This window comes from Ambystoma mexicanum, chromosome 11 (genome assembly GCF_040938575.1).
Source record: "Ambystoma mexicanum isolate Mex_15411 chromosome 11, UKY_AmexF1_1, whole genome shotgun sequence".
NCBI lineage: Eukaryota > Metazoa > Chordata > Amphibia > Caudata > Ambystomatidae > Ambystoma > Ambystoma mexicanum.
In genome coordinates this window covers 80,396,373-80,468,461 of record NC_090934.1, presented here as the reverse complement: position 1 = coordinate 80,468,461, position 72,089 = coordinate 80,396,373, and the positions used below count along the sequence as shown (strand labels likewise).

Genomic DNA, 72,089 nt, shown 5'->3' with positions numbered 1-72,089 from the left:
GGAAGTCCTTCAAATTTGGCAACCTGCTCCACATCGCTACTCTCAACTCTCGTTCAGCTGCCAAACACTCCTCTGACATCTGGCACCTACTGGAAGAGCTTGATTTGTGTGTACTCGGTCTCACTGAGACTTGGTTCACAGCCAGCTCTGTCACAAGTTTCGACACTCTACTTCCCAATGACTACAAGATCCTCTCCAAACCCAGCACCAACTCTCCCGGTGGGGGAGTAGCCTTGATATTCCCAGAGTGGATCCCTGCTTCTATCATTCCAATGCAGGCCTACTCCTCCTTTGAATGCCTGGTCCACAGGTTCTCCATCTCTCCTGTCTTAAAAAGTTGAAAAGGGACATCCTGGTCTCCAACCCAGGCCTCCCTATCGCCCATACTTATATGAGTGCTTTCTCCAGACAGACCCTTACCGATATACTCTTTGTCGTTCCCTCTCAAGGCATATGGACCCACCATATGGTCTCTGTTCTCTCTCCCTTTTCCTCTTCTCACATTACTGGTGGCACCCGGTGAGAATACCTCCTGGCCCCCGTCTCTCTCACTGTGTGCACTATCTACAGGCCACCTGGCAAGTGGCCCTCATCCTCTCTGAGTGGGCTGAACTATCCTCCTCACTCTTTGCCTCTACCTCCCACTTCTCCTCAGAGACTTGAACATCCACCTGGATGCTAAAATCTATTTTTGCACAGCGCACACCCAATGGTTCAATAACTCTTGGTATTTGAATGAAAATGTGTGGGGTGCCGGTTAGAAAAACAACCTTGACACTGAGTTGTGTGAATCTATGAAAAACCAACAGGTGACCATACACATATGGAACACTCCCGTCCCCTGCAAACCCTTCCAATTGTAAATACAATCAATATTTTTTACATTTATCATTATTATTCGAAACAAAAACACTTTGGAAACAAGTATTTAAGTAAAAAATTGTATATTTCTGATTGATTGTTGCTGTAATCCACTAACTGTTCAATTCACACCAATTCATCAAAACATTCACTTCCGTATTAAAGGCATACTACAAATAATGCAGTTTGTGAAATTTTGTACAATTTCCTTTCTTGAACCACTTGGTCCTCATGGGTAAACAAATGTTCAATGGGTAAACAATGGGTAAACAAATGTTCATAGCATTAACTTGACATGTTTCGGGGTTTAGGTTGATCCCCTTCTTGGAGTTGTTCACCCGCTTTCACACTCTCTTTCTTTATCTTTTTTCTCAATCACCTATAACATAATGCTAAAATTAGATTCTGTATTTTTGTAGTAAATTACTCTGTCATGTTATCATAATCACTTTTTGCAGTAATGATCGTTTAGATGATCGCTTATCTCTAGGGGGTCTCATTATAATCAGCAGTCTGATGTTTAGTTGACACAGAGTGTCAATCTCCTTAGCTTGTAGAAAATCTAAGACCAATTTAAAAAGACGAGCTAACTGTTTTTAATAAAAGAAAGGATATGTATAGGTATAGATCTCTTATTTTAAGAAACAACAAAGAAACCGTGATCTGTTGTTCTACAGTCTATCACTCACTAGGAATATATCTAGGTAGCAATTACCTCGAGGTCTCAGGTCCATGCCTCAACTTAGGCGGTGTGGAGTTAAAATTGTAGACCATATAACATTGTACAGGAGCTCCAAACTGTATCAAAATACGGGTTTTATCAGCAGCCTCTGGTGGCGTTTGTTCCACAAAAGGGAATTCCGCTTAGGTGCATGTATCTAGTGGAAGTCATGGAAAATAATGATGAGTCAAACTTACGTTTAAAGGTACGGTTTTAAAATCCTTTTAGTAGTGGCTATAATTCAATCAGTGCATCCCCATGGATTTGTTGCCACTCACCTCTTCTTGGAGTCAATCTGCACCTTTAGATGAAACGCCATTCAGCTTCTCGCGGTGTTCATGCTGAGAAGCTAAAATTGCCGTTTGTTTATAGTATGACGTCATCACGCCATGGCGTGATGACGTCACGGTCACTACACGTCAGCGTGTGACATCATGACGTCCGCGCATGACAGTAACATTTGTACGAATATACGCTCGTTATGATCAACATAATTGATCACGGTAGTATGTGCCGTGTGTTTTTGGACATTGTGTATGTCACCATTCCATTAAAACATATGTGATGTCAAGAAGAAATGATAATATGTTCATGTGTTTATGCAATTTAAAAAAAACTTTTTGGGAAAAGGAAGCATGATAATCACAAGGGGCAATGGTAATAGCCCCATAGTTCAAATGTGTTCAGAAAGGCATTAACATGAAGCATCTCAATGTTCATTACTGGATTATGGCAACATGCTCACATACTGAGTTGTACATTCTTCAGTCATTAAGTTTCTGTGTCCCACGTGTGCCACATTGTTGCACATTGGTAACAAGATATAAAAATATACATTGCATTAGTTTCTTGTCATAACAGATCTGATTAAGTCTCTATAATCCTTATTTGTAACACTGTAGTGCAGTGATGGCAAGATATAAAATTGTGTATTTCATCGTTGGGAGAAAAAACTTAGGGTTAACGTAAGGTTGGTAATACTGATGGTTTTGTACTGAAGATTGACTCCTCCTGTGCCTCTGAAATCTTATATCATATCTATGGATGGTTTTTTGGCTAAAGATCTAATCCTCCTGTGTCACTAAAGTCTCATTTATTTCATACACTTATTAGTGCTTAGGCTTGGGAGGAGGTCCCCAAAAGTCCCTTTTCATTGGTTATTTATAGAAAGCAGGCCAAACTGTACTCCTCATTCATTCCATTCGGTACGTGACTGTTTAGTTTATCTATCCAAAAGATTTCTCTTTGGTCCATCAATTTCCCATGGTTACCTCCTCTTTGGGATTTCTTCATGACTTCCAGTATTATGACTTTTAATTGTGCTATACTGTGTTTTTCCATTGTGAAGTGTCTGGCTACTGGTGAATGTATATTGTTAGTCTTTATGTTGCTCTTATGTTCGTTCCAGCGTTCCTTCCCCTTTCTCTGGGTTTGTCCCACGTAGTAAATCCCGCAGGGGAAACTTAGTCTGTAGATGACGGATTTTGTGTCGCATGTTGCAAAGTCATGTAATGGAATTTTGTTAACATTATTTGGGTGTCTCACATAGCTGCCCTTCATTATATTGTTGCAATTACCACAATTTAGGCATGCAAAGGTGCCTGCTTTTTTCTTTGTTAAAGTTCGTTGACTGTCCAATCTGGGTCTTTCAGCTTTCACTAGTTGGTCCCTAAAGTTACGTCCTCTCTTGTACGCAATTATGCACGGTTCAGGAAAGAGTCTCTTTAGTTGTGGGTCTAGTTCAATAATCCTCCAATTTTTCTTAATCATTGGTGTTATGTGATGGCTTTGGGCTGAGTATCTTAATGCGTACAAAAATGGAATTTCCTTGGATTTATTTTTAGCAATTAGTACGTTTTTTCTATCTAACATCTCTGTTTTTTCTTCTGCTTTCTTAATCGTAGATTCTGGATAACCTCTCTTTTTATATTTTTCGGTCATCCGAGCATTTACCTCTTTAAGTGTTTCTATGGATGAAGCATTAGGTGGGCGCTGTACAAAAATAGATTTGACATTTATATTTCACCCTGTTTCGACTAGGGAGTGACACAATAGCCACAGAAGCACCCAACCAACATCACATTAACCCAAAATACTATTAAACTAGGGATGTCATTCTCAAAAATCAATGCCATTACAGAAAAACATGCCACCACCTTGGCTTTCGATGAAGAAGAAGCTAACCGGATATTAGGTCTCATCAAGGAAATAGAAACTACAACTCCCACAACAACCAGTCCAGATAAGTTAATCACACAACTGGAGAGAGTGATCAGAAGAGAGATTTCACAGAAACTGCATGCAACAACATTAGCCCAATACTATCGCGCACAACGAATACCCAGAGGATTAAGAGTCTATTTAAGACCAACGTTGTGTAAGGAAAACCCTGACTTCGTAAAAAGGCGGGAGCAGTTCCTAAATAAGTGTTCCCTGGATTTAATTTTATTAACAATTGAAGAATTATCCAAATCAGTAAACACATTGGATAAGGACATTGAAGACCTGACGGAACATTTATTTAAATTCAAGAATAAGGAGGAACTAACAGTTCTCATAGAGGAAGTCAACCAAACTCTAGACGGGTACAAGAAGGACATTGAATAACGTAAGGTCTGGAAATTTAGAAGAGACACATTGGACTATCTACTGGACATAGTGTACTTGTGGCAGGAATATTACGCAAAACAGAAATCGAGACCGGACAGGAGACAAAATCCTAACCGCAAACCAATGGGACAAGAAGCTAGTGGCTCAAGTAGCGAAATACCAACTAGTGGAGACGAGGTGATCAGCACAGACACTCCAGAGACAAGACCAATCATACATGCATCACAAGAAGCTACAACATCTAACGTACAACCAACCCCGTCTTCTTTTTTAGAGAAAAGACAGCGCAAAGATGAAATAAGAAATCTAAGACCGAGAAACAAACAGAACAACTAGTAGTTAATATCTCCTCGAAACAACTTACCAAGGATCAAATAGATACATTAACTTGGGTTTATCCTTTATACCCACACAAATTTCCAATCTATTAAAAGAAAAGGTCAACTTGCACAGGCTGGCACGAAAAATGAGACTGAAAGTCTTTTTTGATACTCAAATGGTAACGAACACACAAGGAGAGGATCATCAATATCTGGAAATAAAACCCAAAAGCCAATTTGATCCCCAAATTAACAATTTAACCATCAAGATGTTTGAAGAACAAATGACAAAAGACCTTAGAAGAGTGAACTTCACCAGATCCAAGAACTATAACACTAGAAGACGTCAAAATGAAATAATCAAGAATCTAGCAGATGACAGAAGTTTAACATTGAAACCCTGCGGACAAAGGAGGAGCCATAGTTATTATGGACACAACATACTATGAGGAAAAGATCCTGGAGCTACTATCAGACGAAAGTACGTACATCAAAATTGATCAAGACCCCATTAAAAATATATCAGAAATGATTGAAACTACTTTGGAGAAAGCAATTGAGCAAGAATGGATCTCGAATAAAACTAAACAATTCTTGACCAACGCACATCCGATTACACCCATTTTTTTATGGATTACCAAAGATCCATAAACATGTAAGGACTCCGCCACTTAGACCCATAGTGGCGGGCACCAACAGTATCTTCAACCCTTTAGCCATATATGTAGACAAGGCTCTACAACCACTGGTACAGACAACATCCACATATCTAAAAGATACCACCGATTTCCTGAATTACCTAAACACCCTGACAAATATCAACAACGACGATCTACTAGTCTCCTTCGACGTACAAAGTCTATACACCTCCATACCACACCAAGATGGATTGGAGGCTTTGGAATGGGCATTACTACAAAGCGAATGTGAAGCAAACAAAATCTTTATTTTAGAGTTGAGTAAAATCATACTCATAAATAATTACTTCAGATACAAAACCCAATACTACTTACAAGCATCAGGAACTTCCATGGGGTCTTCAATGGCCCCAGCATATGCCAACCTATTTATGTTCCACCTAGAAAGAAATTGGATTCTGGTACCCACCAAATGGACAGACAAACTGGTAACTTGTAAAAGGTTCATTGATGATGTTTTCGTAATATGGAGAGGGGAACGTACAGAACTGGATGGATTCCTACAATACATCAACTCAGCTCATGCTAGGATAAAATTCACAATGGAAGTTGGAACACCCAAACTACACTTCTTGGATGTAGAATTAGAGATCAAACCAGAAGGGATCATCACAAATATATATCACAAACCTACAGATGTTAACAATACTCTTCACTTTCAAAGCCATCACCCGGAACACCTGAGAAACAACTTACCGTACAGCCAATTCCTCCGACTCAAAAGGATCATTTCATCTACAGAAACACTTAAAGAGGAAAATGCTCAGATGACCGAAAAATATAAAAAAAGAGGTTATCCAGAATCTACGATTAAGAAAGCAGAAGAAAAAACGCAGATGTTAGATAGAAAAAACGTACTAATTTCTAAAAATAAATCTAAGGAGAGACCGCCAGGGGGTGCGGAGCATGCTGGACGTGTGAGACCAGCACTCCTCCACCACCGCAGGGCCTAGCACTCTGAGCCAATCCCCGGCCGGGAGTTTGGAGTAACCCCGACGGTAATGTGCGCCCCCGCAGCAGCGGCCCAACAAATCGAGCGCCCCTCCGAAAGTGGATATAGCCTGGCCCCGATCTGAGGCCCCGCTCGCCGAGCAACAGAGAGGACACCTTTTCGGAGGCCGTGCAGCGGAGCCACTGAGGGCGCCACCTCTCGCGGGGCCCCGGGCCTCGGCCGGACCAGCCACGGAACCCGGAGCAGCTGATCGTCGTCTCCGCAGCTGCGGCCCGTGCCCATAACACCGAGGGGGGATGGCGGAGCACGCCCCCCGCCATGTGCCGGGCCCCGGAGCTCTGCCTCGGTGGCATGTGGACATCACACGAGGCCAGGGACGAGTGGGGTGCCCTGGTGGGAGCCCCACGCCACCAAGAACCGCTCCGGTGCGGACAACTAGCAGCAAATCAGGACTCCGGGAGCCACCCGACCCATCCCCCGCGCACTGAGGCCTACTTGAAAAGGAGCCCCCAGTGAAGGGGTCCGAGCCGACAATGGACGTGTGGAGGCCCTCGACGGCCCGGAGAAGGTGAGGAGCGCAGGGGGGAGAACTGATACTCGGCGGACTAGGTTTGGCCCTCCCCCAGCGCCCTCTGGGCACGGACCAGCACAACTCACCCCATAAAAGCTGGCACGGCCCTCCCCCTTGGAGTACAGGGGTCCCCCCGGAACATTTCAGCCGTGACGCATCTGGGGAAACGGGCCCCAATCACAATCCTAGCCCCCCTCGTGAGGACCGGAGCCATCACTTGCAAGCTTGCCTCCGCGGAAGCGGGGAGGGCCCAAGACGACCAGAGGAAACCTCAAGGCATTAAGGCAGGGTGAGAGGCACCCCCCGCCCCCAGCCATACTCCAAAGGGCACCCAGAGACCGGAACCCTGGAACCAACTCAGCCCACATGCGCAATCCGCTCCCTCCAATGCTTCCGCCGGTCAGACACACCCCTCGGTGATCCACACAGAGTCACCGAGCCTTCAAGTGCCGACCCCCCCCCCCCGCAGTGCTAACGAAGGACGACCTCAAGGACATCCTCCAGGAGATAAAAGCGATTCGAACGGACATACAAGCCTCTATAGTTGATCTCAGGGGGAGAGTGGAGACGCTCGAGGAAAAAATGGAGGGAATGGAAAACAATCACCTCCAAATGGACCTGTTAGACATGAAATACGAAGCGAGGCTAACAAACCTAGAAATCAGAGAGGAGGATACAGCCCTGAAAATGGACGACCTAGAGAACAGAGAACGCCAAAACAACCTGCGCATTATGGGTGTGACTCAACAGATAGGTGAGACTGCCGCAGACGTGGGGGGAAAGGTTCAGGGCCTCATCAACCAACTCTTCACACTCGAGGGGGGCAAGGAAGTCCAGCTGGAAAGAGCCCACCGAGGGGGAGGTGGAGCGAGGGGCGGCCCAAGGTCCATAGTTGTGCGTTTCCTCCGCTACAGAGAGAAAATGGAGGTCCTCGAGAAAGCGAGAAGGCTGAAGAGTTTCTTGTTCGAAGGAGACACAGTTTGAGGATTTACCAGGACCTCTCGGCTTTCACTCTTACCCGCAAAAGAGAGTGCCGGCCACTCACCCAGTGGCTCACCAGCCAAGACATAAGATACAGGTGTTCCTTCCCATTCGCCTTGTCTTTTGAACACTCAGGAGTGGACTATAGAGTAACCAGCGGCAAGGAGGCATCCCAAGTGCTGCAGGTACTCAAAGGGGGTACCCCAGAGGAAACGAGATGGAAGCGCAAGAGCCTCGGAGCGCTGTGAGGGAACCGGAGGGCCCCTGGTCCACAAAGAAGAAGATAAAGGGCCGAAGGAAATTCAAGAAACTTAACACCCCCAAAACGGAAGCCGAAGGGGACTAAGCGATCAGAGGCTCGCTATCAGTGAGACTGAGAGATTGAATCAAACAGCCCCGGCCGGGGACGCTGAGCTTAACAAGGGGGCTGCAGTGGATGGATTTGCATTCACCCTGGTGGCTTGCCCGTTGGCAGGCGTCATGATAAAGAGGGGGCGGGGGAAGTAGGGAAGGGAGGGAGTTGGGGTTGGGGATCTTGGGGACCCACACAGTCTCAAAACCACATTGGAAGGTGGCAGCAAGCACAGATCCCGGAAGAAGGTATACACAAGACAAGGACCCAATGGCGGACAATGAGAATAGGGGCCGGGCTGAGTCACTGAGAATTGGCTCACTCAATGTAAAGGGTCTGAACTCCCCAGCAAAGCGCTCCCTCTTGGGGAGAGAAATGAAGAACGCTAAAATAGATATCCTCTTCGTACAGGAAACTAGAACAGTCACGGGAGAGGAGAGGGCCATCCCGGGAGCACACGTGGGCCAGACCTTCTGGGCATCCGCTCCCATGAAACGGAGTGGAGTCGGGATCATCCTGCAGAGAAACCAGAGACTCACAGAGGTAACCAGGTGGGGGAGGGAAGACGGTAGAGCCATGATTATATCAGGTGACTTGCACAACTCCAGGGTCTCCCTAGCAGCGATCTATTGTCCTAATGTGGGCCAGGTTGAATTTCTCAAAGAGGCGATTGGAGAGATAATGGCCAGGACAGAGGGGCTCCCTATACTGGGTGGAGACTTTAACATGTGGGCAAATCGGGAACTAGATCATAGTGGAGGGGCCATCCCGTTAGGCAGCCGAGGGGGCAGACCCCAGAGGATATTCCGGGAGCTAATGTGGGGCTATGGGCTCGTGGACACATGGAGGGAATTGCATCCGGAGGGTAAGGGATACACCTTCTACTCAGCGGTCCATGGCACCAGAACGAGAATAGATTATCTTTTCATGGGGCACCAGAACATGAGCCGAGTCGAGTCCTGCATCATCCGCCCGGTTAGCTGGTCGGACCACGACATGGTCTGGGCAGATATTAGTGTATTGGGTCTGAAACCCAGAGAATCCCTGAGGAAATGCAATGACTTCCTGCTAAGGGATGTGGTTTTTAAGGAGGAGATGGAGAAGGCGATCAATGAATATTTTGAACTCAATAACACGGGTGAAGTCAACATAGAGACAGTCTGGGAGGCAGCAAAGGCGACATGGAGGGGTGTTCTGATTAGAGAGGGGGCTTCCAAAAAAAGGATCAGGACTCTCCTGGCTCATAGGCTATGGGCGGAGATAATAGCATTGGAGGGATCTGAAGGGAAGAGGGATGAGGAGAGGGAAAGGGACTTGGGGGATGCAAGAGAGAAAAGGCAAGAGCTGAGAGCATTGGAGATGGGGAAAATTGTAGGGGGCCTCCAACACCAGTGCCAAAGGTATTATGAGAAAGGGGATAAGGCCGACGCCATGCTGGCGGCCAATCTCCGGGGCCAACGGAGAGATAGATGGGTGTCAAGGATCTCATGCAGGGATGAGGGGACAAAAACGGATCCCGAGGGAATAGTGGAGGAATTCGCGGGGTTCTATGAGACTCTCTACGGGAGGGAAGGAGAAGTGGAGGCGGAGGCACTGGGAGCATACCTCGGAGGAGTAACATTACCTGTGATGGACCCCCCAGAGGCATCAGCTTTAGACGCCCCAATAATGAGCGAGGAGGTACTCAAGGCAATTTCGGGTCTTAAGCTGGGCAGGGCCCCCGGTGAGGACGGATTTACCGCAGGCTTCTATAAGGCCTTTGGAGGCCTACTAGCAGGGTTTCTGGTGGTCCTATTCACAAATATCATGAGGACCGGGAGGGCGCCTCCGTCTTTTGGTAAAGCACTGATAATAGTGATCCCGAAGGAGGGCAAAGATCCAACAGACTGCCGGTCATATAGACCAATCTCCCTCCTGAATGTGGATGCTAAACTGTTCACCAGGATCATAGCCACGAGACTAGACAGCCATACGCCGGTACTCATCCACTCCGACTAGGTGGGCTTCATACAGGGGAGACAGGGGGTGGACACCCTCCGAAAGACCCTGCATCTGATGAGGGAAGCGGCCCCGAAGGGAGACAACCCTGTCTTGGTGGCCATCGACACCGAAAAGGCGTTTGACAGGGTGGACTGGAAGTTTCTACATGGAGTCCTTGTCAAACTGGGCTTTGGCGAGTGAATCAGGCGAACCATTAAGGCCTTATACACAGACCCCTCGGCTAGAGTCACGGTGAATGGTCGCCTTTCACGAACATTCAGCGTTCAAAGGGGGACGAGGCAGGGCTGCCCCCTCTCCCCAATCCTGTTCGCCATGACCATGGAAATACTCGCGGAGTACATCAGATGTGCCCCGATGGTCCGCGGTATTGCTGTTGGAGGTCGGACCTTCAAGCTCGGCCTCTATGCAGATGACATACTGCTCCACCTGAGGGAACCTACTAGCTCGGTCCCGGCGGCCGTTCGGGTTATTGAACGGTTCGGCCAATTCTCAGGCTTCAGGATGAACATAGGGAAGCCAATGATCTTCCCCTTTGCCCCAGACGCAGACAGGGACCTCACGGAGCTGTCCCCCCTGGGGTTCCAAATTTGCACCAAAGGGATTAAATACCTGGATATCAACATCGTCCGGCCCCACGAAGATCTAAGCCAGGCAAATTACCCCCTGCTGTTTGACAACTTATTTAAAGATATGGAGACATGGGGTAAGGGGCAAATCTCGTGGATGGGAAGGATAAACGCTGTAAAGATGAACCTTCTCCCAAGGGTCCTGTACGTTTTCCAGATGCTCCCTTTGGAAACCCCAGACGCACTTCTTAAAGAAGCCAAAAAACGTATAACGAGATTCATATGGCAAGGCCAGAGACCCAGAATAGGTTACGAAACACTCACCCTCCCCAAGGATAGAGGGGGGGGTTGGCCTCCCAGACTTACGAACTTACCACAGAGCAGCCCAGCTCAGAACCCTGGCCCCCCACCTCAGAGAGGACCCCAACAAACAATGGGTCTTTCTCGAAAACTCCCTCCTGAGCCCAGTCGCAGTGGGTGAGTGGTTATGGGTCCCGATGAAAAAGCTACCAAGGAGAATCAGGGATCACCCAATACTAGTAACAATGTGGAAAGAGTTGGAGGGTAAGGGACACGGTGAGAAGGTGACCACTTGGCCCTCCCCCATGAGTCACATCTGGTCCACACCAGTTTTAGAGGAAATCCCAGGCCATGAACACTATCAGCCCTGGTTTGACGCGGGCCTATGCAGAGTTGGTCAGTTGGTCAGGGAGGAGTCGTTTATAAGTATCCAGGAGCTTGAAGAATCCTTAGGAATAGATAGGCTCTCCCCACTCCTCTACCTGAGACTCAAGGGAATCCTAATGAAACCAAAACTAAAGCCCAAATTACAAAGAAAACTCAACCCAGTTGAAAAATTCTTAGATGCCCATGTAGAAATGAGAGGCCTCATCTCACTCCTTTACTCTGCCCCTTTAACCCCCCGGGAGGGAACCACCAAAAGCCTCAGGGGGAAATGGGAAAGAGACTTGGGTTGTAGGATCGGAGACGGTCTCTGGGGGCAACTCTGTAGTAGATCATTTAAGACCTCGATCTCCTGCCAATACAAAACCCATGCTGTCAAACTCCTGCACAGATGGCAGTATGACCCGATCACACTTTCTAGGATGTTCCCAGACGTAATCCCCCTTTGCTGGCACGGGTGTGGGGAAAGGGCAAACTATTGGCACATGTGGTGGGCATGCGGGAAGGTCCAAACTTACAAGCAAGTCCACCCATGCAGAAATCCCCATCAGCATCCACAAGGATTTCCACCCATGCAGAAATCCCCATCAGCATCCACAAGCAAGTCCACCCATGTTGAAATCCCCATCAGCATCCACAAGCAAGTCCGCCCATGAGGAAATCCCCATCAGCATCCACCAGCAAGTCCACCCATGCAGAAATCCCCATCAGCATCCACCAGCAAGTCCACCCATGCAGAATCCCCATCAGCATCCACCAGCAAGTCCACCATACAGAAATCTCCATTTGGTCCCAGGCTTTGTTAATGCATGGCTCTGATGTAAATGGAAAACCTATACTTTCAGGTGATGAATGTGATGAAAAGATCTGTTTGTTGTTGGTCAACTTCTCAATCATTCTACATGCCGAGCGGGGGCGGCATCCTCTGATCTAAACCAGTAAAACGCAAGGAGTGATAGAGCCACCCAATAGTACAGGTACAGATCAGGGATTGTGAAGCCTCGCCTATGTTAAGACTCAGTGAGAAACTCCCAGCTCAGCTGAGGATACTTGCTTCCCTACACCAACTTAGCCAACTAACTTCTCCATTGCGCAAGCAATATTACCCGTAGGTGGATAGAGAGCACTTGAAGCAAGTAAAGGCATGTTGGAAGCATTGTCATTCTCTTGATGGCTGTTCTCCTGGCCTTTGGAAGTGTTCCTGTAAACCATGTATCAATTCTTTATTGGGCTGCTTGAAGGTTGCAATATAGTTCATGTGGAATAGCTCATCCGCTGACGCGTTGACGTGTAGGCCAAGCTATTTAGCGGTGTCATTGCACCATCTAAACTCATTATGCTTGGAGTTCACAGCAGCCTCGATTGTCAGAGGGGTGAACTCCGATTTAATAGCTTTGCTGGAGTATCAGTTATACTTCGACACATCAGGAACGATAGCTTGTAAATTGACGCGAGGGACTATGACGTGAAGCGCAAAATCGTCAGCATCAAGATAGACTAGACTATCTTCCTGTGCAATTGGAATCTCCCTTTGTCTGTGGCGTAATAGTTGAGCCAGGGGTTCAATGGCATAAGAACATTTAAAGGGGTGACACACACTCTTGTCTGGCGCCTCTGGAAAATTGATATCTCTGAGAAACGTCTGCCTTTGGGATAGATCTAGCTGTTGGGGAAGTATACAGTATTTTGTTCCATCACTCAAGGTAGGATCCAGCCCAAATGTTAGCAATACTTTCCAAAGATACTCCCTTTCAATTGTCTCAGAGGCTTTTTGGGCATCCAGTAAGACCAATCCAACCTTCTAACGGGGATTGTGATTGGATATGGTAGCAAACAAGCAACACAGATTCAGTTGAGTAGATCTGCTTCAGCTACTCCCTGACTGGTCGGTGTATACTAAGTATGACATATCGCGGAGGAAGCAATTCACCAATAGTTGGGTTGATAAGAATCGCCCTGATCCAGTGGAATACCTGGTTTCAATTATGCAATTATACAAGCGTGTGCTGAGGAGTCAGGCATGCTGCCCTTCCCAAAGGAGTCATGGCACACCTGCAGGAGATCGGGAAAGATGATCCTGAGATATAAGGTGGCACGGAGCCCATCTGGCCGGGTGATTTACTGTTCGGCTTGCTCCTTATTGCGTCTTTACCTTCAACTAATGTCAAATGAAGTGAAAGTGTCTTCACAGCTGGTGGGGAAAGTGTTGGGAGGTCCATCTTTTGAAGGTATGTCTCTATGTCAGTGCAGTTGTTCGTAGAGGTGTACGACAAATGGTAATAGTCTTCCAAGGTCTTATTAACCGTCACGTGTTTGATAATGCGATTGAGTCGTAATCACTGGGATGTTGTAGAGAGATCCCTGTTCCCCATTTGTAAGCTAGGCAAGTGTTCTACTCGGCTTCTATTTCCTCCATTTCTCCCAGGCCTTACTGGACCATTTAAATAGAAGCCACTGAATTCCATGCAATTTCCGCCTGTTGTCAGGTGGAACAGAAGCATCTCGCATTTTCTTCAGTTGTTTTAGGTCTTTTCTGAAGCATTCAGCCTGTCCGATATGTCTTTAAGGATGAGTAGCTCCTTGGTACAGCAATGCAAAAGAGGTGATGGCTGGAAGGTTTTGAATTAATCTTAACTTCTGTCATTGCTCTGGGCAACCCTCCAGACCATCGTGCTTCGCCTGTCAAGCCATTACAAAAGAGGAATGACCCTATAAAAATCAGGCCTGGCCCCACCCCCAAAGGGGTAGTCCAGCCCAAAGATACGCAGAGGGAGTTGGAGGCAAAAATCACAAACAATATTTAGGTTAGGCAGGCAGTATCGAGAAACACTCAAACAGGAGTTCAAAAGTCAAAGGGTCACAGACCCACGATTCCTGGAGCTTCGTTGTGAAGGAGAACGTCTGAAGGGGGTCTGCACCACACAGTGGTGAAGCCGGCAGCAGCGACAACGAATAAAAGATGCGCTCCTTAAAAACAGGAGAGGCTCAGCAGGTGGCTATCCGGACCACTACAGCAGTGTGCAGCGATTTCGACCACGGCAGAGATCTCTGGCTGAAGAAGATGAGCTGGTTATCCCCACCAGTCTCAAGGGAAGAAGACTCCGGACTGGATCTCCTCTTAGTCGTCGAAGGGTAGATACCTCAGGACTGTAGCAGGGCTTCACCAGGACGGGGTAGTTGCAGCAGCCGTTGTTCTCTCCGCTTCTCTTCGGTTCCTTGTAGTTCCAGAGGCGACTATGACTTCTAGCCCAAGAGACCTGCCTTTTATGCGCAAAACCCCCATTCACACAGCCTGGCTGCCAATCACGCAGCAGGAGGGTTGTCCCGCCGGGATAACCACCTCAGCCAATTATGGCAAAGTGTGACTTGGGTTTCCCAGGATACCCTGTGCAGGGGGTGACTACACCCATCCCTAACATTCAGCCCACCTAGACACCCAGGCGCCTTGAGGAGGGCTTCTCTACAGAAGCCCACCAAAAAGACGGTGAACAAAGAAGGCGAACCTAGTTTGCCGCGCAAAGTAAGACACAAGAAGGACTTTAACAAAAAGAAATGGTGAATAAACCCAACCATAGCCAAAAGAAAGATGATTTGGCCAAGCGGGTTTATGTTCAAGGCTAATATAATAACAAAGAACAATACCACGTTTATCTAATATAATCGCGGTAGAAAAGTTAGGGTAGATACCACGGCCACCAGCCAAGTCTAAATGTTAAAAGAGTGAAACAATGCTCAGGGAGGTACAGACAGAAAAGGGGTACAGATTAGCCCTTTCCAGTACTCCATGTAAGATGGGGTGTACTGGGTCAGTGGTAAAAAAGACTATGTAAAGTAAATGGCAACTTTACCTTTCTCTGGGGGACAGTAGTCAGCCCCAGTGAAATGGAGTCAGGGGGAAGTCTTAAAGACAACCCTGGGTTACTACACTCAGGGTGCGGTGTAACCCACACAAGAACAGGGGCACAATGAGTAAAAACACATAGGCCAAAACACATGTAAGAGTAGAAAAAGATGTACACTCTTACCAGGTGGAAAAGATGAACTCCAGTAACCCAGCAAAGCTGCTGGGGGACTCACTAGGTGAGGGAAATTAGCCCTAGATGGAGAATTCTACCTAATACCTGGTCACTTCCCTTCTGCAGGAGACCACAAGCATCCTCAGACATGTTTGGGCCTCGTTGGGCCTCATCAGTGAGGACTAGCTTGGGTCTATAGGCCCAGCAGGCACGGACCCACATCTGGCCATACCTGTCACACTCGTTGTGAGTACAACTAAACAACCCCCCTCAATACACTGTAACTACCTCCTATAGTGTTCCTGCCACTGATAGTGAAACCAGATTTTCATCATCATATTCCTCTGTGGCGTGAAGACTTTATCCCTGGAAGCAGGGTCAGTCAGCAAGTGTGGTGTACATTTCCATTGCTTAACAGCCCTCAGTCCCACCTAGAGAGGCCAGGGCTGACATGAATGGTCATTGGTCTGATGACATTATAGGCACTATTACACATTCCGGTACCCAAATGGGAGACTCCGTCATTGCAAATGGGTGGCGCAGGTGGCAAAGGCAAGTAGAGGCACAAGACACAGTTATCATTTACCAAGGAATTTGGCCGCCTTTGTTACAGAATGCAACAAAAGAGAATGAATGACCTCAAAGCGTATTCAATATCCTCAAGCCGCTCCCATACTTATGCATGGGGGAGCGGCTCTGCTGATCTCCTCCATAACCAAAGAACGGCCCTGGGGGAATGAGTCAAATCCTGTAAACCAACCAAACTCCCAGTCCCATTCTCCCCGACTCTGTGTGGCTACCAGTTAAACTCCGTCCAGTGACTGCTGGCCAGGACTACCTCACTGTAAAGCCCTGAGCCATGGCCTCCAACTACGAGGACAATCTCTCTTCCTGTATCTTAAAAGGCTTGGGACCAGTATAAATTCAATGCAATGTGCTAATTATGTTTATGTTTATGTTTATGTTTCTTAATTTATATTGCGCTCCAGGTACCCAAAGGCTTATGGGCGCAGACAACAAGCAAACGAACAATACAAAACATATCTTACATGAGGCAAAAAGCCAGCATATCATATATCAGAGACAGAAGACAGCACATCCAACTGTAAGAGACAAGAGAGCGAGGAGATCTCCTTCACCGAGTAAGTGATCAAATGACCAGATTACAGCATGAGGATCATGACCTAACAGTTAGGGGTACTCCTCCACATAATCCCCGGGCTTCTGACTTCCCAGGCACCCAGCTGCACCTGTCCTCTTCACAATGGCCTGAACCATATGGACACTCCCTTCCCACAGCTGGATCCAAGGTCTGCCTGTGGTGGAAGCCAACCAGGATGTTTCATACTCACTTTTTCCCATAATACCCCGGGATTCCGGCCCAACCAGGCATCCATATGCGCTACTCCCTACATGTCTTCCTGAACCGCTTCGCCCTTCCTTTCCAAAGCTGGATCCTGTGTTCTCCGCCTTCTCTGTAGGGTTGGCCTTGTGTACCGATTTAATGGATTTAATGTTGGCCACCCCTCTGCCCCTTGCTGCCACATACTGCAGAAGGGAAGATCATTTTACCACTCCATTTCATTACCACTCCGTCTAATCTAAGGGCGGAAAGACAAATCATTAAAGCACCACTTGCCATCTGCACGCCCCGCCTCACACTGCCTATCCTGCTGGCCCTTGTGTGGGTCCTGAACGCATGGCACCGGACCCCCTCTGAAGAAAACCTTTGGTAAGCACTGAGCCCTGTGCCCGTGATCCACGTACAAATCAAACCTTATAGACAGCCTACGTTCTTTCTCGGACTTAACTGACCACGACTGAACAACACCCAATTGTCCATGGTGATCACCAACCAAATTAGCCTGCTGGACATCCATGCCCTCTAATATGCCTTCGAACCACCCTCTGTAATAATAGAATGCAATAAGTCAACAAGCTTCACCACTGGGGTGTTGCTAGGTCTGTAAAAGATCAGGGGCTAAGCTAATGTCGGGACTGGCAGGACGCAGAGCTAGCCAGTCTTTTGGTTGTAGCCCCTGAGCTTCGAAACGGGGGCTACAGCTAAAGGACCCGGGGCTATACCCTGCTTAGCCACCCCCCTAGCAACGCCTGTGCTTCACCAATTGACACAAATCACTTTCAGAGTCACATTGATACGCTTGTTAGACAAGTGTCCCATTTCAATCTGCCAACGCTGAGTGCGTGGCAGCGGAGAGAGCTTGAGTCTCCACCACGCCCTTTGGGAGTGATACCTGAGGGCCCAAGACCTTGAACCTGTCTGGAAATTCCCATTGATCCTACTTCCCTGGCGCCCTTGCCCCAATGGCACAAAGCCTCTGGGTGAGCAATGGTTAGCCCACTTCACCAGATGACCACGTGTACTGGGGCCCCCATAGGGGAAACTCACCATCCTATCAGACCATCATCATCTACCAACCAAACCCCATTCCAACCCTGAGTTGCAGAGGCAGGCCTCAAGCTCCCAACCACCTACCTTTCTCAACATACCCTGCCCTGGGACACCCAGCAGCACAAAGCATCCAGCAACCAAACCACTGGGGGCAAATCCCTTACAGTAGGATGTAACTCGTAATGCTATACCGGTTGCCCCCCACCCAAACCAACACATACGTCACCCACACACACAGCGTAAGACCTGCACGACTTGACCAGAAGTGATGAACTCAGCGCGCCAACAACCATCGCAATCAGTAACTGCACCCTACCGGGTCTACTGTCCAAGAACTCATGTGGGACATACCTCAGCCTGACTCTGGCGCCCAAACCCACCGGCCATGCCACCCACCGTCACATGTGCTTCATTTCCCAATGGGGAAAACCTTTTTACAATCGCACTTGGCAATCCATAGAGAACTCGCCCCTATAATCAACATAGCATGACCATCCAGAGAATAAGCTTCACAACAGCTACAGGCTCCGGCACCACCTACATTTCGTGCCGGTGTGCCATTTCACCAGGGGAACCTCATCTCACAACGCGATCATTGCCACAAATAGACGAGACCATGTGAGCATATCCTTTGGGCCACCACAACCCCTCTGAAGAACCCAGCTCTGCAACTTCCAGAGTGGCAAGAGGACCAGATCTCCATGCCCTCTGGGAGCGAGGCCAGGGCCACCCTTGCCCTGGCCATCAGCCATCTGATCCTGGTCCCCCAACCCACATGACTCTACTGGCCCAAAGCCCACTCAGGGAGCCCTGGTTTTACCATGCGACCAACTGACTCCCCCCGAGTCCCACCACAGCTGCTGGAAGAAGCCAATCTCACACAACTCTAGGCTCCTCTCTAAATGGGCACAACATCCCCCAGAGAGAAATTGAGTTCTGCTAGTACCGCTGTGAAAAGAGGGCACTACTGCAAGCCCAACAGGAGTGATACCAGGCAGCTGAACATCTGCAAGGATATGCACGACCAGCCTCATGATCCCGCTCCGCCAGCCCACGCAGTCCTGGGGGCGAGCGCCCATTAGATCACCTCATCGATCAACCCCAGACACCGGGACGAATCCTAGTGGCAAGTGGACTCAGAAACACTTTCCATATTTCTGGTTTTGACTACCGCTGACTTACTTGGTACTGGGCTGGCCCTTATTGAACCTCCTTCAAAATCACCAAAATAGAAAACAGAGAGCCAGGCTGCAGCCCCTCACCCACGTCACTCGGTCTCAGGCATGTTGGACAAGATGGGGGCGCACTGCTTCCTCCCCCTCTTATAGGCCCCATCTTTCCATCCTTTCATGCAATTGTCCATTCATCCATCCAACAATCCATCCATCTAATAATCTTTATAGTGGATCAATTTGAGGAGCTTTTTGGTGATACCCTTAGATTTGTACTCTCACGACTGATCATTTTGCTCCAAATCTATTTGGAAATTGGAACTTTTGATTGGAGATTCTGTTTTGTTAACCTTCAGTTTGTCGCACAGGTGTATGCAAACACGGAGACCATGAGCTCCTCAACTCAGTAAAAATGTATTGGATGTATTTCAATCCAGCCAATTATAAACAAAGTACAGACAAAGTCTGCTTGGAGCACGAGTTGGACTTTCTTCAGATGGGATTTGACCCCAATTACTAACTGGACTGCAATAAAGCAGACTATCGGGACCGCGATACTTTAGGAAATGCCCGGATTTTGCCGAAACACGTGTAATTCAAAAGAGCCTAGAAATATCACCAAAAAAAATAAATCTACACACAGACGGACTTGAATGCTTTCATTTATTCGTTGGGAATAGCATAAGTCATATATGTGAAGACAGGAAATACTGGCGCAAAGAAAGGTGCAAGCAAAACCAAAAAGGTTTTCTCATAATCTTTATATTTGCCTGTCTGTACTCTGTTTATCATTGGCTGGATTGAAATACATCCTTCAATGTGTATGTCCATTTGTCTGATGATTTTCCCATCTTTTTATATGTTAGTATTTCCATCCATCAATTTATCAGCCCATCCACCCACCCATCCTTCATCCATCCACCATCCACCCATCCATCCATCCATTCATCCACCCACCCTTCCATCCATCCATCTATCCATCCATCCATCATTCATCCATCTATCCATCCATCCATCCATCCACCCACCCACTTACTCACCCAACAATCAATCCACCCATCCACTCATATATGCATCCATCCATCCATCCATCCATCCATCCACCCTCCATTCATCCACCCATTCATCCATCCATTCACCACCCACCCTTCCATCCACCCATTCATCAACTCATCTATCCATCCATCCATCCATACATCCATCCATCATCCATCCACCCACTTACTCACCCAACAATCAATCCACCCATCCATCCACTCATATATGCATCCATCCACCATCCATCCATCCATCCATCCATCCATCAATCCACCCATCCATTCATCCACACATCCATCCATCCAATCACCACCCACCCTTCCATCCACCCATTCATCAACTCATCTATGCATCCATCCATCCATCCCTCTTCTTGTCTACACTCCATCTCCCACTGTATCGCACTTCACTCTCCACCTATGTACCTGTAGAGGAAAAGGTAGACGCTATCCTGCCAGTTCCCGCCCCCTCACCACCACCATATTGGAACAGTCAGAGAAAGCAATAAATGCAATCCCCTGCATCATTCCAATACTGCATCGAGTGTATGAGAGATGTTATGCACTCAGACAGCCATACAGAATGTACCGTCACACTGAAAGTGTTGAAGGATGTCGCTTGTAAGAATCCTACATGGAAGGATATCGCCTGCCAAGATGTCAGAATGCATCAATGAATATTATGGACAGACTTTAAAGTTAAATCTGATGAGGACAAAGTGATGTCAAGAAGAGGATATGTCAACCTGTCATGATGCCTACCCCCGGGCATCAGGACCAAGCCCATCAGCTCTGGGAGCAGGCATACAGATACTTATTAAAACCCCAACAGCCCCGGCTGGGGGCTGTTTGGGTGCAGTCCTGGCACCTTAGGCGCCAGGCTCATCTTAGAAATCAGTCCTGGCGCCATAGGCGCCAGGCTCATAGACTTTACTTACCTGATGCAGACCATGCTGCTAGCGAGTCCAAGCCAACATGAGGCCTGGATGGGACTATTTTATTACAGGGACTATTTTTTACTCGGGCGTGGTTCTAGGGAACTTCTTACCTGGAACTACTTTGGAGGCTATTTAAACCACGCCAGAACAGCAGCACATGCTTCAAGTTATTCTGCATCCAGCAGCGTAACGCTCACCGTGCCTGCTGTCTGCATCCAGTCTTCTGCCATGCCCGCCTCGAATCTGGAGCTCCTAAAACAAAGAGGAAAGAAAAGGACAAGGTAAGAAAATGAACTATTTTCAAATTCCTCACCTGATTCCGGATCCATCTCGCCCCCGGACCTGGAAAGAACATCATTTCTGTACGCGGCGCATCTCCAGCTGTAGCGCCGCGCCATACTCACCAGTCCTCCCAGCATCTTTCGATTCGGCTAAGCCCTGAGGACCAAAGGGCTGTGGACTATACTGTTTGCTGTGGCGAGTGCCTCTATCCAGGAGGAAGAGGGAGGAAGAGGGAATTGAGAGGACTTCTGAGTACAGAGGTGCGTGTGCCTGTACCTTTAACAACTGACCCAGGAGTCAGGTCACCTGACCTAGGTCACCTGGTACATAAGGCCGCCTCCAGTGCCCTTGCGGCGCTAAGCCCTGAGGACCAAAGGGCTGTGGACTATACTGTTTGCTGTGGCGAGTGCCTCTATCCAGGAGGAAGAGGGAGGAAGAGGGAATTGAGAGGAGTTCTGAGTACAGAGGTGCGTGTGCCTGTACCTTTAACAACTGACCCAGGAGTCAGGTCACCTGACCTAGGTCACCTGGTACATAAGGCCGCCTCCAGTGCCCTTGCGGCGCTAAGCCCTGAGGACCAAAGGGCTGTGGACTATACTGTTTGCTGTGGCGAGTGCCTCTATCCAGGAGGAAGAGGGAGGAAGAGGGAATTGAGAGGAGTTCTGAGTACAGAGGTGCGTCTGCCTGTACCTTTAACAACTGACCCAGGAGTCAGGTCACCTGACCTAGGTCACCTGGTACATAAGGCCACCTCCAGTGCCCTTGCGGCGCTAAGCCCTGAGGACCAAAGGGCTGTGGACTATACTGTTTGCTGTTTGGCGAGTGGCGCAGGGTGCCGGGTCACTGTGATTCGGCCTGATGGATCCAGTTACACCAGCCTCGAGGACGAGAGCCCAAGTCAAACGCTTGGCAACATATGAGGACCACCCTGTCAAGCGGGCCCGCCAACAACAGGTGAGCCAATACTATTCATGTGGCTCAATATTAGAAACTTGTGAGGATGTGACAGCTGTGCTCGTTGAAGAGGTTTTTGAAGACTCCCAGGGCGAGACATTAGTAGCTACGGAGCTTCTACACTCATCTACTATCTCCGCTTCTTTATCTCTGCCCCCGCCTCCTAATCTTACCCAACCCGCTGAGATCATGACTCAGATGGGCAATGTCGATCACACGACGGGTAATGAGTTGATGGATAACATACCGGGTGCTGCGCTTGCTCCTTTAGAGGCCACCGTGGCGGATCCGCGGGCGCTGCCTGGAGACAGTGAGGAGAGCGCAGACATCGCGGATTCATCGCGGGAGAGTGCCGTGGTGGACCAGGCGTCTTCCACGGTAGCGCCGACTCCGGCCACGAGCGATGATGCAGGTGGGCGTGGCTGCCCTGTGACCGATGCGGCGGCCGCGAGTGATGACGGCACAGTCGCGGAGGCTCGGCAGCGTCAGCTGGATTTGGAAGAGGCATGTCTGGATAGCAGATTGACCGTCCATGCTGACGCGGTATATCCTCCATCTGCGGTCTTTCCTGACTTACGGAAAGTTGGCATGACTAAAGTGGTGAAAGTAACCAAAGCAAGTGCGAATTCTGGGAGACAGAATGACGCAACCACGCACTTGCACTCGCATGGAACGCCACAAGCTGGTCAAGGCGTGGTCATGAATGCTCCACCAACATCACAAATAGCCCCTGCCACCCCCTTAGATCCGATGGATCCCTATTTTCCATTACCAGCACCAAACATATTACCACAAAGTGAATGTAGCCTAGGTGCGGTAAGTGATAATGTAAAATGTACCGATAGAAGGAACTCGTTGGAGGTGGTTTCTGCGTCCTTGCAAAATCTGATTGATTTAAATAAATCACGTTCATGCAAACTGACGGACATGGCCACCCCAGATCCAAACTTGACACAAAAATGTTACCATAAAAGACAATGTAGAACCATGACGAATGTCAATAGAGATATATGGGGATCTGGTAATTATAAACAATCTAAGTCACGAATTGTATCCTCTGAAGAGTCAGCACAATCAACAGAGGAAAAGGTGGTACATTCCCAGAAAAGATTGCCCTGCCAATCTACTGAAGGTCATGAGCTTGAGAGACAACATCAAATACATCAACCACATTTAAGTCAAAACTCAAATAGCGATAATCCATCAGACGAGCCTATGTCAAGAGATTCATCGTTTATGGCGCGTCCCTTCCCAAAAATAAGAGAACGGGTTCGGCTCTCACAATCTGCACGTGATGCACAGCACATTTCTGGTAGCGGATCTGCAGCCCCGTGTGTACATGTACCATCTAATGACCTCCTAATGGCCCTGACATCCGCGATGGCAATCTCCCTGACACCTTTTACTAAATTGTATGAAACACTAAACGAAAATGTGAAGGATGTTACAACACTGCTGGCTCTAGTGAATTCAAAACTCGTTCACCTAGAGTTAATGCACAGAGTCCCGGAGTCTAAACAAGAGGAGATAAACCAAAACCTATTGGCAGGAATGGAAGCAGCTAATGAAGCTAAACGGAATGACATGATCGATAAAAAACTGTTTGCGGAGGTTGCAAAAGAAGCGCTGGCTCTCTTCCACAAACCAAACATACACCTAAAAGGAGAGGAGATGGGCAGAGCAAGTAATATGGCTCACGTGGATGTGAAAGAGCAGTCGACTCTTCTCCCACTTCCATTCACTATTGCAACGTCCACAGAGCATATCGGTCAGCAAACGCCAATACCTCATAGGGAAGATCAGCCCCCGCAATCCAACTTGAACCCGACAAGCCAGCAAATGGAATCAATCGGCTTGCCGAAGGGGTCAACTAATGATGCCGCTTTTCATGTGGCACCTGGTGAAGAAAATTTGAAGAACATCAGTGAAGAATTTGAAAAAGGTGAAGACCAGCCGCATTCATTGGAATGCTCGTTCCATTCAGCGTTCATGCAAACCAAAAATGTATCAAACCCCGCCTTGCATGACTGTCAACAAGCATCTGGCTCTCTGTTCGTACAGCAGGCGGCGGCTGATGATTCATGCCTGAATGAAGCGGCTGTTGATACGACAAAGCCTGCAGGCCTATTCCCCATTTTTGGAGGTATATTGGTCGAAGACCAAAATAAAATCATTGGGGAAGTAAGAAAAAAAAATCCCTCACAAGCGAAAAAGGAAAAGAACATGCCTGCTCGTAAGAAGTCGAAACAAAAGGGAGCCCGAAAATTTCTTCGCAACATCAACATGTTCCAACTGGTCGATAAAGCGATCACATCTAGTCTAAAATTAGCAGACACAATCAAGGTGAACAAACAAGTTGAGGTCGATTCGACAGGAAATATCACGCCACTACCTGAGGCTCTACTAGATGAAGCCGAGCTGGACGATCAGGAGTTACTGGAATTATCAGTTTACGAGGATCCGATTCAAGAAGTCCCTGTGAAAATACCTCTTGTCGTTCCGAGTGATCCCAAAGCAGTCATGTTGCCTTCAAACTCAAGAAGGAATAGTGAGTTCAGGATGCCAGTAGTAGGCATTGCTAATTCTCACGACCAGATGCCGGGAAAGCAACAAGCTCCACCTAATAACATAACATCGGAGTCCCGAGACAGGGTATGTGTGAAAGTTTTACCCGAAGGAGAGGCCGTAGAGGGGGAGCAAGGGCCCAAGAGCCCGGAGTTTGTCACTTTACAAGAAAAACGAGAGCGGCTGGCGATAAGCGCGGTAACAATGGGTCAAAACGATGGTGGCACAGGTCAGCCTCCTTTGATAAGGATAAACGCCGTAAAAGGAAAAGGTGAGCTGGCCGCGGCACTGGTGGTTGATGATTTACCCAGATCACGGAAAACCGAGTACCATCAGCCTGAGGTGAAGGAGATCAAACATAAAGACAGGAACGGACACGAAACAGTCCAACCGGTAGGGTTAAGCCCTGCAATTAAATTGATGTTGGAGAGGTTGGAATGTGGTGAAAAATTAATTCTGAATCGATCAAATGTGCTAAGGCTGCTTCATCATGTGCCTAGGCTACGATCCCTGTGCTCTAAAGATCTGTTTATTATCGAATTTCCGGAGGAGCTACGCACGGATAAGGTGATCCTACATATAAATTCCAATATAATTGCAAATGTAATTTTGGAATCAGACGAAGAACTATTGTCTCTAGGTTTCGACACTTATAAATTAATGGATCCAGTAAGGTGCAAAAAAGTAGTGATGAAAGACAGAACTGCCCAAGCACAGTTAATACAAAAAGGTAATTTAGGGGACAAAGAAAGCTTAAACAGAGCTGAATCCAGAGAACAAACCCAGGAGGAGCAACTTGTCTTGAATGAGCTGGCTCCTAAAGAGGGGTCATCAGCTTCTGCGCTAAGAAGTGTAAGTGCAGGTAAAAAAGAAGAGATTGCGAGAACAAGTCCAATGGCTAAAATTAAAATAACCATAAACAACGGTGGTTCAGCAGACATGACTACTCCGATAATGGTAAATAGCCCACCGGATAAAGATACGACGCAAGACTGGAAGTGGTTGGCCTCGGCGTTGAACGTTAATACTCGCAGCTAATGCCCAAAGGCCAGCGTTGTGCAATTATGTTCTTTTGCCTCATGGAACACGCGAGGGTTCATACATCTGCTAAAAAACGATTGGCTGCATGATTTACAACTGATTTGCCTGCAAGAAACGTGGTTTTTTGAAATGCCAGTGACTTCTGAATTCTAGTGTGCACTGAACCCTGCTATCAAGTCAGAAAAGGGACGCCCAACATCTGGTCTCTTAAAGATGATCAAACGATCTTCAGGTTACCGGTTACTAAATTCATCTAATGTTACGCCCTACATTCAAGTATGTGAGATAGGCAAAACCAACGCAATACGACAAGTGGGGGAGGTGATCCATATAATTAATCTATACTGGAACCATTACCGGACTGGAACATACTCGTTCATCGACCAGGTGACATTAATAATTGACAATTTACTGGAGTCAAGCAAAGGGGGTTGCTTGTTAGTTTGTGGTGACCTAAATGTTGATATTTACAAGCCACAGAATGCAATTAAGAGACAACTCGCAAATACCTGGTTAGAAGAACTGAACGTAAGAGGTCTATCAATGCTAAATGGATGCACACAAGGAGACATCCCAGCTCAGCCTACGTGGCGGCGTGAATGTCAATTTTTGACCATTGACTATATTTTTGCTTCAGATATCATGCAGGCGCGGGCAAAATCATTGAAAATCCGTGCTATGAGCAACAGTGACCACGACTTGTTGGAATTAACATTCCAAGACTCAAAAGAGGAACAAAACCAAAAATGGAGATCAAAAGTTCTGGTGGAATCAAACCGCCTTCGGGTGAGACTGGATGAAAGTGATGTGGCCAACATATGCGCTCAATTTAGATCAATTCCCGAGGAGATTGAATATGTGTCCATTCTGTCTCAATTCAAAGCTAAAAACACCGGGATGAAAAACTGGTCATTCCAGAAGAAACATCGCTTCGACCTGATGGTGATGCAGCGCAAAAGATTGATGAGGGCTGAAATCCGGAAAAACAAGCAAGGGCCAGTCCATGAAATAATAGCAAAAAATCGGATAACCAAACAATCCTACAAAAACTGGATAAAAAGTCACAAATGTATACTACTTCAGCAAGATGCTGAGGCAATGTTGAAGATCCTAATCACTAAGAACAGTGGAGAGTTCTGGCGAACTATTAATCAAATGGAAACACCGCAAGAGGCTTTGCAAGTATGCCTGATATCTGAATCTGAGTGGGTGCAGCATTTTTCTGCTTTACACCACAAACATCTAGTTCCTAACACTTCGAGACATAATTCAGTACCATGGGATCTATACTTTGCAAAGGATGATATCCGAGAGGTAATCATGAGAGCTAAAAATTCCAGAGCACCAGGCCCCGATGGCCTGTCGAATTTCATGATCAAACAGTGCCCTGATCTCTGGACTGATTTTTGTTTCGATCTATTTGGAAGAATTAATACACAAAAACAAGTGCCAATTTCATGGAAAACTGGGATTATAGTCCCTATATTCAAAAAAGGAGATAGATTGTCACCGAAAAATTACCGACCAGTGGCGCTGCTGGATGTCTTGGGCAAGATTTATGCATCGTTGCTGAAAACCAAATTGCTCAACTGGGCTAAAACAGTAAAGAGAGTAGACGAAAGACAAGCAGGATTCGTAAAATTGGTCGGATGCTCATTGAACCTGCTGGTCCTAAACCTACTGAGAATGGAAGCCCTGCGATCAAACACGAAGGTGTACCTAGCTTTCGTTGATTTTTCCAGCGCCTTCGACATGATTGATCGTGAGAAGCTGTGGCAGAAAATGGAAGAGTGGGGTTGTCCAGTGGGACTATTAGCGGCGATTAAAGAGCTTCATACAGATACCTCCATTACAATTCGCCTAGATCAATCAGGCTCCTTGTCGGCACAAATCAAGACACATAAGGGTGTCAAACAGGGATGTCCGTTGGCAGCAGCAATTTTTAGTCTCTTCATCTCTGACATCGGCGAGGCTATCTATTCCGTGAGAGCGTTTCCACCTAAGCTCAATTCATCACGGATAAGTTGGTTGCTGTATGCCGACGATTTAGTAATCTTAGACTTAACCCCGATTGGCCTTCAACGGAAACTAGACGCAGTACAAAGTTATGTAAGCTCGAACAACCTCAAGATCAACGCAGCAAAGACGGAAATACTGGTGTATGGGAACTTAAGAACGACTCAAACTGTAAATGCGACAAAGCACGTGTGGAAACTAGACCAAGTACAGCTAAATGTTTCAAAAAGAGTGAAGTACCTAGGTATAATACTGAATTCTAGTATCTGCGATGAGTCCTGGGTAGTTGAATCCAAGAGGAAAGGTGGCCAGCTAGCTTGTCAGGGTCTAGTGATACACAGAAAGTTTGGGCGTTTTTCGATGCATCCCTTGCGTAACTTTTATGAACAGAAAGCGGTACCTATCCTGATTTACAGTGCGGAAAATGCGTTTGGATGTTCGTTGAAGCATTGGGCATCCTTGGAGCACATGTTCTGGATGAAAGCGTTAAGCTTACCGATTGGGATCTCGACTGCTTGTATAAGATACGAACTTGCGTTAATATCACTGCATGCTCGGGTCAGCTGGAATCAGCTAACCTTATTTCGGAAGTCCAGAACAGAGGAAGGAATCTTGCAATTCAAGATCCTACACCAGGCTTCAGCAAAAGGGCGTGACATTCTATCTCAGTGGGTGAAACGTTGTGAAGATCTTTTGGCATTATACAACATCAGCTTCGAAACTCTTCTCTCAAATCCAACGGCAGCAAAGGTGAAGCTCTGGTGTGCCGATTGGATTTCCACATGTAGCGAGCGAAATTCGGCTAGTGCCATGAAAGACTCTCCGGTCGAAGCGAGAGCCTTCAACGTGCCTCAAAAGTATCTGAATCGCTTTCCAAACTCGAAAGCAAGAAGACTTTTTATGTTATTCCGGTTAAATGCCTTCAAAACAAAGGAGAGGACCAGTCATTGCCCATGCAATGTAGGTGCAAATTCCACCTGTCGCCTCTGCGAAAAAGATCTGGAATCACTTAAGCATCTTGTGCTTTTCTGTCCAGCACTAAAAGACATAAGATGAATTCATATGAGCCAGTGGAATAATGACCATCAGACCATATGTGCGGAGGAATCATGGCAGATTATGTGTAATGGTTTGGATATGAAATTAATAATGCCCCTGACTTCCTTCTTGGCAGTAATTGAAGAGAGACTAAATGCCCTTGATAGGCCGTGAGCTAAAGAGGTTATGTAAAGCTATGATCGACTTAGTGACCTTAGGTTTTATCTGAGTAAGCTGTCATAAGAGGTCATTGGAAGGAAGTAGGATAATGTTGGAATCATTATTTCGTTTAAAAATGTTGTGTTAAATGTTTGTTTTATGTGTTTGTTGTAATATTTTAAAGGTTTGATTTAAAACCAATAAAATAAAAAAATAAAAAAGAAAAGGACAAGGTAAGAAAATGAACTATTTTCAAATTCCTCACCTGATTCCGGATCCATCTCGCCCCCGGACCTGGAAAGAACATCATTTCTGTACGCGCCGCATCTCCAGCTGTAGCGCCGCGCCATACTCACCAGTCCTCCCAGCATCTTTCGATTCGGCGCTGCCTCCATCATTTCTTCGCCGAACTCCGGCACCTAGGGGACAAAAGAAAACGACAAGGTGAGCCGAGAAAACCAACAAATATAACCCTTATCACCATACACTTACCTGATTTACCACCGGAGGCATTATTCTATAACTCTCCACATCTTCATGTGCCGCACCTGCAAAGAGAGAGAAAACAACACGTTAAACACGTGCAACATTTACCGGACAGCATCAGGTAATACAGACTCTTACCTGAGCGCCACCCGCTGCCACAAGAGCATCTTCTCACGATCTCAGCTGCAAGACAAGGAAGGTAGGGGGGACAAGAGTGAAACATCGGACATATGAACTTGATACTTACTGGTCCTTGCCAGGAACCTCAGAGTCAATACTCTCCGGAACTCTCCCACACCTTCAAACCAGTGAAGTAACTGGCATCAACGAGCCCCTGCAATCCATGCAGGATGGAGAGCTCATCTTTCAAGAATATAAGGTGAGATTGCTGAGAGACCACTTCGGAGGTGATTAGTGGGGAGGACTGTGTGGGCCGCCGTCACTTGAATCCACGGTTGACTAAATCCATCTCTCCACTTGTAGGAGAATAGTTCTACGGGTCAAGCAGACAAGATTTTGAGGGCCAGTCCAGTCAGTCATCTCTGCACTACGCATCACATTGGTGGAGACCGCAGCCGTCTGGATCCGACCGATGCCCCTGTGGGAGCCAGGTGAGCGTAACAGAACCTATGCCAAAACAATATGAAAATACTAAGTAATGATGTACCTAAAGCTAAGTAATCATGGATCTGAAGAAGAAGAAATAACTTACTGACCTATAATTTTAAATACACAGTTACGCAAGGTAGAAAGAAGACATATAGAAGCTTGCTATAGAGGAATATATAACATGGCAAGGATGGCCATAATAAGAAGAGGGACGCTGGCTCATGTTTAACATGACCAAGCTACCACAGAGACAGGCCAAGGCTATAGAATCAGGAGACACAGAAAAACAGCTCTGTGTGCAGAGCCAACGATGAGTCAAGGTTTTCCCAGAGTTAAGGATGTTATTTTCAAAGGATAAGCACAGAGCACAAAGGGAGTTTGTAGATAGGCTCTGAATATGGGACTTTCTTCATAGATGAAGGAAGATGAAAACATCTGTCAGAGCCAAACTGCTGGTCAATTAAAAGCATACAACGTTCACGTGAAATAGAGTGAGCAAGTCTCTAGAGGCTAAGAGGAGCAACAGCACCCTGCATAATTAAATAAAATAGCAGTAAATAGAAGGCTGAAATGTCGTGGTCTCTTCACATGTGACTCAGAAGGTGAAAACTAAGGCTATTCATTAGAGCCTTAAACTAAGATGGTGGTGTGCTCACACTCCCTTGAATGTTACAGGACAGTGAGCAGGCACAAGGTCAATTACAGGCAGAAGACTTTGGCATGATAGCCTACCGATGAGAGATGATGGACTAATTGGGAAATGAGGAGCAGTCCGATGGGATTCAAACACCTAGGCTCTGTTTCACATATGTGCTGCTAAGGGGCCAAATGTCCAAGGTTGGGATAGTATGCCAACCAATCAGTGGGGTTGAGGAACCAACTAACATGCAATATAGCATAGACCAATACACTGTTGTTTTGTCTGCTATAATCAGTACTATACATATTTAGAGGTAGATCAAGGTGTTCCCTACAGATAAGGGGTAGCCAATGATGTACCCCTTATCTGACCCTTAGATGTTATTGTCCCTAATAACGGCACCGAAAGCCTGTTGTTCAATATAAATACTCTATTTTGAGTTAAAATATATAGTTTGATAATTCTACTCATTTAAAAAATACCCTATGGTATCAGCACATGAAGGGGGTGGGAGAGACAATATCAGATGAACATTGCTATGTCTGTTCCCTAATACCTTATGTCATGAGCACAGCCAGAACATGTATTGCAATAGAAATACCTACACATGATGCAAGATGTCTCAGCCATTTTGCATCTGCACAACAAGAGGACAATTTGAAGGAAAATTGGCAAATCCTAAGATGGAGGTTGAGAAAGACATTCCCATATGAAGATGAATACATAAAAAGGCAGCAAATGGAAAAGGACCCATGCGGGATGAATATAATGCACGTGTATTTCCTTAGTGATATGACTGGAGACCAAATAAGCATTGTCGAGCCAGAGAGACTAGGATGTGCAGATGCATGGGGGATCCCAGGCAGACCTTAGCTATTAGTACATGGACAAGTAGCAGCCAGCACAGGGTGGGAAGATGGAATGCTGGCCTTTAGTGCACACTTATTGATGACAGCACCAGTACAGATAGTAAAAGTGGTGAATGACGAATGTCTGAAAGCATGGGCCAAGTATGCAACTCTACTAACATGGGTCAAGAATGAAGCAGTACCTGTGTCAATACATACCAATAAAGAATGCTGTATTGTGCTTCAGAAACATAGGATTAAAGTGTGAGAAAACAAGGAATGCAAACATAATCGACGTCCCAGGAATGAGTGGAGGAACTGATGTACTGATGGAACGATATTGGGTCTGTGGATCCAGAGCTTATATGCAGTTGCCTACAAATTGGGGAGGAATTTTCTCCATTGTAATGGTACATGTTCCAGCATTGGTGAAACCACAAAGGGACCTTCATATCGATGAATTTCCAAAAATGGATGAGCCCATGAGGAAGAAGAGGTTGTTCAACCTCTACTATAAAAAGAAAATCAATTATTTCTCAGCAAATTCATTGGAGGCTTATGACAATATTCCAGATGATCATAAACTGTTCTGCAAGACAGCAATGATAATGACATCAATAATCCTGCCAGGACTCCAGACTGTAGTGAACACCAAGTGGCTACAATCAGAGAAGAATTGAGAGCCATCAGGCTGATGACGCTTCAGAACAGATGTGTCCTGGACCTAATTACAGCGATGGAAGGAGGTGTGTGCACCAAGGTCATGCCTTCTTGCTGTACATTTCTATAACTGCCCATGATAGAGGAAATGGAACTCTGACCGAAGGAATAGGTATGCTGACAACCCTGCGCATGAAAATGGAGGATGAATTTGATGAGACACCAGAAGATGATTTGTTTTTATCTTTATTGTTGTGGATTCAAACCTGGCTGGCGAATGCTTTCACAATACTTGGAGCAATACTTGTGTTTGTATTGCTAGGATTCTGTTTTATAAGGATCATATTAGGACAGAGCCAGAAAACAGCCAAGAAGGGTGAGCAGATGTAAAAGGAAGTTAGCACCCGTGGGAATATAAAATCAAGTACCCATGCACTTCCAGGACCCAAGTACAGTTACCCCAAGGATCGGAAGAAATATGGAGGAGGATGGATATTATGTTGACCATCTGGAGAGTGCTGCCGAATGACCTAGAGCATGGATGAAAACATACAAAATGCAGGTTTCCTGAGGTGGGTGACAAAGATGTGGATTCCAGAGAAGAAGCATGATGAAGAGAAGATACTGATACATTATGAAGAGGAGGTAAAGACCATGGAAGAAGAGAATTTGGTCAAAAATCTGGCCTGAGGTGGGAATGTAGAGGAGCAAGTAGATTGTATCCTGCCAGTTCCCACCCCCTCACCACTGGCGTATTGTAACAGTCGGAATAAATCCATAAGTGGGACCTCCTGCATCATTCCTATACAGCATCGAGTGTATGAGAGACATTATGCACTCAGACAGCCATACAAAATGTACCCTCGCACTGAGAGTGTGGAAGGATGTCACATGGACGAATGCTACATGGAAGGATATCAACTGCCAAGATGTCAGAATGCATCAAATAATATTATGGACAGACATTAAAGTAAAATCTGACAAGGATAACGTGTCATGAAAAGGATATTGTTGAGGGAGTCTCAAATCCCCCAGCATACCTACAAGATGACGGATGCCACCCACTGAAGCAGCCCCACAGACCATACCAGGATGACATCATCAAAGTAATCAGGAAATGGCGATTTGGCTGAACACACCCACAGAGACATTTGCTAGGTGCAAAACAACACACATTAACTGCTTGCTGACACTAAAAAGCAATTACCATTCATGAAAGCAAAATGGAAACCACATTGAAAGAAATTGTGAAAGCTCAAAACACAGGGCCGAGGCCTGATATACTGACTTTTCTGAGAGGAGAGAAACAGGCCTAGCAGCATGACCAGCGCTCCCAGGATGCTGGGAGAGAGAGTTTGAGTCAGCTGAAAAGATACAGCACCTGCAAGGACAAAAAGGCAGAAATCCCCCACAAATGCCAGCAGAGAAAATCATTTTTACGGTCCCTGAACACGTGACTTGGAGCTGGAGAACAAAGGCCATTCAAACCGATAAGGTTGTTTCCATTAAATTAAAGACAGAAGATGAAGGAAATGCAACACAACATGAAGATGGAGATTGGAGTGTCCTTGCTCAAGGTCTGGGAAGTCAGAGGGGTGAATCAATAGTGGGAAGCAGGCGTTGCTCTCAGCTCACCTTCCTCCCCCACTCACATGCTGGTAAGTTTCCTAAACTGACATGGTTTGCACTGACCTCAGGGTGGTGCCAGGCACATCTACCAGATCTAGCCAGACCAGTCAAATTATCTGACCCCTATAGACTGTAATTATGCCTATACTGTTCTCCCAATCCCATTTCGCCTAAGAGAAAGGAATGCAGCTTTTGGTGATGAGGTCACAGCAGTTTAAAAACTCACTGTCCACCTGTAATGAGCTTAGAGTACATTTGGAGCTGTAGAACCTATTTGTGTATGCTTGGATTAATAAAAGCAGCAATTTGTCACATTTCTGGACTCCTCAATTGTTTGGACATGAGGGGAGGTCCCTTAAGCCAAACTCTGTTTTTCTAACTACACTTCAATATATGAACCTATGCTGAAACAATATGAAAATACGAAGTAACAATGAACTGAAGCACTAAGAGTAACATGTACCAGAAGCTAAATTAATCATGGATCTGAAGAAGATGAAGTAACTTAGTGACCAATAACTGTAAATACGCAGTAATGCAAGGAAGATAGAGGAATGTATAACATGGCAAGGATGGCCATATTAGGAAAACGGATGCTGGCTCACGTTGAACTTAACCAAGCTACCTCAGAGAAAGGCCAAGGCTGTAGAATCAGGAGATGCAGAAAAACAGCTGAAGATGAGTCCAGGTTGGCCCAGAGTAGAGATGCTATTTTCAAAGGATAAGCAGAAAGCACCAAGGGAGTGTATGGATAAGCTCGGAATATGAGACATTCTTCATAGACGAAGGAAAATGAAAACATCTGTGAGAGCCAAACTGCTGGTCAATTAAAACTGTATAAAGTTCATGTGAGATAGAGTGAGCAAGTCTCTGGAGACCAAGAGGAGCAACAGCACCCTACATAATTAAATCAAATAGCAGCAAATAGAAGGCTGAAATTAACCCATTTGTGGTCTCTTCGCATGTGACTCAGAAGTAAAAAAAAAGGCTATTCATTGGAGCTTTCTGCTAAGAACTCCCTTGAATGTTCCAGGACAGTAAGCAGGCATAAGGTCATCTACAAAAGGAAGACTTTGGCTTGTGGTCTACTGATGAGGGATGATGGACTAATTGGAAAATGGGGAGTGGTTTGATTGGATTCAAATACCTAAATTTTGTTTCACGTACGCTGTGCTAAAGAGCCAAAAGTCCAAGGTTAGGATAGTATGCCACCCAAACAGTGGGGTGGAAGGACATCCTAACATGCAATGTATTGTAAGGTGTGTCTCCCACTTAGTTGTTTTTTTTGTTTCCTTTGCTGTAGAATTAGTGAACCGCTACCTGTAGGAGATCTGAGCACAAGACCTTACTGCACACATGTGCAGATAATGAAACCCCAGGGGGGTGATGGATGGACCCTCATGAATTTCGGTCAGCCCAGAGGACTGACACTTATACCCATGCCCCTGGTTAAATAAACAGACAAAGCCTTGCTTTTTATAACAAGTGTGAAACACTTTTGTTTATAAAATGTCAATCTGTCAACCCATTTCTTGGTACACGTAAACCATATAACATACAGTGCATCCTAGCAGAGGCACTCTCTACTAGTACATAAGAGAAACACTACTTAACAGTTCTCGTTCCATCACTCTCTGTAGCCTTAATTACACTTCAGTTACAGAAATATTGAAGTGGGTCCTGTTGGGGTCACAGAGAACAAGTTCATTCACGTTTTTCTGTAAAACAACTGATTAAAAGATCAGTAGTGTCACTAGAGAACGTGCACATTCACATTTGGTAAATCAATAATCCTATATATCATTGGGGGCACCTGAGCACGTGTGCATTCACATCACATTGGGTAAATAAACAATTATATATATATATATATAGTCACCTGAGAGTGCACGCATTCACATTTGGTAAATGAATAACCTTTTATATCAGTGGGATCACCTGAGGACGTGCACATTGACATTGGGTAAATAAATAACCGTATATATCAGTGGGATCACCTGAGGACGTGCACATTCACATTTGGTAAATGAATAACCTTTTATATCAGTGGGATCACCTGAGGACGTGCACATTCACATTTGGTAAATGAATAACCTTTTATATCAGTGGGATCACCTGAGGACGTGCACATTCACATTTGGTAAATGAATAACCTTTTATATCAGTGGGATCACCTGAGGACGTGCACATTGACATTGGGTAAATAAATAACCGTATATATCAGTGGGATCACCTGAGGACGTGCACATTCACATTTGGTAAATGAATAACCTTTTATATCAGTGGGATCACCTGAGGACGTGCACATTCACATTTGGTAAATGAATAACCTTTTATATCAGTGGGATCACCTGAGGACGTGCACATTGACATTGGGTAAATAAATAACCGTATATATCAGTGGGATCACCTGAGGACGTGCACATTGACATTTGGTAAATGAATAACCTTTTATATCAGTGGGATCACCTGAGGACGTGCACATTGACATTTGGTAAATGAATAACCTTTTATATCAGTGGGATCACCTGAGGACGTGCACATTCACATTTGGTAAATGAATAACCTTTTATATCAGTGGGATCACCTGAGGACGTGCACATTCACATTTGGTAAATGAATAACCTTTTATATCAGTGGGATCACCTGAGGACGTGCACATTCACATTGGGTAAATGAATAACCGTATATATCAGTGGGATCACCTGAGGACGTGCACATTCACATTTGGTAAATGAATAACCTTTTATATCAGTGGGATCACCTGAGGACGTGCACATTCACATTTGGTAAATGAATAACCTTTTATATCAGTGGGATCACCTGAGGACGTGCACATTCACATTTGGTAAATGAATAACCTTTTATATCAGTGGGATCACCTGAGGACGTGCACATTCACATTTGGTAAATGAATAACCTTTTATATCAGTGGGATCACCTGAGGACGTGCACATTCACATTTGGTAAATGAATAACCTTTTATATCAGTGGGATCACCTGAGGACGTGCACATTCACATTTGGTAAATGAATAACCTTTTATATCAGTGGGATCACCTGAGGACGTGCACATTCACATTTGGTAAATGAATAACCTTTTATATCAGTGGGATCACCTGAGGACGTGCACATTCACATTTGGTAAATGAATAACCTTATATTTCAGTGGGACCACCTGAGGACGAGTGCAGAGGATGTGCGCATTCACATTTGGTAAAATAAATAATCTTCTTGATACCCCCAGCGTCCCCTCACTACAGGTAGCTGCAGACTACCACCGAGACGTACAACACTTTACAGCATTGCACCACCCAGTCAGACTAGCAGGCCGTAATACGCCTCAGCAATGCGCCAGCGGGTCCCCGGGGCATAGCTCCCAGCGGGAACCCTCAGAATCACCACAGAGCTGGTGAAGTGCCAAGCCTAGGGCTGGTTAACTCCTTGCCCCCTTTCCCGTACAGATATTCTTGTGAGAAACGGATAGTCTCCAAACATAGAATATGGGCCAAACAGGCCTCCGGAAGATAAGAGGGGCCTGTCCTTTGGGCATTACGAACCGTGTCTCGAGAGTCGGCCTAAAGCCACCTCGCAACAGCGCTAGGCGAGTTACATCAACCCCCACACTCCTATTAGAAGTACCGCCCCTCAGTGTCCCCTCACTACAGGTAGCTGCAGACTATACCCTTCCGCCCAATCCTTCACTTGCCCACGTGTCAGCTGTCTGCCGGCGCACGCAGGGCACTGGGTCCCTTTTTCACTCTTTCCCCATCCTACATGACCGATACTACTTGTGGGACACCGGCCCCACTCACGCTCGCTCTCTCTCTCTCGAGAAGTGGAGGACCGGAGGATACCCGCCACAGACGCCTTCAGCTCACGACTTCCGCCTCACTCTCTCGACCCTGGGTGGGGGAGAGAGAAATGCTGGCTTCGACAGGAAGATGGCCTACCGGTGGAGGCCGTTTCTAGCACAGCAGGGCCTGGATGACCTCTGCGTCGTAATGGAGCTCCCTTCTTATAATGTCTCCTCTCCCACGGCTCTCTCTAGCTGCCGATCCCCTCGGCTCTTCCCTTCCCCGGGAACAGCAGGGGGGCTCGCGCACGAACTGAGGTAAAATCACCTCACAGACAGGCCCTCTCCCCCTGTTGGTGGAGCCTACCATAAATGTTCTCAACCATCTCTGCTCACCAAAACCACGCGCAGTGGAAAAGGACAACGCGAAGGAAAAATAAAAACACATGCCCGCCGAAAATGTGACACATATCCCAGGCACACCGAAACCCACAGGAAATGCGGGTTTACACTAGCATAGACCAATCCACTGTTGTTTCGTCTGCTATAATCAGTACTATGCATGTTTAAAGGTAGGTTGATGCGTGCCCTACAGATAAGAGGTAGCCAATGATTTATTGACCCTTATATGTTATATAAGTAGATGTGATCCCTTAACCAATCTCTTCCATTGATAGGTTTTTGTATTTTGCCACGTAGAATGACATCATAGATGATGCATATTGGGGTATAAATCCTACAAGCAATCAAGTTTGTTTGTGAGTGTGCAAGCTTCAGTCTGATGTCTGCCAGTTTTCCCTGCTTTATTCAATTGATAATAAAGCAGTATGTTACTGTATTCTTTGAGTATGTCTGTTTATTTGGTCTGAGATCATTATTGTGATTCCATATAGCACAAAAGTTCAAGGTACTAGAGCACGTACCTTTCTGTCTGTTTATCTCACCAGATTTCGATTCATGCATCTGCCATCCCAGCTGCCGAATGTATTAATTGATTCATCCACCGATCGATCGATCCATCGATCCATCCATCCATCTCTCTTCATTTACCCTCAATCTCCCACAGTATCTCACTTTATTATCAAACCATGTATCCTTCTCTCAGTTCATCCCCCCATATGTCCATTCATGCATCTGCTACCCCAGCTGCTCAATCTATCCATCGATTCATCCCTTCATTATCCAGGCATTCATTCATTCATTCTTCTACATTCCATCTCCCACGGTATCCAAGTACATTCTCAAACCATGTACCCCTCCTTCAGCTCATGCCCAAAAGTCCATACATGAATGTCATGCCAGCTACTCAATCTATTGATTGGTTGATTCATTGATCAATTAATCCACCCATTCACAAATCCCTCTCCTTGTCTACCCCCATCTGCCACTGTATCTCACTTCATTCTCAAATCCTGTACCCCTCTCTCACTTCATCCCCAATATGCCCATTAATGTATCTGCCATCCGAGCTGCTCCATCCATCCATCCATCCATCCATCCATCCATCCATCCATCCATCCATCCATCCATCCATCCATCCATCCATCCATCCATCCATCCATCCATCCATCCATCCATCCATCCCTCTCCGTGAACCCTCCATCTCCCACTGTATCTCACTTGATTCTCAAACCCTGCACCCCTCTCTCAGTCCACCCCCCCCAACCTACGTGTCCAGGTGTGCATCCACTGCCCGGCCTGCTCTATTTACCAATTCACCTCATTCCAACGTCATTGCCTGCAACTATTCAGAACTCAAATGGCGATGGCTCAACTTAAAGCAGCCACTTCAAATGTTAAAAGACTCTGATGCACAGAACACATGCTGCGCTTGTTTTGTTTAAAGATCTTCACTTGACTTTTCAGGACATTTGGTATTTTCTCCTGCGACTGTTTCTTAAAGTTTAACATTGGACATGACACATCGAAGCCAAAGAAAGTGCAATGGTTGAGACGAGTCACCTGTTTGGTGTTAGGGAGAAGGGCATTGATTGTTGGGATCTGCCGTCTCCAGGCAGATTTGACTCACAGATCCACTGGCTCACGAAATGCAGAGGCAGTGGCATCAAGAGAACAGTCTCAAAGCTCTCCTACTCAACCCATCATACGCGTACCCTGTACATGTTCCTCCAAAGGAATGCACTAAGCATACACTACATACATATATCATTCCCTAAGAATGGCAGTGCCTTGAGATCTGAACACATGAACGGCCAGTCGTCCCCTCTCAGCCCCTCCTTTTCTAAAATACTTGCCCAGTTGGGACCTCTGCACCACAAGAGGAATATATGTTTCTGTTATTTTATCCTCACATCCGAATGTTGATGCTGTCCAAATTTGGATATATGCTTCATAGATACAACGGTTTTAATATCAGAGTGAATCGAGCATCAAGACCAGTGTGCATTAAATACTTAGTGATTCGCGATGAGGTACCAACTTCGACGATGAAGGTCTTGTTCGACCTGGCACCAGCAGCCTTCCTGAGATACTGCTTTGGGGTTATTGCGTTCTGTCACTGCCGGAAGCGGCTGCTTGCAGTGCGGCTTGATGGTCCTGAGGGTGCAGGGCGCAACGTCCAGGATGGTGCAGGATGGCTCAAGGTCCTTTCCTTAAATCTGCTCGGCAACGACATCAGCAAAATGAGACACCCTCCATGTTGTATTCAGCAGCACCGACCAGAGACAGTGATCCAGTGAGACCCAGAGACCCGTGATCCATGACTTGAAGCAAGGCAGAAGGAGGCTCCTGAGCAGCCCCTGACATCTTGTTGGTGCTGAGTAGCGAGGAGGCAAAGCGTCTAGGGCCAGGCGATGGTGTGCAGTATTGAGTCAATAGACCTATTGTGTCAGGAGTAAGCCCCCTGCAGTTGGGGGGAGGCTGATCTTGGTCAGTATTTGTCTACTGCTATCGTTCAGTGATAATAATGTGCTCTAGTTCCTTGAAGCATCCGTTGTGCTAGATGGAATTAACAAGAAAATACTTCAGACCCAATAAACGGACAGACTCAAAGGAAATGGTAAAATACTGCTTTAATCTCAAGAAGTCTAATTGGCAGGCAACCCAAATCCAACCTTGGACATTCGGCTTGTTAGCAGCACATACATAGAAAGAAAACCCGAGTGATTGGAGATACGTCAGCTCTTCCTTTGTTTCCCAATTAGGCCACCCTCTTTCATCGGTAGGCCTCGTGCCAGTGTCTCTTCTCTTTGTAGACTGACCTTGCCAGTCTGCACTGCCTCGGGACATTCAAGGGAGTGTAGGTACACCGCTATCTTAGCTCCAGGCCTAATGAATTACCCTTGTTTGCAAGCTCTTCATCGTGTGCTGCAAGACTGTGAAATTGCCCATATCAACGGTGCTTTTAACCTTATTTGATTCAGCTTTTGCTGGGTGCAGTTCTCTCTTTAGCCTTTAGAGACTTGCTCACCCCATCCCATATTGACTCTGTGCCTTTTAATCGTCCAATATTTGGCATCAGTAAATGTTCTTGTTCCTCCTAATCTTTGGGAAATATGTCCTTGCACATGGTCTGCTCGTAGACAACCATTGTGCTTTTCCTTCATCCCTCAAAATAACATCCTTGGTTCAAAGCCAATGTACTCCTCTATTTCGCAAGGAAAACAGCTTCATTATCGTCTTTCCACATTAAAACTCTGGGCTCACATTTTGAGGTAACTGGGTTGATTGACATGAGCCGTCGTCCATCTTGCCCTAAGCATTGAATATATACCTCTCCTAAGCAAGCTTGTACGTATTCTTTCTACCTTGCGTTTCAGGGGGGTCACTTCATTCTTCTTTTTATTCATAAATACTGCATCATGGAGTACATGTTTCTCTTACTGCTTCATTTGCATCGTCGTTCTTAAGTATTTTCATATCGTTTCAGAGTAGTGTCATACATCTTCTTTCGGACATTCTTTTGTTGTTATTAGACTTTATTTTTTTCCATATAAGTTTTTATTGGCATTTTGATTAAACAAAACATGAAAAAAACTCGCATCCCACCAAATCCCCCCTCCCCTTCCCAGGTCTTGATAGTTCCAACCCATTTTTCTTTGTTTGTCGTTGCACGTTCTATTTTCTCCACTTGCTTGTGGATGAGTCCCCACTTTATACTCTTAGGACCGGGGGCAGGTGTCCCTCCTTCCCCCTCCCTGTTAGCCCCCTCCACATCTCCCTTCATTGGTATGTTGATGTGTCTATTCCCACGGTGGGGGTGAGGCATTAGATTATACCCACTAGTTTCATCCTCCTTGGGCACCATGCCTTTTTGGAGTCATCCGTAAGGAATGCCATCACTAGGTCCCAGTCCATAAGGAATCTCTGGTGGTCCCCAACATGGAGTATGATACCCACTGCATGGCTACAAAGTCCCATATCTCTGCCACCCATTCATGTTCTGTGAGTAGAACCTTTCATTTCCACTTGCGAGCTACTAGCAGGGCTCCAGCCATTACCATAATCATGTAGATTTTGCGTTGTGCTCTCGAGAGTAGGCTCTCCAGCTCTCCCCCAGACCCAAATGAACAGACCCAGGTTGCCCTTTTCTTCCACCCCCAATACTTCCTTCACTGCTTCTTGGATCATTAGCCAGAACGGATGGACTTTCAGGCATTGCCACCAAATATGCCTCCAGTGCCCCTCCTCCCTGCATTCCCTCCACCAAAGCCTGGATGTGGTTCGGTAGATTGTAGACAACTTCATAGGGGTAGGTTGATATTGGTACATCATCTTTAGCCGCATTTCCTGTATCTGCAATAATTGTGCTATTTTGGGGATGTTTGACCATAGTCCTGACCATTGACCCCTGTCTATTGATTGGTCCGTCTCTTTTTCCCAATTTGCCATGAAGTGCCTGTCCCTGCTTTTCAACCTTCTTTAATTAGGCCGTATATTGCCCCCACTGTGTGCTTGTGTCCTGCGTTGGTGGTAATGAATTTCTCAAATGGGGTCAGGTCTCTTGTTGCCGCCTCTTTTACTTTAGGGTCCTGAAGCCTAATTTGGGCATAGTGGAATCTTTCTGCTTCCTCCACCCAAATTCCAGTTTGCACTGGGGGAAGGATTTTATCTCCCCACCCTTCAACATGTCTTGTATCTTGTGGCACCCTCCTGCCATTTACCAAACCCTTTCCTGGTCAGACCCGGCCTGAATTGTGGATTCCTGAAGATCCGTGTGAGAGGTGACGGGAAAGTGGTCGTCCAGGAGCTCTTCGCCACCCATCCCATGAGTCCTCCATCAGGGATTCGATTTCGCTACAGTACATGTTATGGGGCCTGCCTTCCCTGGGCAGTCAAAGGACCTCTTCTAGATGCAGCCCCACTACTGCACTGTCCATTTCTCTCAATTTTGTTTCACGGTCATCCCTACATTAGTCCCTGATGGCTTTGATCTGTGCTGCATGATAGTAGGCTATCAGATCTGGCTCTCCAATCCCTCCCTTGTTCCTGGGCAATTGAATTACTTTATTTGAGACTCTTGTTTTTTTTGTCCCAGGTGAAGGCCCTCACAAGTTTCCGAATAGACCAAAAGTATAGCATGGGGATTTTTATAGGGAAGGACATAAATACATATAGCAACTTTGGTAGGAGGACCATTTTCAGAACATTGATTCTACCTATCCAGGAAATGGTCAGTGGGCTCCAGCTGTGCAGCATGTTCCTTTTAGATGCTAGGAAGGGAGGATAGTTGGCCATTAATAGTTGGCCTAAGGTTTCAGCAATATGGATTCCCAGGTATTTTATTGTGTTGGGGGCCCAAGAGTATGGGATGCTACATTTTAGCTCCTTTTCCCTGTACAGCAGTACAGCAAGGTTCAGTGTTTCAAATTTGTTTCTGTTTATTTTTAGGCCAGCAACCTCTTCGAACTGGGCTAAGACTCAGGGCCTCATTACACGGTAGGCGGTAAGGGTTTACCGGTACCGGTAAGGGCACCGGTACCTGTAAACCCTTACCGCCTTACTACGAGATCCCTTTGCGGGACCCGACCTTAACGGCTGGTTTTACCAGCCATTAAAGTAGGGTGCTGCAAAGGGACCTCGGTGCTAATTACGGTACCGCAATTTGCGGTACCGTAATTACCACCTTCCCCATTCCCATTATGCCCTATGGGGGCAAAAATGGGAATGGGGAAGGGCCTTGGTGAATGGGGAATTACCGGTCCCGCTCACCTTGGAGTAGGCCGGTAATTCCACCCTCCACCAAGGCGGACACGTTAAAATACCGGCGGCAACCATGGCGCGCATAGCGCCATGGTCACCGCACAACGTGTAATGAGGCCCTTAGTCTATTGCGTGGAGGGATTTACCCGGGTTAGTTATCGTTAATAGCAAGTCATCTCCAAATGCTGCTACCTTGTTTCCTTGCCTAAGAAGGGGATTCCCTCTATATCTTTCCTATCTCTTATCCTGCTCAATAAGTGCTTTAGGTGGATGGCGTATAAGAGTGGGGACAGAGGGCAGCCCTGCTTTGTTACTCTCGTTACTGCTATTGGGTCTGATAGATCTCCATTAATTAACAGGCGTGTGGAAGGATTGCCGTAGGTGGCAGCTATTTTGGTCATAAAGGCTTCCCCAAAACCCATTTTGAGCATAGTATGTAACATGCATTTCCACTTCACCCTGTCAAATGCTTTTTCCGTGTCTAGTCTGACCAGTAGGGCTGGTGCGTGTGTTTTTTAAAACTTTTTCGACAATGTGGTTGATTTGTATTTGTATTTATTTATTTATATTGCGCACCTAACCCCAAAGGGGTAGCAAGGCGCAGAGGCAACAAGAGGATTGCAAAGCTTGGTAACATACTGGGTAATGAAGTCCAGCCGTGGTTACAATGCTGGACACGCCAAAAAGAAACAACGCGCGCCGAAGAGGCATGGGTTACAGAAATATACAACATAGGCGATACTATATACAATACATCGGTTGTCTAGTGACAAGGTAACTGCACTGATCAGTTGGCAACCTAAATATACAAATTTACAATCATGGTGGTGGAGTGTCAGGGCAGCGAGAGAGCATGAGGTTGTTAAGTGTCATGATATTGAGCCAGTGGATGGTCTTAGTTCTGAATAGGTGGTAGGGGAGGTCCTCCCTGCAAGGAGGTGGAAGGGAGTTCCAATATTGTGCTGCTTTAACCGGAAAGCTGTTCACACCCGACAGAATGCTTAAACCTGGGCACCAGGAGGAGATTGGAATTGGTCATTCTAGAGGGGCGAGCGGAGGTGGGTCTGGTAAATCTAGAGATAAGGTATTGAGGGGCTGCTTGGTGGAGGCCTTTGTGGGTCAGGGAAACCGATTTGAGGAATATTTTGTCTTTGGTAGAAAGCCAGTTGACAGCCCTTCTAGTATCAGAGATGTGGGTTTTCTTTGGGATACTGAGGGCCGCTCTTAGGGCATTATTTTGAAGGATCTGAATTTTGTTCGTGATATATTTGTTGCATCCTACATAAAGTGCGTTGCAATAGTCCAACTTGGACAAGATCAGAGCCCTCGCTAGGGTGAGACAGTTAGACGGGGAGAGAAAAGGTTTGGCTGCTCTGATGAGTTTGCATGTGTAAGATGTGGTGGATGCCATAGCATTAACTTGTTTTTGGAAGGTGAGAGTGGAGTAGGTACAAGACAAGGGTTTTGACCTCCTTGGCTACCGTGATCTTATTGTTGTCAATTACGAAGGAGGAGTAGTTTTGGTCTAGTTTGTTCAGGTTATGTGAGGACCCTAGAATGAGGAGTTCTGTTTTGTCATCATTCAGGCATAGACCGTTTGAGGCCATCCAAGCCTGGATGATGAGGTACACTTTGTTGACAAAGGCCAAATCCTTGTCATAATCCCCCGTCAACGGGATGAGGATCTGTGTATCATCGGCATAATTAGTGTAGGTGATACCCAGACCATCTAGATCATCGAAAAGGGGCTTCGTGAAGATGTTGTACAGGGTCGGGGAGATGCAAGATCCATGAGGAACGCCACAGGTGATGGGTGTTGGGTCGGCTGCTGCTAGTAGGGAAAAGACTCTCATCGTGCGGTTATTTAGAAAGGATTGGATCCAGTCAATTGCCTCTTGAGAAAAGTGGGCGGCTTTTTGAAGGTGGTCGCATAGGATCTCGTGGTCGACCAGGTCGAATGCATCCGAGAGATCAAGAAGAAGCAATATTGCCACTTTACCCTGATCTCTCAGCTCATCTATCTGTGTCTTGAGATCTATGAGTGCGGTTTCAGTGCCGTGTTGAGGCCTGAAGCCCGATTGTCTGACTCCTAAGAGATGGAAGTGCTCAAGGTAATGTTGGATTTGTTGGTATGCTATTTTGTCGAGGATTTTAAGAAGGAATGGTACTGTAGTGATGGGACGGTAATTAGTGGGAGTAGAGGGATCTAGATTCGAGTTTTTTTTAAGCAGGGGGAGGACCCATGATTGTTTGAGATTGTTAGGTACGCTGCCTGATGTGAATGACGCATTTATTAGTGTTACGGGTGTTATCATGTGTGTGTCTGCCTCTTATGAAGTCTGACTGATCGGACTCTATCAACCTGGGGAGGAGGTTCTTTAAACATGTTGCTAGGATTTTATTGAAAATCTTAGCATCTGTGTTGATGAGTGCTATCAGTCTATATGAGCCACATAGTGTTGGGTCCTTCCCTGGTTTGGGCAACCAAACAAATTTTGCCTCTTCCATTGAGGGTGAAATCCCTCCCGCCTGCCCGAACTTGTTGAAAAGAGCAGGTAGGCGAGGGGCAAACCCTCCCTGAATAGTTTATAAAAATCAGTCATGAATCCGTCTGGGCACGGAGCTTTATTGGGTGGGAGTGATGAGATAGCTTTGCAGACTTCTTCTATGGTGATGTCTTTCTCTAGTCTGCCCTGTCTTGGTCCGATATTTTTGGTAGGCTACAGTTTTCCAGGTATTCTAGTTGTATCTGACTCTTTGGGTCATCTGACTTGTATAGGGTTGAGTAGTATTTCGTGAATTCACTCGTAATGGATTTTTGTTCAGAGCTCCTCCCACGCCCCCCCTCTGGTGTCCTGATCTTTAGCATGGTCCTATCTTTTTCACAGCATTTTAGCTAGGAGCTTGTCTGCCTTGCTCGCTTTCATGTAATATCTCTGTCTAAGGTGCATTTCGGGAGCGCTCTGCTCTACTGGTTTGTATGATTTCAAGCTGGCCCCTAATTACCCTGTATTCCCCACTGCCATCTTGAGGACAACTACTTTTAGTTTGGCTTCTAAGTCTTCCTCTAGGAATCTGCATTCTATTTCCCTTCGGGCCTTTATTGCTATTATCCTACCCCTTATCATGGCTTTAAATGCGTCCCATATTATGAGTGGGCTTTTTTCCAGACTGTCATTAGTTTGAAAGAAGTACTCTATCCCCTCCCGTAGTTCCCCTTTCAAGATCTCGTCTTTGAAAATGTGAACTGGGTATTTCCATTTCCATACCCCAATGAGTGTAGTTTCCTTCTAATTTTCAGTGTGATAGGGGCATGGTTGGATAATGTATTGCTCCCACTTTTATGTCCACTACTTGCACTAGTAAGGATCTCGAGACCCAGATGTAGTCTATTCTAGATGCTGATGTGTGCACATGTGAGTAGAATGTATACCCCTTGCTGTCGAATCTCTTTTTCCTCCAGGCATCTACCAGTGAAAGGTTGTCAATTTTTTCGTGCAATTCTTTTGAGGGTTTGTTCTGGGATTAAGAGATCCTAGCGCTCCTGTCCCTTTCTGGGTCGGATGCAAGGTTAAAGTCTCCTGTGAGTATTATTCTCCACTTTGCTAATCCCTTCAGTTTTTTTTGGTGACATTTGGATGAAGTGGTCTTGTCTTAGGTGCATATATGGTGGCCAGAGTGATGATTTCTCCCTTTCCCTCTGGGAGTATGGTGATTTACTACCCTTTAGTGTCTCCGTTGACATCTATCATCTTGAGGTCTGAATTGATCCACACTGCTATTAAGACCTCCCTGTTTTTGACGCATAGTTAGATTGTTGGATCTGGCTGTAACGTCACAGTCGTATCTTGTGTTTATCTTTCTCCTGTACGTGGGTTTCTTGCAGGGTGATCCGGTCTGGGTTTTCTCTCAATAGGAACTGTTCACATTTTTTCCTTTTTATTGGGGAGTTTAGGCCTTTAATATTTAGTGATATGACTTTCAGTGTTTTTTCATTGGTCATTATTTGAGGGTTTTGTATTTGCAGACCTTAATTTGCAAGCATGTATGGCTGGATTTGGACCCGGTTCCCCCTCCTTCCCCTTTCCCCCTAGCCCTCCCTTCCGTGACCCACCCCCCTCACCGCACCTCTCCCCCCCTTTGCTGGGTAGGCTCAATCAGCCTCTATCCCCTCCCGAATCTCCTCCTCGGGGGTTGAGTTCCCTTCTTCTCCCAGCGTATCCCCTTGAAGGTTGTCCCTGTCCCATGTCTCGAGTCTCCCCCCCACCACAATTGCTAGCAGTACCCCTCCCCGGGTATTATTTGTTGTTTTTCTTTTCTTCCCCTAGACTTGCATTTAGGTGGAAGAGTCCCTTTCTGGGGAGTCGTTTCCCTGCAGGTTTTTCTCTAGCAGTGTTCCTGAGCCCCTCAGGCCACTCTTTTTCCTTGCTTTCTTCTTTGATTCGTGTGTGGACCATTTCCACGCTTTTCTTTTTGACTAATCTTTTGTTGAGACCTGGGCCTCACTGCAGGTTGAGTCAATCTCAATTCCCAGGATATTTGCTCATTCCTCTGCCATTGTGATTCTCATTTGCCAGCCTTCAAGTTTGAATAAGAGGCTGTCATAAGCTCCTGCACTATTGGTGGCATAATCCTTCTCTTAGTGAGTGCGACCTGGGAGAGATCCTGATAGAGTTTGATAGCTGAGCCATTGAAGTTGAGAGCATTTGCTCTTCTTGCGGCGGCATGGACTTTTTCTTTTTGGGTATATTCATGCATGGCGACCAGGGTATCTCATGGTCTTGCACCCAGTTCATTTCTTTTAGGTCCCACTCTATGGATCTGGTTTACCATGATTTCATCATGGTCCACCGCATCTACCAGGTCTGCAAAGATATGTCTTATTATCTGAGGCATTTCTGTGTCCCCCACTGCTTCAGGGATTGCTTTGATTCTTATATTTGCGGTCCTCTACCTGTTTTTGAGGTCCTCGGTTTGGAACTCCAAATTGCGGGTAGCCCTAGCTAGGTCCTCCATCAGGTCTTCCATTTAGTGAGAGTCTGTATTGCTCGCCCAGATTACACGGACAATCATTAATCACCAATGCAATTGCAGAGCCAATATTTCAAACGCAGGTAGACGACGCAATGACTTACAACCACACGCACTCTTAGAAAATAATGAGCACTTATATGGCTATTTATTCAAAGCTTGGAAGCAACAAGTGATAACACAGAAATAAATCACAGAAAAGATAGAGAATTCAAAAGAAAATACATCACCGTGGGCGTAACTGAATCCCTCATCTCACCAGAAGCGGATGGAAGACCCCGATAACAGCCAGGCCGAGAGCACAAAAGCCCACAGGTATGCCGGACGGAAGCGTCCCCCCTCCGACTGAGGCCTTTTACTTGTCCCGTAGGAACGTTGAGGGGTTCCGCATATATGCACTCCTCAAAAAGGGGTGGTAATTTCTCGAACTTTCTGGCAAATGCACTTTGGCATTGATGGGCAACCGTTGGTTGCCAGCTGGGTCAACCGACAGTAACCTCAAGGAGCAAAGTGCTTCCCTCCTCTAAAAACAAACGCCACGGAAAACAGTCCCATAACTCATAACAAGACATAACAAAGCCAGCTTTCCCAACAGAATGTCCTTGACTGCATACCAGGTTTGGAAAGCATGTTTTCTTCAGCAAAGTAAATTCAGCTCTCAGCAAAATAAGTAGAGCTTTTCACTGCGGCATGAAGTAAATATCCATTATGGCTCTGAGTGCCCCCAGAATGCACTGCGCACCAGCGCCATGTTTTAGCTCAAGCATTACAATTCCACCCTTGGATATTTATCTTCCATATCCCAGTGGCAGAGGAGCCGGTCTCTGAAACCGACGAAATATTAAAACTAAGTTGGGAATGCATTGAATACAACAACAACAAGCTATTATGATAGCTAATATAACGCAAATACAAGCAAAAGCGTAACGCAGGGTACCCCCAATATCAGGAATCCATGAAAATAACCAATCCCACCAATTCCCATTATGATCTTGGGACACTTGAGAAATGAGATCCCTCGAATATGACTTTCAATGGATCGTGAATGGTCACTCAGATTGAAACAACACATACCTTCAACTGCATTACAACCTACATTATGCTTTAGCAATAGATAATCAACAGCAGCCCTGTTTTGCAAAGTTACTTTTCTAATAACCTTGCTATCAAGGAGTAACTCTTCGAACGCCTGAGAAGTATGATTGAGTCCTTTGACTACTAAACATGCTAATTTGATCAAAGATTTGTAACCCCCAGCAGCTAAACCACAAACTCCCACTAATGAAAGGGTTAATGCTAGAAGCTCATCTTCTGATAGCAAATGCACATGTGAATCACAATCGGGGGATAAACCCACAGACTCAAAAGTTGACCTTTTGCCTCCAGATATCGCTGGGTGTAAAGAGAACATCATTAGTCCTAATCGAGTTAAGGCACATGGACCTCCGGAAATGTTAGCTGGAATAAAAGTGTATGTGATGTTGCCACATGAAAAGAGCCATCCTGTTGGAAGTTTCACATGATTCAGATGACTGGCAGCTATCACTGTATGATTACAAGACATAGTGTTATTCACACTGGTACATGTGCCTGGAATTCGTGAACACAATTGTTTCTCGAACACAGTTTGATTTTGCTGTTTGGTTAAATTAAGCTGTTGGCATTTGCCAATTTCTTTTGCATTGCATGTCATAAGGTAACACACATCACCTTGAGTTATATTATAGGTTATAATACGTGTCAAATTTCTCCATTTGCGATCTGTTTCCTGGCAAAACCTGCAGTACTCATAGACGGAAAAGGATTGCCTGATATCGGAATCTTGAACCAAAGAATCATTGTGCGTGACGCCGAAAATATGCTTTAGAAACGGAACTGGCGTCGGCACTGCTACTAAGCACGTAGTTAGTAAGGCTTCAGCATTGGGCACGTCAGTAAGGTAAAAGTGCGTAATGTTGAGCACTTGTTGTGCCAGGTATGTCCACATATTCTCCGTTTGGGTGATCATGGGAGCATGTTTTCGCCGTCCTGAAGATGTTTCTCGCATAACTGGCATCAACGTTGTTTTCGCTTGCGCCTGACGTGTTTGCCGCATTTCACAAATCCATGTCTTCGGTCTGGCTGGCTTTTCGGCATCAGCATAGGGCTGCTTTTGATCATCATTACTCATCATTATCAGTGTCTCCTTGATTGCTGGCACAGATGTGACATTTTTCATTGGTAGCAGCATGCCATTTAACTCTCCCGAACGGAGTCCATTTAGTCCCACAATTACACCAGCCAGACACAGGATCTACAAGGCAAACCCAGAAAAGAGATATCAGTGTTGTACATCACTCTCTAAGGTAACATTTGTCTGTGGGCACATATTGCCATTTCTTTCTACCGGGCTCCATTACTAAAACTACTTGGTCTTTGCCTGATGCAATGACATCTGCGGGCACTGGTGGGCCACTTGGCCTTTCCACCCACACCTTCACACCCGGTACCATGCTATCTGAAGAGCCAAAACCACGATCTCCACGGGTAGTTAACACTGTAGGAGGCTCCCCCTTCTTAATCATGGACAACTTAACGGGGATAATAATGAATTGGGCCACCCGATCGCCCTTGTGGATCGGTAACAATTGGTCCCCACTATTCATTAGGATGACTTTAATCTCGCCTTGGTAATCAGCATCAATTACCCCTCCCAACACTTGAACTCCCTTCAATGCTAGGCCAGATCTAGGGGCAATCCATCCGATATGCTCTGGGGGGAATTTGTACTCCAATCCCTGTTTCAATTACAACTATCCCTCTTGGGTCTAATCTGATTTCCTCATGGGAATGCAAGTCTACCCCTACTGACTCTGGAGTCGCCCGATAGGGAGCTAAAGAACGCAGGGTAATTTCCCAGTACAATAGGGTTTCTCTGACGGAGTTGGGTTGAATATGTAAAGCAGGAGTCATTAGCCGCATCAGAGGCGTTTCATGCTCATTCACAGGCCTATTGTTTAGCACTTGCACTGCATCAAACACACAATCACGCCAGCCTGCCAAATTGCCATCTCCAGATTTGCGCAGCTGTTCTTTCAACAACCCATTCATTCGTTCAATCAGCCCTGAAGCGGCAGGGAAATAAGGCACATGGTAGAGCCACTCAATGCTCTTTTCCTGACAATATTCCTGTATCAATTTGCCTTTGAAGTGTGACCCATTGTCACTTTGAATCTGCAAAGGCACTCCGTACTGCAATATGATCTGATCTAACAACCTAATGTTGTTCAGTTGTGCGGCACGCTTGCACGGCAAAACCATCATGTATCCCGAGTATGTTTCCACAATAGTGCATGCATAATGACAACCTTTACTGATTGGCAGGGGACCGATATAATCAATTTGCCAAATTTGACCTGGTAATTTTCCTCTTCGCAATGTACCCCAAACAATCTGAGGGATAGGTGTATGCAGTTTGTGTTGGCACGCTGGACATTGCAAAATGATAGTTTTCATTACCTCTAAAGGAATACTGATTCCTCGAGCTTGTGCCCACCTGAGAGTAGCCTTTTCTCCAAGGTGCCCACATTTCTGGTGAGCCCACTTGGCCAAACCCTCCAAATCGTCTTCCTGAGCCTCTGCATCCACAGATGAAATCTTGGTGTGTTCATCTGCATCAGAATTAAACCAACGTTCTAATGAGTCTGTAGCACATTGCGCGTCCAGATGATACACAGTGACTTCACTTTGTGATAACAGTTCTGCAATATCTTGCCACAGTTCTTTTCCCCACCATTCTTTTGAATGAATCTTCCACCCATTCTTTTGCCAGGTTGGCAACCACACCGCCAACCCATTCGCCACTGACCATGAATCCGTGTACAAATGACATCGACCAGGGGTCTCTTGTTTCAATGCCTGGTAAACTGCGTAAAGCTCTGCAAACTACCTGCTCTTCCCTTTCCCTGATGTTGTCAAAAACTTTTTTGTCTTGGGATTGTACGACACTGCTTTACAGTATCGCTCAGTTCCCACATATCAGGCTGAGCCATCCGTGAACCAGGCATGCTCTGTCTGCTCCACGGTCAAATCGCCATAAGGTGCTCCCCATTTCACGGGAGACTCACGGTTTTCAGGCACTTCCGGTGGTATGTAATCTGAGGGCGGTATGTTGACTACTTGCTCATGTTATTTCGCAACTCCACCGTTCCCTGATTTGGCTCTGTCTTGAATGTACCATTTCCATTTAATTATGCTGGCTTCTTGAGCATGTCCTATTCTATGTGTTTTCGGAGAGCTCAGTACCCATTGCATAATCGGTATTTCTGGCCTCATCAATACATCATGGCCCACCGTCATTTGCTCGGTATCAACAAGGGCCTAATAACATGCCAGCAACTGCTTCTCAAACGGAGTGTATGAGTTACCAGCATCGGGTAACTTACGACTCCAGAACCCCAATGGCACACGTTTCCTGTCCTGTTTCTGCCACACACTCCAGTTAGCGTAATTGTCTTGTACAGACACATTCAATTCCACTTCGCCTTCCTTCAATGGCCATAAATCAAGCACCTGCTGCACGGTGTCTTTTGCTAAATCAAATGCTTTCTGCTGCTCTTCCCCCCACTGAAACTCATATTTCTTTTGTGTCACTTTGTAGAGGGGGGCCAGTATCTGCCCTAAATGGGGAATGTGCTGTCTCCAGAACCCAAACAGCCCTATAAGCTACTGAGCTTGCTTTTTGTTCATTGGAGTGGTGAACTCAAGTATTTTCTATTGGGCCTTCGGCACCATTTCTCGATGCCCATTATGCCACTGAATCCCTAGGAATATCACTGTTTCAGCTGGGCCTTGAATTTTATTCGGGTTAATCTCCCACCTTTCCTTCTTCAATCCTTCCATAATGACTTCTAACTGGTTTTGTACACTGCGCTCATCCTTGCCCTGAATCAAAATATCATCAATGTAGTGAGAGATTTGTATGTCAGGTTTACACAGGATCTTGTCTAAGTGCCCTGCCACCAGCCGGTGACAGATAGTCGGGCTATGTATATACCCCATAGGTAACCTTGTAAAGGTGTACTGACGCCCGCTCCAAGAAAATGCAAACTGCTCTTGGCACTCTTCAGCAATTGGCACAGAGAAAAATGCATTGGCTAAATCTACCACTGCATACCAAGTCCCCTCAAACTTTTGGACATTCTCAATCAAGGTAATGGCATCTGGGACCGCGGGCTCTAAGGGAGGAGTGTGTTTATTCAACTCACGGTAATCCACCGTCATCCTCCAAGACCCATCCCCCTTCTTAATAGGCCAGAGAGGATTGTTCCATGCGGTGGTAATAGGGCGTAACACACCCGCCTCCACATACCCTTTGATGGTGTGTGAAATTTCCTTGTGCCCCCCAGGAATGCGGTATTGCTTCATTCCTACCCGCTTGGTTGCCACAGGCACTTGCACTGGGGGCATCTTCAATTTGCCTACGGTAATGGGTGTGCAGATCAATGCATTCACCCCAAACTGGTACGTTTTACCTCCCAGTCCCAAAGTCAACCCTTCCAGAATGTCAAAGCCAATTATGTACTCAGGTATCGGGATAATCAACACTTGGTATTTCTGCCTATTCAAATTGCCTATTTTCATCTCCACTTCAGTTTGTACTGCGGGGGTCTCCTTTGCCCCGAGACCTGTAATAGTAAATTGTCTGCCTTTGAATCGTGCTGGATTGCCATGAATCAGAGAGGCCTCCGCCCCGGTGTCTATCAATGCTCGCACCACTTGCGTATTTCCTGACCCCTAAAAAATCTTAACATCAACATGGGGCCGCCTAGCAACTTTTATGCGAGCAGACGCTGCCGGAGCTTGGCCGTAACCCTAGTCAAATTTCGAATGAGTGTGACTTGACTCTGCCTCTAGCATCGCACTCACCACATTCCTCAAATCAGCATATGTTAGCTGGTACGGGGACAGTGTCCCCATAGACCCTTCTTCTTGTTCTTCCTTAGGAGGAGCGGAAGGTGAGGTGTCCCCCTGTGGCTTGGTCACTACCTGTTTCCTAACCTGTTTATAGCGCTCTTTGGCTGCAAGCCCTCTCTTTTTGTATAATTCATACATTACCCTAGTTTCAATGGGGGAGAGGGATGTTGACTAGGGAGAATATGTCCACTTGCTCATCTACAATACGCTGGCACATCTAGTAAAAGGGTTTTATCTTTTAATACCCTGACCCCCCCAACCCCCGACCCCACCATGAATGGCTCCAAAATCTAGACCCAAACGTTCAAATACTAATATCAGTGCTGGAAAGACTAAAGGTTTCAATAAGTCTCTCTGTACTCCGCTGTTAAGGGCAGACATAGGACCCAGTCAACTATCAAGTGGACCCTCAGAAGCCAGCTGTGCAAAAACCAACTTCTCTTATATCCCAGGACCTTTTTGGGGGCTGATGTGAATGCCACTTCTGCCCCACAAGCGATAGGAGGAAATGTGGCATCAGTTTTTGAAATACAACAGCATCAAGAAGAGCAAGAAGAGCAAGTAGAGCAAGAAGACCAATAGGAGCAAGCGGAGCAAGAAGAGCAAGAGGAGCAAGCGGAGCAAGAATAGCTAGAAGAGCAAGAAGAGCAAGAGGGGCACGAAGAGCAAGAGGAGCAAGAAGAGCAAGAAGAGCAAGAGGAAAACGAGGAGCAAGAAGAGCAAGAGGGGCAAGAAGAGCAAGAAGAGCAAGAGGAACAAGTGTAGCAAGAAGAGCAAGACGAGCAAGAAGAGCAAGAGGAAAACGAGGAGCAAGGAGAGCAAGAGGAACACGTGCAGCAAGAAGAGCAAGAGGAGTAGAAGGAACAAGGGCAGCAAGAAGAGGAAGAGGAGTAAGAGGAGCAAGAAGAGCAAGTGGAGCAAGAGGAGCAAGAAGAGCAAAAGGGGAAAGAAGAGCAAGAAGAGCAAGAGGAACAAGTGCAGCAAGAAGAGCAAGAGGAGTAGGAGGAACAAGAGTAGCGAGAAGAGGAAGAGGAGCAAGAGGAGCAAGAAGATCAAGAGGAGCAAGAGGAGCAAGAAGAGCAAAAAGAGCCAGAAGAGGAAGAAGAGCAAGAAGAACAAGTGTATCAAGAGGAGCAGGGAGAGCAAGAAGTGCAAGAAGAGCAAGAGGAACAAGTTCAGCACGAAAATCAAGAGGAGTAAGAGGAACAAGAGCAGTGAGAAGAGAAATAGGAGCAAGAAGAGGAAGAGGAGCAAGAGGATCAAGAAGAGGAAAAAGAGCAAGAGGAGCAAGAAGAGCAAGAGGAGCAAGAAGAACACGAAGAACAAGAGGAGCAAGAGGAGCAAGAAGAACAAGAAGAACAAGAGGAGCAAGAGGAGCAGGAAGAGCAAGAAGCACATTTGAACAGAATTGAAGTGGGGGTATGTAACGGAGCAACCACCAGTGGAGTGACCACCAGTGGAGTAATCGTCGGCTCTGTGTTTGCCCCCTCTGAAAGCTGCTAATGTGGTGAAATGCCCTATGGAATTCTGCAGTAATTTGGGTCCGCCTAATGAATTGATGCTTGACACTTTGCATCGCTCTCTAAATCGTTTGTATGTGGAGAATTGTCCCCAACTTCCTTCAGGAGCCACAGGCTACACTTCTGCCGAAACTCTTGTTGACTTGTTGACATCGATGTAGTGGGGCCGCCTCATAGAACTTGTGCAGGTGATCTAGCTGCCATGAACTTAGCGCCGCCCCGGGTGATGGAAGAAGGCAACCCCTTCACTACTCCAGATGTGGCAGCCCCTTCTGAGCCCGTGTAAAAGTCCAACTTTAGAGCAAGTCCAGCAATGAATAATAGTATCATAGATCCGAGGGGTGACCCAACTTTAGCGACAATGGCTTCCCCTACCAATCTAAGCCTGCACGTTAGGAATAGTGCAGGGCCAATGGAGGAGGCTGAACAGCCACTCCTTGCCACAGGAGAGTGGGAACAGTGTGTATTACTGGGCGAAGATGATGCAGAAAAGACTGAGTTCGGTTAGAAGCCACTCCGAGGAAGAAGGCTAGCGCCATTCAATGACAACGCCCTAGCCTGTTTTTAGCCCTCCAAACTCCCAAGGTTTCCAGTGAGCAATGAAAGGTTGAAGACCCCACTTTTTTAAGTGCACTGGAAAGGGTATTTGAAAATCGTCTAGGGCGCACTGGGTATGCATTGGGAATGATCAAAGGAGATTTGGTCAATTTCCAGGCGTCGAGAGCAAAGGACGATCTGTGTTTCGGCAGGTGCTTAGATACCATAATGAAAATGGCAGAAGACCAGTTTGGACCACCTCGATTATGTAGCCGTCGTAGAAGCTGAAGGAGTTGAAGCCAGCTGCCTACAATTTGCTGCTGGGACTCTACTGTGCCATTGCAAAAATCAAGAGGGGAGCTGTGTTCGAAGCAAAGACATTCAGCGAGGAGATATTCCTGCAGTCACTGTCAGCCCTTTTTCAATGATACCCCAACCGTTACCACCGATGGTCAGGGCAGCTCTATGCCCAGTAGTGTCTGAGCAGCTTGAGAGAATAAAGATACTATCTTGTGTCCGGTAAGAAGCACACTACAGAAATATTGGCATCGCCCGAGCCGACTCGCAGGCCGCCCAATGGCCACTTGGCCTCTCAGCGTCTAAGCCAGGCCAGATGATCCAGGGAGCGTGGTGTTTGTGGTGTTTGTGGTGTTTGTGGTGGATCAGTCGGATAGCTTAGCCTCGAGGAGAAAACACAACATCATCTGTTGCTTTGAAGGCCTTACACACGGGAGAACTTTAATGAAGGCCTCAGCGGAGATGTTGGCTGTCTCAAATATATCCTGTGAAGTCTTTACAGTGACTAGGATTCTATCAGACTGTGCATGTCTTCAGGAGGCTGTAATGGGCGCCTTGGACTTTCTAATTTATATTTTCGCGCATGCATAATACATTGTATTACAGCGCTATCGTACAGAGGACTAGAGGTTAATTAAAACTCTAAGCATAACATCTACCACTTACACAATACGTCACTTGAACCTCCATTAGCTTTCCCCATCCATGGCTTAGACAATAGTGTGGGGCAAACCAGCCAAGGCACCCACCATTCTCTTACCTTGGACTTAACTAAGACCGAATAGGACTCTACTCTTAAGAAAGTGAATGGAAGGAGTCAGGGTGCTTTGTCAAGGTGTGCCACTGAGGCAGGGCACGTTTGCATTTTGCTTGTGTCTCCTGTTGTTCTTTAACAAGGGCTAGTGTACACGGATTGTCATATGGGGTTGGTTCTCTGGGAAATAATATTTGCACACAGGGGCAGCCGCGTTGCTAGGTGGGGGGCTGAGGGGACTATAGCCCTGGGTCTTTTGGTTGTAGCCCCGGATAGAAGCTCAGGGGCTACAACCAAAAGTGTGACAGTCCCGACATTAGCGTAGCCACTGATCTTTTCCAGACCTAGCAACACCCCTGCAACAGGCGGTCCAAGGGTGTCCACCACATTACTTGACATCCTGAGACCCAAGCTGGTGAGCCAGAACTGGACCTTTTTCATGGAATATCGCAGGAGTTAAGAGCAAAAGATGTGATACCGATTGGCAGCAATTTCTGGATGTCTTCAAAATTGTTTGTTTGCAGGAGACATGGCTTCTACTCCTGGAGGAAAGACAAGGACACAGCTCTTACAATATATCTGGAGGAAATCAGCCAGTGGCTGCCCAAGTGGGGGTCTAACTTCATCTGGCTCGAGTAGCTTGCTTCACGCTCATTCCCCCGATACTTTAACTGTGAATTGGGACATTGATGTCTGAACTGTTTTTCATTGTTAATATGTATTTATGGCCTAATGAGAAAGCTACAGATGGTCTATTGTTTCACATGGAAGATTTAGAGACATTAGCGAACTTGCAAACTGCGAAAGACCATACGATTGTTTTATTGGACAATTTTAACATGCAAGTGGAAACAGTCAACAAGTTTACTTTTTTATGTAAAAACCATGATGAGCAGTGGGAGTTTTCCATGTCACATAACACACTCTTTGTCTTCCGTACTGCTTTCTCAGACCAATTAATACTCATTCCAGACGTTCCACTTTAAGACAGTCTTGATACCTGAAACCCTGCCCATCTTCAAAGGCCTTAACCCCTCAAGATGCCAAGGAGACTTCTGCCCAGCAACCGTGATTGAGGACTGTGCCCCAGCTTTGGCACCCTTTATCTGCGTACTGATCAATCCTTCCTTCGCTTCCTGCAAAGTCCCCACTAACCTCGATGATGCTTGGGTCCTCCCCTTACTAAAAAAAAATCTCCTTAGACCCTGACATCCCCAACAACTATCGTCCAAACACCACTGTTCCGTTTCTACTCAAAATACTGGACAGACCAGCATATATCTAAATCCAGTCCTTTCTTGAAGCTAACAACCTCCTGGGCCCACGATAATCAGGTTTTAGACTAGGACATGGCACAGAATCAGCACTTCTGGATCTAAAAAAAAAACAAATGGACGAGGCCAAAGTCTCTGGCAAGGTATCCCTCCTACTCCTATTGGTCCTGTCAGCAGCCTTCAAACTTGTAGATCATTGTATACTGTCAGCACCTTGCTTCAGCTGCACACTTATCAGATAAAGCCACTGCCCGGATCTCTTCCTTCCTGTCTAACCTATCTTTCAGGGTTTTCTCTGACTTAGCCTCTGCCCACCTACCCCGATATCTTGCAGAGTCCCCCAAGGCGGACACCGACACTATATAATATCTTCACAAAACCTCTATTTGACATCTTAGATGACCTGGGGATCTGCTACACAAACTACGTGGATGACACAGTAATACTTACCTATCACGGGCAATTATGCTACTGGCACCATTGCCCTGATCTGTATCATATGATCCAACATATTATGCATCAATGATGAAAAAAACGAAATCCTCCTGACAGGCTCCCAGACTACCCTCAACAAACGTGATCTCAACTACGAAGCCTTTACCATTGACGGGATTACAATGCTAATATCCAGCGTGGTTAAAACCCTAGGCGTGTATCTAGATGCCACCATGTCACTAAACAGGCAGGTCTGCGCCATTGCCTCCTCAGCAGCATACACCACAAAACTCATTCATGCCTGCAGGCCGTTACTGTCCCCTGACAGCTGTCGCACGATTGCGAGGGCGCTCATAGGGTGAAGACTGGACTTTCCAGGCACTTCGGTTTAAAATCTCAACAAGCTACAGATCATTCAAAATAACACTCCTAGGCGTGATCACATCTCAGCAGCCAGGAGAAATGCTCACAGGCTCCCATTCGGCAGCGCATCCTGTTCAAAACACTGGCTATCACACATAAATGCATAACCAACACTGCACCAAGATACCTCTCTCAAAAAATACTAAAGACTCAATCAACCAGACCCACCCATTCATTCTACACCAGCCGCCTGATCACCCTACGATAGGCCTCAAAAGAGCTGGGGGCGCAAGCTTCCCAGCCATTGCCACGGAACACTGGAATGCTCTCCCACACAAACTCAGAGCTGAAGCATCAAACTGGTTCTTCCACAAGCACCTCAAGACATTGCTCTTCAACCAGGGCACCCTAACTGAATGGAGCCCTTTGCCAAGACCCTCATACCCCCTTGACTCTTGTCCCCTCTATACCTATTTAATTGTCTTCTGTTGTTGATCATGCCCCCCTGATGTTCCTTCCTGTGCCTTATTCATGTAATCGACACCCTGATGCTTATGGTTTGGCGCACTCTACAAATGCTAAATAAATCAAATAAATGACTACGGGCTACAGAACTTGTAATAGCAGGTTTCGCCGCGATATTCCTCCTAGACCCACCTTTAACTCAGGGAAGCGTAGCTCCGAAATAGATTACATCCTATTAAAAGGAGACAGCTGGAAAATTATAGCTGATTTCCAGTTGATCCAGCGCACTGAAAGCCACCATGACCCTTTCTGCTTATTGCTGCTACCCTTCCAGGTTTCGAGGAACAGACAGGTAATTCCCGGGAGGATAGCTCAGTGGCAACGTGCTCGCCTTGGAAGCAAAACAACATGAAGCAACACAGGTTCAATCCCCGTTGAATATGCAACTAAGACAACAACAAATTCTGTAACAGCGCCTCGATGCCCCCGGGCAGTGTGAGCGCTTTAAAAATGCAAATAAATAAATAAATAACATTCTTTTTGATTTTTCTGAGGATTGCCAGGAATATGTAAGGGTTTCATGGCAAACATTGTTTAACAAAAACCAAATTGGCTGACTGTACGAAGCGCTAATTCCCATCCTAGAAGCTTTTGATGGCTCAACCCGATTTTCAGCTAAAGGCTTCTGGGAACAGGTTATGTATGAAGCGCTTTGAAGCACTCCACCTCTGTACAAGCGCTGTATAAATAATTACTAATACAATTGGATGCTCTAAGGCCATTATTGACAGCGCCTTGTCTATCTGGTGGAAAGAGCAGCCTACTCCAAAGTGGTGGTTTGACCGGAAGTGCCACATTAAGAAGCCCAAACTTTTGCCAATCCCGAAATCAAAGGATCAAAGGGACACTCAGGAATTTAGGTCAATTAAGGAAACAATTTGATGCAAAAAACAAGCTATGTTCGAAAAAAATTCATGGGATGAGCTTTATTTAGAGACACGAACAAACAATGTCAAAGCTTTTTGGAAGCTAGATTCTGCTCATTCTGAAGTGCCTTCTTGGTCTACTGTTCCCATGATTCCGTAGCAAGTCTGGTGTACCCATATTAGTATACTCTACAGAGGTCAGGGCGTTGAACCACCCATAGGAGAAGGGCTTCCCACATGGGAGTGCGCGTCGCCTGAGTATACAGTTGGGTATATTTGATAAGGAGGTGGAAGAGGCAATTTCAGCCCAGAAGAGAAGGCAAGCCCCGGGGCGCGATGCAATACGGGGAGATCTCTTTCGTATGGTAGTGAGAGAATGGGGTCTCGTCCTTAGGCGGGTGTTTACTAACAGTAAGAGCTTCCAGATGGTACTAGGACATGGCGAGGAGCCATAATAGTCCCAATATTTAGAAAAGGGGACAAGTGTGATCCTCAAAATGATAAGCCCATACCTTCATTGATGCAATCTGGGAGATATTTCCCTAAATATTACTGAGGAGACTGGAGGAGTGGCTATCTCCTAGTGAAGTCCTCTCTGATTTGGAGGCAGGATTCAGAGCAGGCATAGACCTGTTCGATCCGGTGCTCTGCAATAAGTATATGAAGGTCCGAAACCAAAAGCTATATTTAATGATTATAGATCTCTGCATGGCTTTCGACTCAAACCCTTGAGAGCAGCTATAGGTGTAGCTACTCCAGTTGGGTGGCCTAATACATTTTTTTTTGCTGCAACCCACAGTTTGTATACTGGCACATATGCCCAGGTGCGTTTGGCAAAGCTGGAGCCTTGACAAGGTCCTTTCCGATCGAAAGGGGTGTGAAGCAGGGCTGTGTGATAGCTCCTACTTTTTTCAACCTCTCTAAAAAATGTAATTACAGTAGAATTCGGAAGGTTTGATATGTGAATTTGACTATATGTCGACAATATGGTATTGATTAGTAAAACAAGGTTATGCATCCAAAAGGCACTGAACCTGTTTGAAACCTTATCTTTGAGTATGGGACTTGAAATGAATTGATAAAAAACGACGTTATTGGTGTGGTCAAAACGCAGTGGAAAAATCACTTTTGCAGTTCGACTGGGAAGCAACAAGGTCGAGAGGGTGGACCTCTACGATTATTTGGGAGTCCAGCTGGGTGAAAAAGGCCATTGGACCAAACATATTGATAAGTACCTACCCCACTATAGAAGACAAGGGGCAGGCGCACAGCATTTTCTGAAACACTATGGTGGAAAGGCAGCTCTGGAGACTTTGAGTACATGTGCCAGTACGCCTGTGTTAGGGAGAATTCTCCAATTGTGATAATTTCCCTTACGTTTTAAGACCCCCCCAGCAACTTTTCTGGGTTTCTGGGAATTCATTTTTTACCTGGGAAGAGTGTGAGCCTTTTTTTCCCACTCTTCCATGTATTTTGTGTGTGTTTTACTTTTGTGTTCTTGGGTTATGGAGTCTTAAAACAACTTCAGTGGCATCATCCTTTTCTGTGTGTCACACAGCACCTTCAGTGCAGTGGCACAGGAGTATCTTTCAGACTCCCCAAGGTTTAAAAACCTTCCCTGGGACTGACTACTGTCTCCCAGGGCATGTAAAGTTAAATTGACTTTACTAGTCTCTTTACATTTACTGACCCAGCACACACTATCTTCCTATATACTGCTGAGGGGTTGCCTAGCTTCCCCTGAGTAAAAACACTCATGTAACAGTAAAATGTTACCTTTTCCTATTTAAATAGCTGGTGGCAGTGGTTTAGATCAACTTCCGTGATTTTTCACGACCGCTAACAACGGTAGCTAAAAATCAGGGGTAGCCAAGTTTTTCAATATGCGCCCCAGACCTATCTGTAAAAACAGACTTTGTCATTTTATTTCACCATTTCTTTTAGGAAAAGTCCTTCTTGTGTGTAACTCTGCGTGCCAAACCAGGTTTGGTCCCTTTGTTCGTGGCCTTTGGCGTGCTTCTGTGCTGAAGCCATCCTCTGGTTCCAGAGTGTCTGGGTGGACAGGATGTGAGGGAGGTGCCCAAAACTCCCTGTGCTTAGTCTCTTAGGAGACCTGAATGCACTCTGGTGTGATTGGCTGGTTGACTGTCCGGCAAGGACAGCCACCCTGCTGGGTGAGTGACAGCCAGGCAGAATGAAAGGGGGAAAACTGTTTAAAAGCAGGTCTCTGGCACTTGGAAAGCAGAGTCGACCACTGGAACAAAAGAACCGAAGAGGAGAGGAAGGAAGGGGACTGCTGCAACTCCTGGATGACCGGTGAAGCCCTGCTGCAGGTCCAAATTGCCTGAAACTATGACAACAGAGGAGCCCTTCAAGGTTAACTTCTTCCCTTGAGTTTTGTGGGAACAACCAACTCACAAGCCACCTGGGCACCGTCCTATTCTGGACGAATTTTCATCAGAGTGCTGTTAAAAACCACATAGTGTCATGGTCATGAAGTCAGGGGCACAGGCATGCAGGGGTCGCATGCACAGGAGACTGGGTGGGCACTGTCCTGGCGCTTTTGGCGCCAGGCTCATGAACAAAAGTAAACAAGAACATCCATTTAACACCAAAAAGCTTTTATTATGGACATAGCACTTCAGATGCATTAACCTTGAACATTCCATTCATTAAGCAGGATGCATTATTTGGATGGTAAGCCGGCCCTAATGGACGTGCCCACGATCTGAGCTATATAAGCTGTCCCGATCCTCAAGACAGTCGCTACGCGATGTTCTGCACTTGCAAGCAGCGTAACGCTCACCGTCGCCTGAGGTCAGACTTCCCTTTGAAGATCCTGCTTCCTGGACATCCTGCTTCCTGCCAGCATACTTACCAACTGGGGCAAGATGTTCCCACCTGTGCATCTCTTTGGCGAACCAAGTATTCATCTTTACACATTCCAGGACGCCAAAATCTTCATCTTGGCACCGCAACACGACACGCTCCATCGTTGACAGCAGCGCCTGCAAGGAAAAACAGAAGACAAGGTGAGACATTGAAAAAACAGTCATTTTAAGGTTGCGCTTCGCCATACTTCACGCTTTTCCTTAAACCATCACTTAACTGCTGTCGAACATTGCGATAGCATCCATCATCCATCCGGCCGCGTCCCGCGACTCACAGCTGCATTGAGGCCGCATTTCCATCTAAGGGAAGAAAACAGAAGAGAGACATTATTGCAGGCATAAATATGAGCAACATATAAAGACATTAAACAGAACAAACAGCATTACAAGAGCTCAAGAATGACTTACCAATCATAAGGAGAAGCATAGTCGCAGCTGGACTGGACTAATCCTTATCAGGGATCAGTGAAGGAACTAGATCCCATTTGATGTGCCCCTGCTAGAAGTATCAGGACAGAGAGCTTATCTTCCATAATTCACAGGTGAGCTTTATGGGCTGTCATAGGCTCACAGAAACCGTACTTTGAGGTGAAGGGTTCGAGAGGTACAACAATCACAGATTGGCGCACTCACACACTCTTATCTCCACACACGAGCAGTATCACCACCTAGCACCACTCACAGCTTTTCTATTGAGAGAGAGGCCTGAAGGGGGTGATTCAATTGCAGGGAGGCCTGCAACCGTGCCCCAATGCCTCCACGGAGAACAGGTGAGCGTAACAGAATGCAAAGCCTCTAAAACTCACTCATTGCCTGGGCGTTATGGAAACTTCAGAACAGATCAGTTAGCCCTCTCACTACGGGAATTACGGGCTGAAGTACATGCTTCAAGACAGGAAACCAATGCATTACGGAGGGATCTTATTGCAACTCATTAAAGAACTGACAAATTGGCAAGACAAATGCTACAAGCACAAGCAGGACAGGTTCCACTGCCTGGAGTGACCCATTCTTCTGATTATTCCAGGAGCAGTGCCTCTAGCCCCTCCCGAACGCTTCATCAGCGACCCAAACAAGTTTGCTGTATTTATGAACCAATTTCACCTTCATTTCTTGTGCAGACCAGGAGCCTTTCCTAATGACCAAGCCAAAGTGGCGTTTGTGCTCTCGTATTTAGGAAATTGTGTGGCGGACTGGTCTATACCTTTGGTAAATCAAGATGACCCTTTACTCTGGAACTTTGGGAATTTCCAAAATGAGATGGAGAAACTGTTTGCCCGTCATACTCAAGGACAAGCTCTGGACAACGAGTTGTTGTCACTCAGACAAGGGAGTCAAGATCTATTAACCTATATTGCAACGTTCAATCGTCTCACAGCCCAGACCAACTGGCCAGAAGAGAAGAGGACTACACTCTTTTACCGAGGGTTATGTGGAGAACTTAAGGATGTGTTGGTGCAAATTTTTGAATCCCCCTGAGAGGTGTGCGGACTACATAGACCTGATGGTGCAACTCGATCATAGGTTGCAGATTCGGAAAATGGATCGAGCTAGATCAGAGGGATGGTCAGTTTATGTACAACCTCATGAGAATCAAACTAAACCACATGAACAGTCTGAGCCAATGCAAATTGGTGGATTACGAAGTCCCCTTACCAAAGCAGAAAGGGAAAAAAGAAGATAACAACAGCTTTCTTATATTGTGGACAAGCAGGTCACTTCCTCCATGAAAGCCCGGTAAAACCACCCAAGAAAAAGGTTGGGGCAACAGAAACAACTGATGAAGAAGAAGAACAGAACTCAGGAAACACCAATGCCCTGCAAGTGTAGGGGTCCGTTTGTCGAGCATAAAAAAGGAATTCGTACAGACCTCACATCTAGTCCTTCCAGTGCTTTTGGTGAATCACAAGCAACCATCAAAAATACATGCCCTGGAGGCATATATTGACTCTGGAGCTGTGGGTAACTACATTGACCAAGATTTGGCTCTCCGAATAGACCTTCCTCTCCGACAGAAGCAGAAATCGGAAAACGTTACTGCTGTGGATGGTTCTCAGCTATCATCCGGCCCAGTGACACAATACACAGAGAAAGTCAAGCTTCTGTGTCAGGATGGGCATCAAGAGGACATTACTTTTGATCTCATCGGTGCTCCTCAGTTCCAGATGATATTGGGAATGCACTGGCTGGAGACCCACAATCCTAGGATCGACTGGCGAAAACGAGTTCTGACATTTCCTCATGATTGTGCCGACACATGTTACAAAAAAGATGACACCAATCTGAAACCGAAGAAAGGAATCGTGTTGGGCCTCATCAGCTCCTTACTGCTTCAATACCAAGATTACCAGGATGTCTTCAATAAAGAGCAAGGCAACGTTCTGCCCCCGCACAGACCCTATGATTGTCAAATAGATCTTGTACCCGGAGCCCAGATCCCTTGCAGCCAAATTTACACTTTGACAGAACAGGAAAATCAGCATCTTAGAAATTACCTGGATCAGTACCTAGCGAATGGTTTCATTCGCCCGTCCAAGTCACCTGCCTCCTCGCCCTTATTCTTCATGCCTAAAAAGGAGGGGGACTTAAGAACTTGCATCGACTATAGAGCCATCAATCAGATCACAGTAAAAAATCAATATCCTTTACCACTCATATCAGAGCTCCTGGACCAAGTGAAACATGCTCAAATCTACACACAACTGGATTTAAGAGGAGCATACCATCTTGTAAGAGTAAAAGAGGGAGACGAGTGGAAAATGGCCTTTCGCATGAAGTACGGCCTCTTTGAATACCAGGTCATGCCCTTTGGGCTATGCAATGCCCCTGTGGCATTCCAATTCTTAATGAATGATGTACTCCGTGAACTACTGGATGTTTGCGTTCTTGTTTACATTGACGACATTCTTATCTACTCAAATTCCATGGAAGAACATGTAGGCCATGTCCAGGCAGTCTTAGAGAAGCTTCGACAATACCAATTGTATGCCAAGTTGGAAAAATGTTTTTCCATGTAACTGAGGTCAAGTTTCTCAGTTTCATGCTCACACCACAAGGCGTACATATGGATACACAAATGGTGGATGCAATCCTCCAATGGCCCTCACCAACATCCACGAAAGGAGTGCAAAGCGTGCTCAGATTCGCCAACTTTTACCGTCGGTTTATACCTGGGTTTTCACAAATTGTACATCCAATTACCTCCTTGTTAAAGAAAAATCAAAAGTTCCATTGGTCGACAGAAGCTGACGAAGCCTTCCAGAAGTTGAAACTAGCATTCAATACAGCACCAATCCTTCGACACCCACGACAAGACCTACCTTATATAGTTGAGACAGATGCTTCAAAAATAGCCATGGCAGCAGTATTGTCACAACGAGACCCTGAAACAGGACAACTACACCCCGTTGCATTCTGGTCCTGCAAATTTTCAGCCCCCGAGTTGAACTACGCAATCCCAGATACGGAATTACTGGCGATTAAAGCAGCATTCAAGGCCTGGAGACATTACCTTATTAGAGCAAGACATATGGTCACTGACATCAAGGACCACCGTAACTTGCAATAGTTGAAAACCGCCAAAGCACAATCCTCGCGGCAACTTCGTTGGGCTCTCTTTTTCACGGAATACGATTTTATTATCAATTATAGACCTGGAGTACGCAATGGGAAAGCAGACGCTCTATCACGCATGAGTGAAGAAAAAGAGGCTTTTACAGCATCCGACACCGTGGCCATAATTCCTGAGGAAAGGATTCAAACCAGAATAGCTGCCATCATGTGTGTGGATGACCAAAGTACCAGTTTGCAATCCCGATGGATCAATCAACACAACAGGAATGACTGTTAAAAGTTGACCAGTACACCATCGAAGACAATCTACCATATTTCCAAGGACGATTATATGTTCAAGACCAAGAACTGCAAAAGCAAATCATCACAAATTACCACAAATCATTAGTGAAAGGACACCCAGGAATAGCCAAAACTCGGGCTAAGGTAAAACAAAACTACAGGTGGCCAACCTGGCAAAAAGACATCGCCCAATTTATTAAAACCTGCGGTGTATGTGCACAACACAATTCTCAGAAACAGAACCCCGCTGGCTTACTACATCCCCTAACAGTACTGCAAGCACCTTGGCATACCCTGTCGATGGACTTCATCACAGATCTTCCACCCTGCAATGGATACAACACCATATTAGTTGTTGTGGATTTATTCTCCAAAATGGCCCATTTCACTGCTCTGAAGGGACTCCCAACTGGGTCAACTCTTGCTTCTGTATTCCTAGAGCAAATTGTTCAATTGCATAGATTTCCATCAATATTAGTATCTGATCGCGGAATTCAATTTGTTTCTGCCTTTTGGAGAAAGTGTTGTACGATTGCCAAATTCGATCTCTGGTTGTCCACAAGCCATCACCCTCAAACTGATGGGCAAACTGAACGAACCAACCAAACTTTATAGCAATATCTCAGGTGTATGTTGCAAAAGTCAGAGGATTCTTGGAAAAATATACTCTGGATAGCTGAGTATGCATACAACAACTCAGTTCACACAAGCACAGGGCAAACTCTATTCTACACTGTGCGCAGAAGACATCCGAGGACATCAGTATTTGATCCACCCGATACCCTGGAAATGCCAGCCATAAAATACTTGCATAAAACCATCGCTCAGGTTCTTAAGGAGGCGACAGAGCATCCGACCAAGGCTAAGGAAAGACAAAAACTGCTGATCAACATCGGAAAGCAGCTCCCTCCTACCAGAAAAGGTGTGGATAGCATCCAAATATACTCCCTGAAGGGGCCAAGAGCTTTCCGGCCAAGATACCTGGGCTCCTATATTATTAAGTCCATAATCAATGCTGTCGCCATGAAATTGGAGTTACCATCTCACATGAAAATTCACCTTGTCTTTCATGGCTCTCTCCTCAAACCAATGAAATCCAGTACACAGCTTAGTTCTCCGCCAGAGCCCGAAGTAATAGATGGAGAATCAGAATATGAAGTCAAATCCATCATGGACTCCAAGGTGGTTCAATCAAAATTGTATTACCTAATTGACTGGAAAGGTTACGGACATCAAGACCAAACTTGGGAACTCAGTGAACACGTCCATGCTCCACGTTTAATCAGACAGTTCCATCGCAATAATCCCACCAAACCAGGATCGGGAGGAGAAGCACCCTTGAGTGGGGCCTTGAGGGGGAGTGCTGTCATGGTCATGAAGTCAGGGGCACAGGCATGCAGGGGTCGCATGCACTGGAGACCTGGGTGGACACTGTCCTGGTGCCTTTGGCTCCAGGCTCATGAACAAAAGTAAACAAGAACATTCATTTAACACCAAAAAGCTTTTATTATGGACATAGCACTTCAGATGCATTAACCTTGAACAGTCCATCCATAAAGCATGATGCATTAACCTTGAACATTCCATCCATTAAGCCGCCCCAGGTGTATTCTTGGGTGTGTTTGCTAATGGTTTGCCTTCGCACGTGCTCACTCTCTAGGAGTGGCAGGATGTGGCTGGTAAGCTGGCCCTAATGGGCGTGCCCACTATCTCAGTTATATAAGCTACCCCGATCCTCAAGACAGACGCTTCGCGTTGTTCTGCACTTGCAAGCAGCCTAATGCTCACCGTCGCCTGACGTCAGACTTACCTTTGAAGATCCTGCTTCCTGGACATCCTGCTTCCTGCCAGCATACTTATCAACTGGGGCAAGATGTTCCCACCTGTGCATCTCTTTGGTGAACCAAGTATTCATCTTTACACTTTCCGGAAGCCCGAAATCTTCATCCTGGCACCACAGCACGACACGCTCATCGTTGACAGCAGCGCCTGCAAAAGAAAACAGGTTAAACATTAAAAAAACAGTCAGTTTAAGGTTGCGCTTCGCGACACTTCACGCTTTCCATAAACCATCACTTACCTGCTGTCGAACATTGCGGTAGCATCTATTTTCCGTCCGGCCGCATCTCGCATCTCACAGCTGCATTGAGGCCGCATTTCCATCTAAGGGAAGAAATCAAAAGAGAGACATTATTGCGGGCATAAATAAGAGCAAAATATAAAGACATTAAACAGAACAAACAGCATCACAAGAGCTCAAGAAAGACTTACCAATCATAAGGAGAAGCATAGTCGCCGCTGTACTGGACTTATCCTTATTAGGGATCAGTGAAGAAACTAGATCCCATTCAATGCGCTCCTGCCAGAAGTAGCAGGACGGAGAGCTTATCTTCCATAATTCACAGGTTAGCTTTATGGGCCGGTGTATGCTCACAGAAACCTTACTTTGGGGTGAAAGGTTCGGGCGGTACAACAATCACAGATTGGCGCACTCACACACTCTTATCTCCACGCAGGAGCAGTATCACAACGTACCACCGCTCACAGCTTTTCTACTGAGGGAGAGGCCTGAAGGGGGTGATTCAAGTTCAGGGAGGGCTGCAACCGTGCCTCAACGCCTCCGCAGAGACCAGGTGAGCGTAACAGATAGACAGAGGGAAGGAAACCAGCTCATGGACTTTAAGGCACCTTAAACCGACATCTTGCTACAGCTTTTGGCCTCTTCCCTGGACAGTGCAGGAACCTCCCGACGTCCTCCTTCTTGTCCCCACGACTGAAGCACAGGAACAGCGAGATCTGCTCAAACTGCCAGGAACAACTGCCTCAGCTACAGCTTTCTTCATTTAAAAGGTACTGTGCAAACGCGGTCCTGAAATCTTTTCGGCCATCGAGAAAATGTGTGAAACTTTCCTCAACTACGAAGGCTTGTCCTTCCCTAAACATTCATCAAACTTTTCGCCTAGCCAAATTCTTGAAAAATCTGTGGCAAAGACTTAAACGTTATATACCAGAACTGTGCTATCCTATACAAAAGACTCTGAACCATTGACTTTGGGCCAGGCCTGTTAAGAAGAATTGCTGGTTGTATTTAACTGAAACCCTTTGCCCTGCCTATGAATGTATTTGGGCTGTCTCTTCTTAATAATAATAATAATAATTCACATTTATATAGCGCTACAAACCCTCAGGTATCTGAGCACTGCTTATTATTTACCCACGGTATAAAGGATTATTATAACCTTGTCTTTTCCCTCCTTTATTAAGTTTCTGAAGTGCCATTTTGCTCCTACTTCATTTTTCAGCTAAACTTATCCAGTTACTTACCGGTTGCATTTTTGTGGTGTATTAGTGTGTGATCTTGAGCTGCTTATGCTAGTGTAATGTTTTATAAATGATTGAGTAAATACATGTATATTCTTTTACTAAGAAACCTTGAGTAAGTGTTTACTTGAATCACTGTATTGGTTGGTCCTATGTGTAACTTGTTCTACTGCTCACTCAACTCTTGAGATAGGCCTGGCTGCTCAGCCATCGCTTCCACTTTACTGTGTAGTACAGGCTTGTACCAAAGGTGAAATTGTGCTTACACTTGTAATCCTAATTACCTGTAGTGTTCCCAAAGGGTATTGCAGGTGATTCTGCCTAACAGCCGGCCATGTATGGAGCTGAGATATGAGGACATTCTGACCCTAGGAAGCTAGAGCCAAAGGAAATGCTCTCCCTCCCAGTGGCCACACCATCGATCTCCTTAAGACTTGAGTTAGGTCTGGATGGTGTCGCTATTGATGCTCGACTGCAACCCCTATTGTACTTATACAAGTTAATGACACCTGCATCTTTAAGTAACTGTGAATTAGCACTTGTGGATGTGCTTGCACACAATGTAGCAAGAACGCCTCCTTGGGTGGGTTATGTTGGCAACCTAAATGCAAAATTAGGACTACCTCCGATCTCCACTCTCATAAACCGAGAGGACCCAATCTTAAAAGAACATATTAAACAGAAATAT

The 72,089-nt window shown here is 46.1% G+C and overlaps 1 protein-coding gene across 1 annotated transcript; it reads left to right on the top strand.

Annotated features, from left to right (window-relative positions):
- Window positions 1–32,776: 32,776 nt before the first annotated feature.
- On the top strand, window positions 32,777–56,165 carry LOC138504922 (balbiani ring protein 2-like). Its single transcript, XM_069625321.1, has 2 exons — window positions 32,777–32,836; window positions 55,428–56,165. The coding sequence occupies exons 1-2, from the start codon at window positions 32,777–32,779 to the stop codon at window positions 56,163–56,165; spliced, it is 798 nt and encodes a 265-aa protein (XP_069481422.1).
- The last annotated feature ends 15,924 nt before the right edge of the window (window positions 56,166–72,089 follow it).

Excerpts from the sequence above, each read along its gene's own strand:
- LOC138504922 (XM_069625321.1), top strand. The coding sequence starts at position 32,777 with ATGTGGATTCCAGAGAAGAAGCATGATGAAGAGAAGATACTGATACAT. Across the intron at positions 32,837-55,427 it reads TGATACATTATGAAGAGGAG|AGCAAGAGGAGCAAGAAGAG; the intron begins GTAAAGACCATG and ends AGGGGCACGAAG.